Genomic DNA, 54,316 nt, shown 5'->3' on the forward strand with positions numbered 1-54,316 from the left:
CACTTTTACCCCTCTGATTCTCTCCCCCATCCCACTGCAGGGGAGTGAGCGAGCAGCTGCATGGTGCTTAGTTGCTGACTGGGGCTAAACCACAACAGATGGGCTGCAATAAATCACTCATATTACTTCAGACACATTAAGCTGAAATAATAATTAAGTTTTAGGGTCACAGCAGTACCACCTGATGCTCTCAGGACGCTTGAAGCTTAAGTGTTATATAGGAAGGACATGCATATTGCCTCCACTAGGCTTCTCCCAGCCACTTAGGCTCCTCCTAGTCTAGTGGAAGCCAGTCTTAGGCAGCATATATATAAGCAAGTCTGTGCTAGCTGGATTTAGGACAAAGGATTAGTCTCTGGCTCTATTTTATTTAGCATTGTAGATACTAAATAGATGCTAAAGAGTCTGTGCTTCCTAAGTACCAGAATGCCATTGTATTCAGCTTCCTGAAACATGCAGCCCCCACCAAATCTCAGCCCTTCCCAAATCCTCCATAAGAATTTTAACTCAGTACTTATATTTTTCTAAATCCACCAAATATTGGCTGCCTATTCTATCCAACAGTTTATGTATGTAGTTGTCTCACATCCCTAACTGGGTCAGATGTTGTGGTGCATTGGCCCTTGCTAGCAGGCAAGCACCCACACAGCTAGTGGCTACTGCCCCCCCTGCAAGGAAGGAGGGGAGAAAACAAGGAAACAGTGAGAAAAGACATCTGTCAAAATACAGCTTTTTTGTCTGTGAAGCTCTATTGCCTCCAGCTATTAACAATTTTTTTATTATTATTTTGTGGGAGGAAAGTCCTCGATAGAAAATTATCTTTCTTTTGGTTTGGGAATACTTCAGTGGACGTATAAAATATTAAGAATCACATTATTTCCCTCCTTCACCTGTGTTTTTCATTAAATTACAGTAAGAAAACAAAATAACTTCTGCAGAGGAACATTCTATACTGAACCTTTATTTCCAACTTGGCAGCACCATGTACTATACCAAATGATAGCTATTAGAGATCCTTTCTAACTAAAAAGGATACTCAGAATCCTGGTCAGCCACTTAATCCTTTCTTTGGGAATGTTGGATGGGATAAAACTCTTCTGCGAAAATAACAGGATTTAAAAAGAGAAAGAAAATAAGCATTTAAGACAATGCCATGTTCCCCACCTCTCCTTCCCTGAAAACTTGTTCGTTCTTTACGATTTCACTGTTGGTTCATGGATTTTAAGGTTTTGCATTTTTAAGTTTTTTCCACAACCATGGACACTTTTCATTAAAAGCTAAGATTTTCATTTAATCCAAGGAGACTAGAAGCCTAAAACCTGAAGAAAAGCATCAAACTGCAGGAGATTTTTGAGGAAGACAGCCAGGACAGGCTAGCTTTCCTACAGCCCACTCTCTATTTTTCCCAGGAGCCAACAAATGGAGTCAGGCGGCCTTGACTGCTGGAGAACTGCCTTTTCCTTTGCCATCAGCTAAAATACTTAGTCCTACAGCTGAATATGATGCTCAAGGCTCACATGCTTAGATTTTTCCCTGGATATTTTGGCTAAGTAGGTAAGACACACAGCTGAATACACTACAGAGCATATATATGGAATTGATCATTAGGAACATCTCCCTGTATTTTAGGGCAATGACAAGGGATGGCAAATATACCTAGAAGCATATCTATAATTAGCACTACACGCTGTTTTTTTATACCACGATAGCAAATAAAAATTTGAATTTTTAAAGATGCATTTTACTTTACCAAGGTTTTCCACTGAATACTCTAGCTTGATGTACAATTAGTTGTGAACAGAAAACCTTAAACTGGACAAATAACGTTCAGCTCGACTTTTTAAAATACTTGATCTGAAACATGCATATGGCAAGTGAAATATCTGAGCTCACCGTAGACCTAACACACAAAACATTAATATGAATGAATGCTGTAGTATCGCTTTTAGTTTTGTGGACTTCACATAAAATCCTTCATTAGGAGCAACATTGCTCTGTTGTGAGGTCAGTGTGCTCTGCCGGGTTGATAGCACTAATTGTTACAGCTCAGGATGCTTAAGAAAAGAAATTTCTCTGCTCCCTGAAGAGGTACCCCTAGAAGGAGGGTGAAATGTCAACATTTGGCCAAGATTTTTTCTTGTTTAGATCTAGGACAGGAATTTGTCAGGCTCAGCAGAAAGAATGCCATTAGCTTTAATAAATGTGCGTGTTTGTGCATGTGTTGGGTAATCTATTTAGGAGATGTAAAATGCTGCATACGCTTCCCATTTTATTGCAAAAAGCTGAAATTGACGGCACCCGTCAAAAACTATCATCTTCCACTCTCTGAAAGAAAATTGACCCTTGCTTTCTCTGCAGTATCCTTCAGGATCAGAGCAGGTCCACCTCTCCTTTAGCTAATACTACTTCAGTAAAAGGAAGTGGAGATTGAAAATATAATTGACCTGATGTCCAGAACTTGCTATATTGAGGTCCTGAAGTAGTGCCCGAAAATTACTGCTATATTTCAGGAGTATTCTTATGCCTGGAGAGTGCTATGCATATCTATATTGCCATGTAAAAAACTGCCAAATAATAAAGCAGGGCTATTTTAAAGGTCTGATGTTATAAAAACAATCAGGACTACAAATGAATGTTTTATGCCATTAAAAATGCCTGCACCAAATCTATTGGAAAAGGCAAAATTAACTGGTAAACTACACAAATGCTATCAGAAACAAAGGAGTCCTACTGCTCTAGCATAGTGACCAGAAGGAAAAAGTCATTGAGAAGTCTGGACAAAATCCAAATAATATTTGTAAAATTCCTGAATATATCTTTCTCTTAACAGAAAAATATCTTTTTTAAAGCAGAGGAGATTTACTTGCACATAAATTAACACTCTTATTCACACAAGATACCTGAGCCTCTTGCAGTATATATCATCTTCTTCAAGGAATAATTGTCCTCTTGTAATTCCTGAAGGCCATGATTAGTTCCAGCTTAGGATTTTGTATAATATACTTCCCTGTGGTACCTGGTCAACCAAAAGTGTCATACAGACAATTATTACAGTATCTAGAAAGAACATTATATTCTTTATTTTTTAATGTTTCAGAATACATTACTTAAAGAAATTAGTAGAAGTCCACAGCTCATGCCTCTTTTTTCTTTTATATTATATTGCAGTAATTAAAGAAACATACAAATGCTTTTAGGAGCAATGAACTCTTCTAATCTCTAATCCTGGTGCAGTGGCTGCAAAGATTTATTCTTTATTCATTTGTATGCACAGGACAACTCAGCAAGGCTCAAGTACTGACTCTACCAATTTTATATGATACGCCTTATGATCTCCTTGATCACTCTCAATTATACTCTCTTCTCTGCCTGACCTCAGAAACTTTAATCTTTGGCATGAAACTTTAGTCCCTGCCATTCTAATGTTGCTGGTCAAGTGCTACACGTACAGGCACACTGGAAATTGTCAGCCGTAAAAAGTAAATCCAAAAGGCCCCCCTCCTTGTTATCAATTTCACAAGATTTAATCTGATATCTGCTTCTAGATTCTCCTTCATTCCTGACAGAGGCTTTTGCCAGCGTTGATCCTGACTGCAACAAGGAATACTGTAGCACAGACTGTTTAGGAAAGTCATTTACAGGAAGAGTATGCAGACAATTAACTTAAATGGCATAACAAATATGGACAACATTGCTACACATTAATAGTGACAATATGCTGGAACATACCAGAGTTTAGGATTAAATTAAAATAGTAATGGACAGATTGTCTCTACCAGCACCATCCTGTGCATAGCGTAGCACGCAGCTGTGCCATGCTGAGAGGAGCTCTGGGAGAGAACCATAACCAAAGACCCAGCTGCTTTTGTTCCACCTCTCCCTGATTTGAAAGGAAACAACCTACTCTCTTTCGCTTCCAGCAAAAGATTTCTTTTCCTCATGTTGATTATCTGGTTGGCTCTGCTTAATCTATATTCTTCCTGAGTCTCACTGTCCAGAAATTGGTACTAGTAGCTTAGCTGGTGATATGAGGAAGACTTTCAGAGCTTGCCTAATTGTATTTGGATGGACCATAGTATGGCCCAGTGACTTCAAAGGCCAAATTTTGCTACCCTTACAATGACATGTTTCCTGAGTGCATTGATGGTAACTACCCTGCAGAGGTGATCAAGGACCTGATAGAGGGAGATGCTTTTCTGGATCTGATACTTTCAACTGAGGAAGAACCTGGCTGCAGTGACCATGAGAGAGTAGAATTAGGGCAAAACTGCAGAATCACAATCCTGGACTTAAGGAGAGCAGACTTTGACCTGTTTGGGGTCTCAGGGATTTGCTGGGAAGGCTCCCATGGATACAGTACTGAACAGGAGTCCAGGAGAGTTGTTTGGTTTTCAAGGATCCCTACCTAAGAGCTTAAGAACAGTCCATCCAGGCAAGAAGCCTGCGTGGATGAACAAGCTGCTCTTGACTAAACACAAATATAAAAAGGAAGTGTACAAGAGGTGGAAGCAGGGGCAGGTGATCTGGGAGGAATATAGAGCCACTGTCTGAACATACAAGAAGGAGGATCTGGGGAAATACAGGTTGTTCAGCCTCACCTTGATCCCAGGGATGGCGGTGAAGTACGTAATTCCTGGTGGACAAGCCGGCTCTAAGCCAGCAAAAGGTTTGGGATTCCTCACCCTCCTGTATGTCACACAGATTTTGTGTGGTACCACTTAGGTAGATTTTGTAAATTATTGTTGTATACGTGGATATTAGAGAAATTCTTCTAAACTACTTTGTTTTTTGGTTGGTGGTCCAGAATTGCAAAGTACTGTTAAAATTCATTACTGTTAATGTTCTGCTAATTTTTGTCCTGAGTCAAGTGTTTCAGAGCAATGCAGCTGTTCTTGTTTAGAGCCACCCATGGGTATTTCTTACGGTTGCCCAGCCAAACACACATGGCGGCTGAAATGAGTAACTCTCATTCACTTTACTCTCCCATTGGAATCAGAGATGTTACTTTCATGAGTAGGTATTTTTCAATATGAGTAAATGATGTAGAAGCTGGAAAAAGTAGATATTATTTTCCAGTCTTTCACCTCATAGATTTGCCTTTTACTTTCTCCAAGTCTTATTTGTTTGGCTTCTTTTTATTTCCTGCCAGTTCAGTTTTCTTCCCTAAACAAATACCATGTTTCTTCTGTTGTGGCTGATTATCTTTTAACAAAGAGCATTATGTCATCAGGAGAGACCCAGATTTTTTTAAACAAGTAGCAGTAAAATGCAGAAGAGGAAAATTAAGGAAAAAACCCTAAATTCCAATACTTTTAATTTATTAAACTGAGTTTGCTAATCGAAAAAGTGGCAGGTCACATGCTATTCTGCATTACTTCTATGCAAATCAATGAACAAAAAATGATTAGATGGGGACATTATTATTGATTTTAAAATAGTTTTTAAGATTACAAGAAATTCAATTCCACTGAAGGCTTAAAAAATTAATCATCTATGATTGAATGTTATATGTTAAATGAAGAAGTAAAAAGGAACATATTTCTTCCCAAATGGATCATCATACAACTTCCAATGACTTCTGTGCTGTAGAAAGCTAAATTTATACATCTGTCTAAGATTAATGAAATGCTATATATGGTCAACTCACCTTTATGGTTAATAGCAGCTGTACTTTAAAAAGATACTTAGAGATGAATTAAAGCAGTTGCCTTTTGGTGTTATAGGATTGGTGAGTATCGATCAGATACAGAAAACCATGCTATGTGCTCGGAACAGTGCCTCAGAAGAGCAATCGTTGTTTGAAGTAGGAGATAAGAAGAGTAATTCTCTTTGTTGAGTCACACCGCTTAGCAACCTGCAGATAATTCAATTCCACTGCCAGCATTACCAGGTTGGAAAGAAGGAAAACTGGCATATAAGAAGAGCTGTTACACTGCTGTAGTGAAAAGAGATTGAGCATTTTACATGTTGTGGTGGAGGACTAATGGTGATTGACAGCTACAGCATATGAGGTATCACTTGAAGAAGACTTCCAGAAGGGTGAACTGTGATCCTAAGTGTCAGCATTTTCAGGAAATCAAAATGTAAATATACTGAAACATATGCAAACATCAACTAAGGTGCAAACATATAAATATTAAAAAGCATTTTTACTGGGTTTGCTTGGGTTTTTTGTTCCCAGATGAATTTTTCTTTATCTTGTCCTTTACATATGTTTTCCTCCTTCTTAAATCCTATATTCTTTCTTAAGATGGCATGAATCATCTCTGTGCGACCTTTCCTTTTCCCAAGTGATTTTTCTCCTTCTTCTTACCCTATTTTTTATGCATGAACTATCTCTCATGCCTTCATCTCTCCCTCCCACCCCTGTCTTTCTTGGCTGTCTCAGGATTTAGAACAAGCAGCCACCTCCAGTCCTCGGGCTCCTCAAACCAGTCAGGAGGAGAAATGAAGGAAACCCCAGTGCCCAGGCTCCGAACCAGCATTACGCCGGTGGGCTAGGAGGGCATCATCTCTGCGAGGGAGGGAGGGCATCACCCCTGGGAAGGCATCCCTCAGGAATCAGCCCCTTCCCCGCCGCGAGGGCCTCGCCTCGCCTCGCCTCGCCTCGCCGGTGCCAGATTCCACCCCCTGCCAGGGCACCGCCCGACCCCCGTCACACCGAGGCCGTGACGCGCGAAGGAGGTGGCGAGGCGTGGCGTGTGACGCACCGGCGTGGGCCCCGCCCTTCGCGCGGATGATTGGCGAGGGGAGGAGCTTCGAGGTCCGGCCTTCCAACTGATTTGTCCCTCCGCACGACCCGTAGCGTTTTCCGTTCCGCACCCCTCCATGATGGAGGGAGCTGCAGCCCCCTCCGAGGGCCTGCGCTATGCCGAGTACGCCAGGGTCTCTACGGGCACCGGCGGGGGCCAAGCCGAGCTGGACCGAGGGCTGGTGAGCGCGCCGGGGGCGGCGTGGGGATGGGGAGGCGTCCCGCGAGTGGCGGCCCGGGGGGTTGGGGGGAAGCCTTGTGCCGCCGGAGGGGTCCCGTCCCCGTCCGCGCCGTTCCGTGAGGCCGCCACCTGCCGTGCTTCCCCGCCCGGGCCTCTCGCACCCCCGCGGGGTAACGCGCGGGGGCTCCAGGGCGGCGGGGCGGGGCTGCGTGCGGGCAGGCGCTCGCAGTCTGCCGTGGGGGTGGGCGCGGCGGGAGGTCGGGTGGCGGTGCCTGGGGGGAAGGGCTTGTGTCGTCCATCCCTTCCTCCCTCGCCTCAGGCCGTGCGTGGACCTGGAGGCGCGGGTGGAGCCTCAGCGTGGGGTACGCGGGCTGCTCCGGCCCTGACAGGCGGGAGCCGGCAAGGCCCGACGCTTCATTCCCCCGCCGTAGGGGGATGATACCCACGTACTGTCCGAGTGTTGTTGCCGCAGCCTCGCGTGTTAGCGGTTTTGTAGAGCTCCGCCTCAGAAAAGTAATTCTCACCCGACGGTTCGTCGTGTGGGAGAGGCGGGACGGGCCTCGGGGCGGGGGCAAAGCGCCTCTGAAGTTCGCCGTGCCCTGCCGCGGTGCGGTGGGAAGGGTGCTGTGACTGTGTCCCGCTCCATCGGCCCTGGTCGCTTCGACTGGCTCGTGGGACAGGGAGCTCCCTCTGGAAAAAAGTTGGGAAAAATACACGGATCGCTGGTCAGAGCACTGGCTAGTGAAGGTTCTGCGGTTTTAAAATGGCTTCAAATACGTATTTACTGGGTTTAGCTGTAGAGGCAACAGCATGCACACAACATGTCATTTTCTTGAAAAAAAAATGCAGTTTTTAAAATCATAGTTTCCTAAGTTGCTTATTCATTGTTACTACAGTCTAGGGCATTTATTATTTTTTCTCCCAGGAGGGTCTTTCTGTATATTTATCAGCAAGCTGTGTAATCTCAAGAAGCTGACTCTGGAACTTGTCACTGTCACATCCACACGCTCTCCCTGTGGAAGGCTAGCAGGGAAATTCCTAGTGAATTTTGTGGAGTCTTTGGGTCTTCTTACCTGCCTGGGATGAAAATAGTGCATTTTGGGTTAATGTGGCTTGCTTTGTTAGTGTGAGTTGTTTTGTCAGGTTCTAACAAGGTCCTGAGACTGTGGTAGGTTTTTAAAAGGACTAGGTTCTGGGTTGCTGCAATTTTGTATTGAAATTTATTCTTCAGCCAGGCCTTTCTGTGAAGAATACAGTATTTTTCAGGCATATATACATTGTAAACTGTTAGCGTATGGTTGGCAGTAGAAGCTGTTTCAGAGTTTCTCTTGATGGTATTATGTAGTTGGATAGTGGAAAATGGGACAGTACCCATGCTTATTGGATTCCCAGCTGAATCCAGTCCTTCTGATGCAGAAGGCCAAGTTGCATGTAATAAAATTCTACAATTTTGCCACAGGAGGATAGCAAGATCAACTGCAGTGCTGTGCATCCATTTCTCTGATGTCGTACAGGGTTAATGAGGCTTTCTCACCACAGTGGAAGGAAAGAGTAGTAGGGGAGGTGAAGTCTAACAGCAGCATCCATCTCTCAGGGCTGAAAGAGCTCTGCCTTGAGTCTTGGTTGGGAGATGTCCTGGATGTTATCTGTAGTCTCTTCATCTTTTACTCACTTGCAGTTGTTTTTTTCAGTTGTTACTTTTACTCTTGTAGTTGTTTTACAAAAGCGTTTGGAGTGACAGAAGGACAACGTAGAAGCATAAAGAGCCTGTGCTCAGAGATACCTATGACAGGCATTTGTTAATTAATACTTGCTCAAGCAGATTGATTTGAATGCCTTATGGTAACACTTTTATTAGTGAATCTGTGGCACAGGTAGCATTTCCTATGAAAACTGTCGGAGACTTTAGGCATAGTTTTATATACAAACCAAAAAGTTTGCTGTAAAATTGATGACACAAATTGACATCAGAATTGGGTGAGTATAGAGAACAGTATCTAGCTGATATTACTTTTAATTCACTATTGGAAAAGAAATTAAATTTCATAGGAAAGTAAGACTGGAAGGAAAACGTTAGATTATGAAAGCAAATCTGTTGCAGATAGCTTATAATGTAATCCCACTTCAAAATGTATCTGGCTCTATATAGAGTTAATTAGGTGGTTTGCTCTGAAACAGTCTTCCAATAAGCTGTAGTACCTACTCTTCTGAGGACTAGAAGCCTTATTCTAGCTTCCATACCAAACAGTCATTTATGTCAGATCAAGAATTTTTATTTAAGGGGAAAAAGTAGTTTCTGAAACACTTTTGTACTCTTGGTTAATATACTTGTGTATCCTACTTCCTAGTGACATACATAACTTAAAAAAACAACAAACCACACCTTCCTAAAATGAAGTTTTTAGTTAAGCAAATGATTTACATTAGTGTACTTCAGGGTAATTATGCACTTCCTATTTTACTGATCCACGATTAAGCATGGACTAATCACACAATGTTATCCAACCCGCTTTTTATTCCATTACGCTGTAGCTTTCTGAGGCAAAAGACAGTAGAGCTCTTACTGTGTGAGCTAGTTGTGAGAAGAGCAAAATATTTTCCATTTAACTAAGAAGGGTGTTTTCACTGATTGTATTTTATACACTGGTTCTTCTAAAACAGATCCTATGCAAGAAAGTATGTTTTAACATTCATAAAGGTGATTCTCTTAGCCTGTGGTCAGATGTAATAGAGTTGTGCTGAAATTTTTAAATTATGCATTTGAAATTCTTTTTATATTTATAAGCTTAACTTTTTTCTGCTTCATAGAAGGAGAAGCTACAGAGCTAGGAATTACAGAAGTCAATATATTATTTTTAGTATGGCTAAGTTAGAAGAGACTGTGGATTAGAAATTTGCAGGAATAATATTGTTCCTTGTTTCTTCTGCTAAGAAAAAAAATCAAGGCTACTGGAAAATTACCTGTTAAAAGATTAGGCCAGAGATCTCTGTATGCTAACAGTATATGAAGTATACCTCTAAACATACTGTATGTTAATTAATACACTTTATCCTCTTTTGTTTGCCAAACACTTCAGTAAGTCATGTCTTGCAATTGCCTTCCTAACATGTGTATTTTCTTCTCAGAAGCGTGTATAAGAATTTTTTAAAAATCAGGTTTTGCAGATTTAGCAAAACTTTTTATTGTTTTCTGTATCTAGCAGAGTTTGTTACTGAAACTGAACTACATAGTAAAATTAAAATACTGAGATCAGCAGAATAGTATAGGGTTGATGACTAGCCTTTGGGAGCTGATTCACTGAATAAAGGAAGGGACAGATGTTACTTTTTAATCATTTATTTCTTTATTTTCCCCTCTTGGATCTTAAATGAAAGCATTCTGTTAAAACCTACATCTTAGAAATTTCTTACCAGCATTTTTGGAGAGGGGGGAGAGTCAATTCTGTCACAATTAAAAGTCAGTTTTGTTTGGTTTTTTTAATCTCTTGAGAGTCTGAAATAAAATGCATATTCAAGCAACAGGAGTCAACAGTGTTCATGGTGGTAGCTGCATTAGCATGCCATAAATGAACTGATCCCTTCCACAATGATAGTGAGTTGCTTTCATTTAATATTGACATGAAAGGAGTGCATTTAATTAAGACTTTGCACTTTATGCTCTACATTTCAAAGCAGCAGACTAACCTTGACTTATTCTTCTAAATAATCAACTGTGTTAAATGAGCATTGAAAAGGGAACTGAGTCAAGCTGAACTTAATAAAAGACTTACTGGTTAGTACTTGAAGTTGCCACTAGTTTTATGAGAGACTGTCAGTAAAAGGCAAACCATGCAATCTTTCTTAAATTGATGCAAATTTTGTTTTTATCACATGTATATAGTTAGGATCTATTCACACTGTAACAAACATTCAAGGTGCTTTGGTATAACAAGTTATCACTCCTTTGCTACTATGTGGCAACTGACTCTTCTCTAACCTGCTCACAATGCAAATAAGGTGAGTTACCATAAACCAGTATTTTCTCAGCTTTTTCTGGTGGTTGTACCTCACTTCAAAACATGGTCAATCTTTTATGCCTCTCTGGCTTGAGGTTTCCATCACTTCTATCTAGTTTTCTGGCTTGTCTTCATATTCCTGTTGATCCTGCATACTGCTCCTATTCTAGAGCTGCTGCCATGCTGCTTTATCTACTGCTTTCCACTAACTGCTAGTGCTTTCCACTGAGATTGAAATAATGCATCCCAGTGGACGTGGCTGACTCTATCAAAAGTCATCAGGGGTCTCTACGTTGTGTTCCCAGGCTACTGTGCAAAAACACTTAAGCTATTTCTGTACTGAACCGACAGAGTCAAGGTATTATTAGCCTGGTCTCTGTGCTTGCCCTTACCTGTGATGAGGTATCTGCTACTAATGCTGTGTTGCAACTTTGCATACCTTGTTGTAAACTGCTGACTTAAACCAACTTTTTGGTGGCAAAGCAAGTATAACTTAATTTGGACAAGCACAAGGTAATAAATATTTTTTTTTTGCCAGTATCATCTATTTCACACATTGTTGAGCTCTTAATTGACTGTAACCACTTAGTAAAAGATTCTCGCTGTCACTCTGAACAAGTCAAGGAAACTCTCTTGAATATAAATCCATGGTCACAAACCACAGAGCAGAATAATATAGAATTTCTATAAGACTATGATATTTAAAGAAATGTTATGGCTGTTTCTGGTTAGTGTCTAAACAGAGGAACTGGAGGAATTTTTTAGAGGGTTTGACTATTGAGAGCCTGGGAGAACCCATTTGTGAGAAGAAATAAAATGAATTTTAGTTCAGTGAGGAGATGAACTGTATGCTTTGCTATTTTATATCTTCTACCATTTAAGGTAACATACTTATATTTTTTCATGGTCTAAAGATGAGGGGAAATTTTGTGGAACTGAAAGGAACAACAGACATAAAACTACTACGGTATTTTTATATTCAGAAATGAATGCTAATATTGAGACTGAAGACTGCACTGAAATGGAAGAGTTAGGTTATTAAAATGGGATAGATGGGCAGATCTTTAGGGCCAAAACTCACCCAGTCTTAACTATGGAGTTCCACTTTCAGTATGTTTAATGAATCTCTTTTTTCTGCTAGAAATCTCTAGGCAATTGCAGTGTTATGTTATACAAATAGCTGCAATAGCCCCATCCGGGTAGGTGGGAGGTAGGTACTTAGTTAAAATGCATAGGATCCAGAAGCTAGATATAGAGGAATATAGTTTATTCTTGATGAGCTCAGAGCAGGGTAACACTTTTTCTGTACTGAGCTCAATACTACAGGCAGCAATCACAGCCACTTGCCTTCAGAGCTGAAGCTGTTGGAGCCACTGGGTGCGATGGCAGCGCCTACATCTTGTACAGCTGCCTGTTTGCTGGGAAAGTTGTCGACCTGTGTTCTAGCCCCTACTAAGCCAGCTCTAGAAGGCTTTAAAAGCACTATTTCCCAACTCTTCGCTTATTCCCCCTCTGTCTAGAAATGAGATTGGGTACAATCAAAGAACAGAGAAATTTAGCCTCAGGAATCTTAGTTGCAAATGCAGCTTGGCTCCAGATCGAGTTGTTAGGGCACTTGTATTGAAATTTTGGCTTTGAGCCCTGCTGTCAGGCTTGTTGGTAGAAAATGCATAAACTAGTTTTTGGATAAATGCAGAAGTTGGTCATATATAGAAGAGACAGTCTGGTGATTATGTTTTGAATTGAAGCTAAACAGGCCGAATCTGATTTCTCATGTTTCCTGGGGGAAGTTCAAGGCATTATCATATGATGAGACAGGTAGTGCCACAGATGACTATTTAATTTGTTTCAGAGGTTACATGTAGGCTTCTTGGAAGCAGAGAGATGCCCCTAACACTTGCAATGCTCGTTACCCTTCTTGAATTCTGCAAACGTGTGAAATCTGTCCCTTCTTCAAGGTTTACTCCATATCTTTAAGCAGCTTCTTGTTCAACATGGAGATACTTCTTATTGTCCTTCTTGAGATGCCTGACTTTCTTTAAGCACAGTGTAGGAAAATACATACACCTCATCTGGGGGTTTTGAGTTAGTAAAAGGTAGGAGTTACTGGTGTCGAAATGAGATGTTCAAGTCTGTTTTTGTGGGTTTGGTTCCAAGAGCCCAGTTGGACTTAAAGTGAGTTTTAAATGATAATGCACACCATCTGAAATCTGTCAGAAGTCTGCCTATTTGCAAATATTTGTACTTTAAGGTGGAGTCCAGCTAGTGACTGACAATAAGTAATGAAAAGAGGTCACTGACCTTCATGTCTTTATTGGGGCTTCCATGAGTCAAAGGGTGAAAGATGGAAGACACTAACATAGATCTGTGGCTGTAACATTGAAGTTAATATTCCAATATCACTTTTAAGCAATGCCATTATGAGATTCCTAGTGAAGGACTTACTAAAAAAAAAATTTTTGTGCTTCATGTCTTTGTAATAAACCGATACTTTATCTGCTACGTGGAACTAGTCTGCACAAATAATTTCAGGTAATCCTGAATAGTTGTCTGCCTTCTGTTTTTATCATTATGTACTGTGAGCTGCTTTGTCAGTGTTTGTTCACTGATTTGCTATTGGGTAGTTCCAAGTTAAACCTGAAGCGTTGGCATGGGTTAATGAGCCTGAACTATAAAATCTAACATAGGCTGTAGAATACAGAACTTAGTTTTATCTTTCTTATAAATTATATATGAAATGTCTGTGTCAGGCATCAGAAATACTTGCTGTTAAAGTAAAAGGTGCATATATTTCAAGTTAGAATTTGCATTGTATTCTGACTCCTATTTTTCTGTTTTAGGCCAAAAGAATGATAGCAGTTGGACTTGGTGTTGCAACTGTTGCATTTGCAGGTAAGGTAAACTACCAGCTGAGTGAGGAACTGTCACTTGTGAGCTGCTGTTTCCAAAAGGGATAATGAAGTTTTTATGAATATAAATAGCAGAAATTGGAAGGGTTTCTTGAGAGTGCTATGGAGAATTGTGTCCAGTTATAGTTCTTGTCCCTTCAAAATTCTTGGCATATTTTTCAAAATTCTTTTCAAAAAAAGTCACAGCTGGAGAAACTAATTTTATGTGCAGCAGCTAAAAGGTTCCATCTGCTTTCTGTCTGCAAAATGCAATGTGAAAAGCTTACTTTGTTTATTTAATAACATTTTGCAAGGTGGAGGCTCGTTAGTACAGAAGAGTGCAACAGTATCTTGTGATGTGAAGGTGATGCTTGACAAATTCTGAAAGAGAAAAATAGAAGGTTTTAGTGCTATCATACTAAACTGTCCCCATAATTCATTGTTTGTTACCTGAACTCTGCATCTGGACTGTATGTTCTGAAAAATAGGTTCTAGCCTGAACACAGGGCATGGGCTTAATATGATTTATACTCTGGGTTACTCAAGCTAGATAACTGTGGTCTGTTCTGGGTTTGAAATACTCAGATTGATTTCCATTATATTCAGCATATAAAAGCAACCATGGTCAGCTATGTACAAATGCATACACCAAGAATAGCTGCAATAGATGAACAAGTTGCACCAAGCCTCAGTAAGTGTTTGTTGGGTACAGCAATGCTGGTTTTTTTGATTACGGGAAGGAAATACAAGGTCTTTGGTGATGTACACCCATTAAGCAGTTGGTTTATCTGTATCTTTATATAGAAGCAGAAGAGGAATGCTCTTAGAATTTCTTCTGCTGGTTGAGCTGAAGTATTCATGGCAGCTAGCAAAGAAGTGGTAACAGAAAGCATTAAGAAGAAGGTGAGGTAATATATTAATACCTCACAGCATTTCAGCCCTGGTACTGTAACAGTGGTTTTAACTTCTGTGTTGACACAGGCACGCGCTTAGGTGACCTCAATAACCTATGGAGACATCATGTTAAGAATGAAAGCAAGATGCTGTTTGAATGAAGCAGAACCATATTTTACAAAAAGGGTTTCCATTGTGTATAATAGTTACATTGCTAAGGAATAGTTAATGAAAACAGTAACTGGGGAGAGGAGACTTACAGGGAAAATTGTGCAGTAACATGGCACAAATCTTGGTTCTGAAGTTGATAGACCTGCTTTGTACTTCTGAGAACGCAGTCTAATAAAGTTCCCACTAGCCTATCCTAGCTATAGATGTTCACTGCCGGTGGGGAGTTGAATGCTTCTGAATCCCAGAAGATCCTCTCTTTGTAGCAAAATAAAAAATGCAGTACTTACAAAATGTGTGATTAAGCACACAACATCACAGCAAGAAACATGTAGTACATAGATTTCTTTTTTTGAAGACATAACCTTTGAACAGTATTTAATAAATAATGTATATCCAAAGCTAATGTTTCATACTGCCCTTTTTCTTAAAGTTCACAAGGCATATAACTTCATTTACCATATTGAAATGCATTTAAATCTATTTATTTTGTGGGCAAAGACAATGGATCTTTGCAGTCCATGACTAGGTTTTTAGATTAAGTATACTAAACTTCTTCCCTTCCCTCCCCCAATAGTACAAAGGTTGAAAAATGTAAACCACAGCAAGTTTACCATGGGGCTTTGGCTGGGCAGAATCCAAAAATGGACGTTGAGGGAACATCTTGAAAAGCAGTAAAGTGCGGTGGTGCTGTACAGCAAACAAAATGAGACAAAAAGATTAACAAGGAAGGATTTTAATTTTTTTAAACCAAAATTCTTTGTGCTGTAAGCTGATGAACATAAGTTGGAGACTTTTTAAAATCTTAGTGGTGAATGTAATAATTTCATTTAACTTCAATCTTTTTCAGGTCGTTATGCTTTCCACCTTTGGAAACCATTGGAGCAGGCAATTACAGAGACAGCAAAGAGGATTTCAACTTCTGTAAGTTTAGAGGTTACTTTATTTTAAATTTATTATTTTTATATTTCAAGTATTTAGAAAGGTGATGTCTAATGTTACATATGGTAAGTGCCACTTAGATTACTTCTTTTCCAGGATAGGGGTGCTTCTTACTGTGTTTGTTCTGGTGTATTATCTGGTATATTTTAAATCCCTGTGGATGAAGCTATCTCAAAAGATGTTTGAGAGTTTGATAAACAACTCTGACTTCCCTGGTGATGTTCCCTGTTTCAGAACTCTTTGCTATTAGGTGTATGATAAATTGTTGAAGTGTACTGTGAGGAAAATATCTAATTCATAGATATTACAAAGTGATGACATGTAGTTTCATTTCAAGAAGCTAAAAATTAAAGAATTTAGTCATTTCTCTTCCAGATACAGTGTTAAAAATCAAGAAGACAAATTAATAAAAGTCTAGGAAAGGTTGCTATAGAGATGAAGGAGCTTGTTTTCTTGTTCATGTATAAGTTGTCCTTTTCTTCTTCCCCAGCTGATTTGAACTTTTAAACAATTTTTTGTGCTTTGTTTTGCCCTGCATATTTAAGAATATAATGATGTAAAAAAAATGAAGAGGTAGAGGGTTGTGAGAGGAGCATATGCAGGGAATATTTGAGAGCATTTACTTTTTGCTTCAGTGGCTGTACTGTCCTCTGGTAAATAAAATATGTTCCATTCCTGATTGATTAAAGTCATTCCCAGTGAGGTAGATGTCTGCTTGTGGCAGTGTATTCTTTCAGTGTTCATAGTCTGTGAACACTCGTCCACACTGGAAGGAATGCAGTTCCCCTCTTGGTGCTGATAGGTGAGGGCGTTGAGGGAGTAGTTGTTGCAGACTATTATTTCCTGAAAAAAAAAAAATAATAAGGGTAGGGGTGGGGTTTGTTTTGTTTTGTGTTTGTTTTTCTTGTTTTTTTAAAGTGATCATTAGCATTTTATCTGTTAATGTGAGGCTAGTTGCAACACAGAGCCTGTCTACAGTATATAGGCAGATGCTAGGGTCCAAATTAATTTGCTATCTATACTTCTTGTTCACGTGCTGAAGGTGCATGGTTGAGCAATGCAAGCTTCCTGGGAAGAGGAAGACTTGAAACATGGGCTATCATCTTGAGGCTGGTCCACGCTTGTTCTTAACTGCAATGTGTATCAGCCAAATGGTGCTCCTGGATCAGTTTTTGCTGTCTGTCCCTCTATTGCATTGCTGATTTAAGACCAGCACCAATTTTTTTTTTTCCCTTTTCAAAGCAATTTTTTTAAAGATTCCCAAGTTGCCTGCCAAAACAGCAGAGGGGACTTTAGGTACTGTGAATTCAATTGCTTTCACAGGATACGGGTACAGTTTGACTTGCAGGCTTGCTAGAAGGTAGCTAGCAATAAGGACATGTGGCTTCAGAGTAGGGAGTGTTTCAGTCTTCACCCTCCCTCCCCAGCAGTTTTACTCCAGCATTTCTTCTTCCACCCATTTGTAGATACAGGCTAGAGAATCTAAATTCAGACATGTTCACATAAGAAAGCAGGCAGTGACTCTTCTTAACACATTGAAATATGACATGCTACTGCACAGAGAGGTGTCTGTTCCTAGGAAGCTCTACCCTTCAATACTGGTATACTGTCTGAGCCAAGCTCATTACAGGCCTACCTCATTTTTACCACAGTGACTTTCAGAGTCCTGCAGAATTTGTGAACAACCATAAAAAGCAACCCAGGAGCTTCTGCATTCTCAGTGTTCCTAGTCCCTGGAATTGCATCCTCTGTCTGCTTCACATCCTGCCTTAGAGCCCAGAATCGTATGTTGATTTCCAGTAGAGTATCTCTGTTCTGCTCTTCTATTTCTGAACTTGAAAATACAAATTTTCAGTGTAAGACAAAATGAATACAGTAAAAACTCTCTCTTCCTGTTTGCCATTAACTGTATGTATTTGTCAGCTTTACGTTTGTGAGGGTAACGATAATATTCTTGTACAATCACAGTGCAAATTTAAGACCCTTGTATAACTCTTAGCCAAGATTATTTGTTTACTACTCTACAGCTACTACTTTCTTGAATTTTTTTCGCCCCTTAACAATCAATTATTTTCGACTTACAATTTTTCCTTAAAACAATAGAGAAAACATGAAGTACAAAGATCCTGTGTAAGTGCTTATTGTCTAAACTTCTTATTTTAGTAATCCAGATGCTGTTTATACTTTCTTCCTGCTCACTAATAAGTGACTTGGTTAAAGTCGTTGAGCAATTATGAAGCAGTCATTTAAAATACCCACTTGCTGTACCTTGAGTATTTGGCACTTTCTATTTACTTACCTAAATAACATGTACAGTCAACAACTGCATTCATCTTTTAGTCAAAAATGGTAAGTAAAGGCAAGTAAAAGTGTTATGTTTTAGTCTGAATTTCTACCCCTCATTTAACTTTTAACTTAAGGCAGTTAAATATATATTCTTAAATATGAAAGGTAAATGCTGCTGTAATTTAGTCCTGAAGTTTTCTACCACCTTTTTATTTTTCAGTGGAGAAAGACGTAGGAGGAAACATTGTCATTTCCTCTCTGCGATAAGTTATAATGCTCATTTCTGGAGAAATGCCTTTTTAGCTTGAGCCTAGTTTTGTTACTGGTGTTACAGAAGCCAGTGACACTGTTTTGTTTCTGTGTGTAGTGACAAGAGTCTGCTGCCAGTACAAGGTGCATAGCACTAAGTAGTCATTTGGCCTTTCTTCCTCAGACAGACCTTAATGCTGTTAATTATAATGTTAATATTTCCTTAAAATGTGGGGAGAGAGGAAAAAAAGGAAGTATTTCAATAGCATTTATTACCTGTCTTTGTTGAATCAATGATATTGAAGTTTGAAAGATAGAAGATAGAAACAGCAAGTCTAGGCAAAATGAACTGTCAAAATACAGAATATTCAGGACTGTGGGATCTGAGTATTCCAGAAGAAAAGGGTATCTTCTGTAGCACTTAAAGATTTCTGCACTGTGTTTCCCTTACTGGATCTGATTCTGCTCAGACCCATAGAGTTCTGAATTGAGAGGTAAGGGTAGCGACCACCTCTGTTGTCCTTCACTGAAAATAAAGTTTCCAGAGAACAATGCAATTTGCAGTCCATTTTATAATTTTTTTCCTAACTGATGTTAAGGAAGTTAAAGTTGATCTTAGAAAATTGTAGGTTATATTATAACACAACTTCTAAATAGTTTGTTAATATAGTTTGTTGGGATTTTTTCTCCCTTCCAGTGTTTACCTTTTCAATGGAGGACTGTATTGATGGTGGAATGACACATAGAGTTTTCAGAAAAATTCACTACTACGCGTAATATGATGTATGGTCTCAGTTACGAAGTTTTCAATCTCTTGCCTGGCATGGAAACAGTGATTATGCTTTACCTGTGCTATGCCAGGAAAAGTATCCTGAAGATGTCACAGTCCAAATGGATTGGATTTTCATAGCTGACTGCTTTTGTGAAAATTTGCAAGAGGGAATAGACATTTGCAGAGCAACTCCAGCCATTTTCTGTTGCTTCCCCAGCCCCAAAATCTATTAATAGCATTTGTTGAGGAAGCAGAATTTACTTACATAAGTTGCTAACCAGTAACAACATGCAAGGAAATAAAGTAAATTAAATTATAGCTCTCCCCTCCCGCCCTGATAGTACAAAGGAATGGAGCGCTCATTTTGATGATTTTTTTTATGATTTTTCCAGTTGGCATAGCCATGGTTAATAAATAATCAAGTGTCTAGAACTGCCTGCTTATCGAGGAGTTCTCATAACAGAAAAATATCTTGAGTACTGTTTCATTTCATTGCAGCCATTACTTAGAATTTACAATTAGGAAAAAAAATGCTTTAATTTGAATAGCATGCAAAAGTTGTTTCATGCTTTAAATTCTGTTTAGGACCAAGGTCTTAATTTAAGATTGATTATTCTTGCTACCTGCTTCACTTCTGAGAAGATGATGTTTTTTCTTGATGACCAGTTCAACAAACTGGTTTTGCTTATATGCCAAAGGCCACAGACAACAATTTCTTTCTTCATTCCTCTTGGAAGTGAACCGAATCAAGGCTTTCTGATATTAGAACAGTGTCAAGGAAATAGGCTTTAAAAAATGAAGTATTTCTGAATTTAAGCCTATAGCCATCCCTCTCTATTCTCTTATTTCAAATAGTATTTTAGATTAAATCTACCAAGAACAGAGGCACACTGTGTTACAGATAATTCAAATATTGCTCTTGTCTACGTGAACAGTGAACCAGTGTCCTCCTGTATTAGAGCTGTATGCCAGAGTTGAAGGGCAGAGAATTAACCTTTTCAGAAGTCTATCTGCACCTAAGCTGCTTTGGGAGACGTTCTGGAAAGTCTTTCAGAGGACATTAAAGTGATTTTTTTAAATGTGTTTTTTTCTCTCCTGTAGTAATGGTTCCACATCATAGCAAATTTTGTTGCAGTTCTGCCGCCTCAAGCGTGTTATCTGGTAGCCATTAAATCATTAGCACTGTTTCCTCTTGGAGGACTGGAGAAGCCCTGTGTGTTCCCTTAGTGTTATGTACTCAACCTGTAACGTAGGTGTGCTCTATTAGAGACCTGTTTTGTGTTACGCTGTAGCTCTAGCAGCAGTTCTTCAACAGATTTTTGTTGTAGGCCTGACACGTCCACAGTTGCTTCAGCTTTGATATCTGTAGTATTACTGTAGTGGTTATGGCATGTATGGTTTGGGGTGGGAAGAAGAAAGATAAAATTAGTTCTGGATCATAGCAGCACACCAAAAAGTCTTTTCTGTGGCTGTGTGTGACTTCATGGTAGCAATAGGTGAAATACTTCTGAACCACGCTTTTGGGTGAATGTCACTCCTAAGCTTAATTAAAGGCTTTGCTTAGATATCATAGACAGAGCCCTTTAAATGCTGTAGTGCCTTTGAAATTACATGAGAGAGTTTGTGTAAACATAAGGCAAAATTCTCACTGAATATGAATGGGTATAGTTAGTGAGGGAATTATTTTATTAAAGGCCAGGCACATTTTCACTTGGGGGTAAAAGGAACACTTTAAAATAATCTCAGCTCTCAGGCCAAACTTCCCTTTGATAAAAACAAAAAAAAGCTTATTTTTCCCCAGTTGATAGGTTTTGCATTGAGGAAAAGACTTTAGTCCTGTTTAGTGGTTTCTGTGTGCCAGTTCCCAAAGGCAGGCTGTCTTGGATCCGCATCTGCTGCCTCTGGGACTTGTGCAGCTTCAACTATTATTTGTGCAGCAATGAGCAATGGGCTAGTCTCTAATTCTTGTTATAGAAACATTTATATTGAGGAGATCACTTCTAACCATCAGTGACAGTTCAGTAACTAGGGTTTTTTTCATTGTGTTGTTTTGTCTTTTTATTTAAAATATAGCTAACATATATGTTCGACCCATTCCCTATGACAATTAATTGCAATGATTTACTCTAATCTTCATTTCCTTCTTTTTAATGTTCCTTTCCCAGTTGTGTTTTTTCTTCCCTTCTTAAAACAGTGGCTAAAGTCTCACATGCCAATGAGTTTAAAAAAACTAACCCCAGATCCTGTATCTAATTATTATCGGTCATTGGTGTCTAAGGAAGGATGAAAAGGCAAAATTATTTAGGCTTTCACCATCTACTCTACTGCTTTTCAGTGTTCTCCAGCTCAGCGATTGCCTGAAGTAGAGCTTGTGGCTTAATGCTAAACCTTCAAAGATCTTTTTTTTTTTTTTTTTTTTGGAGTAACAGTCCTTCATGTGCAAAACCATACTGACTTTTCATCAGTAGATTATATTTGTCTGCTCTTATCCTTTTATTGTTGTTCTTACCTACTTTCTTTGTAGAAATATCTGGACTTCAAAGTAATTGTCCATAATTCCTTGGATGCCAAAGTATTGTGACTTTTGCCATTTTCCATTGTGATGGTACCAAAGCTGTTCTAAACAAGTTTCCCCCTTTCCCTCCCCTGCCCTTCCCAATACACACACTGTGTACCACTCTATACTAGCATGTACTTTGATTCTGGACTCTTTTGCCTGAAGGCAGGATTTTAATGTTTGTAGCTATTAATATGTCTTATTAGCAGTAGAGGATTGTAAAAACACAGGTAGTTACTTTTAAGTTATTTTTTGTATGTGTTAACACTCAGGAGAAGTCCTTTTATATTATCTGGTTGGTAGTCATTCCATGCCTTCAAAATAAATTATAGATGAATACAGTGCTCTAAATGAGGTCATATAAATACGATTTAGGTCCCAGCACCTTGTACATGAAACTAATTATTGCTTGTTTTCCCTTTCTTCTTTCTAGAGTCTTTCATCATACTATAAAGGAGGATTTGAACAGAAAATGAGTAGGCGAGAAGCCAGTCTTATTTTAGGAGTAAGGTAGGTGTTGTATTAATGTTTTTGTTTGGTAAGTATTGAATGAAGAAATACATGTTGCAAGGATGTGGAATCTCTTGCTAAAACTAACTTTTTAAAAAAGACTTCTGTAACGCTTATAAACCATTCTAATATTCTGCTTAAGCTAAAAAGCAAACAATAAAATGCTAATAAAACTTGTGTTTGGCTTGAAGGCATGGTAACACATTGTAGTGGAGAATTGGTGCTCTAGAAATAATCAGGATAGCACATACTGCGCTAATTAGTGCGATCACATGGCCTGGTCTCTAAATAGCCCCTTGAGAGAAGTAATATTGTAGATTATATTAATAAATGAGGAAAACAACTCAATTTTGCTCTTTCTTTTTTCATAAGTCAGTAAGATTATTTTTTATTTCTCAACACAGATTTGTTTGGGTTTAAAAAAGTTGTAGCATATTCCAAACAAAAATACTTGGAGAGACTTGTCATTTAGAGTGGTTATGGGAAGTAATTTCCAGGCTGAGTATTCAATGGATTTTTCAGGGGATTTTTTTTCCAAAAACATTTGGATGGCCAATGGTAGCACACACCTCAGTGATTTCTGTAAAGCAGGCGGTGAGTTTGAGGGCTTTCCAGATGAGAGGAGCAGATCTGACCTTAGGTAGTAGATTTCTTATTTACAGTTTAAATCAGGTCTGAATCATAGAATCACTAAGGTTGGGAAAGACCCTTAAGAACATCGATTCCAACCGCTAACCTATCATTGCTAAGTCCACCACTAAACCATATCCTCCAGTACCACATCTACCCTTCTTTTAAATACCTCCAGGGATGGAGACTCCACCACCTCCCTAGGCAGCCTGTTCCAATATTTGACAACCCTTTCAGTGAAGAAGTTTTTTCTAATATCCAACCTAAACTTCCCCTGGCACAGCTTGAGGCCATTTCCTTTCATCCTATCGCTTGTTACTAGGGTGAAGAGTCTCCCCTGCCTCGCTACAACCTCCTTTCAGGTAGTTGTAGAGAGCAATAAGGTCTCCCCTCAGCCTCCTCTTCTCCAGGCTAAACAACCCCAGCTCCCTCAGCTGTTCCTCATAAGACTTGTTCTCTAGACCCTTCACCAACTTCATTGCCCTTCTCTGGACACGCTTCAGCAACTCAATGTTTTTCTTGTAGTGAGGGGCCCAAAACTGCACACAGTACTCAAGGTGCGGCCTCACCAGGGCCGAGTACAGGGGCACAATTACCTCCCTGCTCCTGCTGGCCACACTATTCCTGATACAAGCCAGGATGCTGTTGGCCTTCTTGGCCACCTGAGCACGCTGCCGGCTCATGTTCAGGCAGCTGTCAGCCAGCACCCCCAGGTGCTTTTCCTCCAGGCAGCTTTCCAGCCCCTCCTCCCCAAGCCTGTAGTGGTGCCTGGGGTTGTGACCCAGCACTTGGCCTTGTTGGATCTCATGCCGTTGGCTCCAGCCCAACAATCCAGCCTGTCCAGGTCCCTCTGTAGGGCCTTCCTGCCCTCCAGCAGATTGACACTTCCACCCAGCTCGGTGTCATCTACAAACTTACTGAGGGTGCACTCAATCCTCTCATCCAGATCATCAACGAAGATATTGAACAGGACCGGCCCCAACACTGAGCCCTGGGGAACACCACTCGTGACTGGCTGCCAACTGGATTTGACTCCATTCACCACAACTCTCTGGGCTCGGCCATCCAGCCAGTTTTTAACCCAGCGCAGAGTGCACTTGTCCAAGCCGTGAGCAGCCAACTTCTCCAGGAGAATGCTGTAGGAGACAGTGTCAAAGGCCTTACTAAAGTCCAAGTAGATAATGCCCACAGCCTTCCCCTCATCCACTAAGCAGGTGACCTTATCACAGAAGGAGATCAGGTTACTGAGGCAGGACCTCCCTTTCATGAACCCGTGGTGGCTGAGCCCGATCCCCTGGGTGTCCCACACATGCTGCATAATGGCATTCAAGATGATCTGCTCCATGAATTTTAAGGTGTTTTAAAAAAAAAAAAAAGATAAGGAGGATGGTTTAATTATTGGCAGAAGAAATTATTTCAGATGGTGAAAACTCAGACTTAAAATCCCATTCAGTGTGCTATTTGTGTTTACTTCTAACATAATGGAAATTATGCAGATTTAGCATTCAGTTGAAGAAACTGTAAAATAAAACATTACATTTATTTGAAGTATTTCATGCTTCCATACTGAAAAAGAGATTTCTAGGAATGTTCTTCAGAAATATTTCCTTTGGCTTTGAAGTTTGATAAAATATTAACATTTTCACTCTATAAGGGCAAATTCAGTGATATTCCAGAGTAGCACATGGCAGCTCATTAAAGTGTGTTTACAGCGGCAACGCCTAGCCTGAATGCGCTTGTGTACATATCTGAAGTTTCATCACATCTGAAGCCAGTCCCCTTTAATATTATTAGCTTGAGTCTGCACTGGGAATAGTGACACTGCTTGTTGTGTTTGGACTGAGTCTTGCAAATTTCAAGACTTAATCAGATTTGAGGAAGTTGGTTCTTAATATTAAAAGGATTGAGTCTTTAATTGTGTAGAAGCATGGCTAACATCTTTATAGGAAATTTTCACATTGTTTAAACACACTTTTCTAGACCAGTTTTAACTCACTGCTTACTGTATTATATATATATAAGCCACAAAAAAAAAAAAAGGCAGTGAGTTTTAGTGTTATGGAAAATGCCAGGGTATGCACAAATGCACAAACTAGATCTGTCTAGGCCCTGATCTTATTATTGTAACGCTTGTCCTCTGTGTCATCACTTTCAAGTCATATTAAATTTTGAGGCAAAGACCTTCAAGTGCTGAGTATGCATGGGCATTATAAACAATAAATACAAGCCATGATAAAGGTGAGCATTTAATGGTAGCTTTTAAATTTCAAATGTATTGGCCCATTACACATTCCAAATGTTATTCTCAAATAACCATCTTGTAAGATTGCAGGGGTTTTGGTAGAAACATGCACGGGCATTATTTGTTTTTAAACTATGTAAAAAGTATCCAAATCTACAAAGTACTGTTTTGCAAATATTGGTTAATTTTAAGTTTTAGTCTTCTTGCATTACTTGTTATGAAGCAGCACTGATTACTGGAAGTCGGTATAAACATAACAGTAATATTAACAACTGTATACTCTGTGGAAGGAACTGCTGATAGGAGAGATGGGAGAATGTCTGAGATGATATGGGAGGTGAAAATGTCAGCAGTGTTGCCCAAACATTAGGCAAAATAGTTGCTGGCAAAACATAGCCATCCTAGGTATAATGGTTCACAACTACCAACTCCCTAATGTTGAACTTACGAAGTTAGAAAATATGTCTGAAAAGAATAAGTTAAAATTCTAGATTAAAGATGAATAAAAATTTTTGTATTGTAGTTTCCTTTATGAAACAAGATGCATACTTCTTCTCTCCATAGGCAAAATTTAAATTTTTGTTAATGTACAAAATACATGTATGCATTAGTTAAGAATGTTTAAATCATCATTCTTAAAACATAAATGACAACAGAAAGAGTTAGGCTATTCAGTTAAAAAAAAAGTACATTCTGTAAGTGTACAAACACAAACATATTTAAGGTTTAATCATGTGGCGTTGGTTTTCAGGTTTTTTTTCTATTTAATTTATTTTATTTTTAAAGACAGTTTACTGCACAGGTATATCATATAAGATCACTCAAGTTGGGAGGGATCTCAAGAGGTGTCCAGCTGCACCTGCTGCTCAAAGCGCAGCCACCAGTCAGGTCGGAGCAGGTTGCTCAGAACTTTATCCAGTGGCTCTTGAAAGACTCCCAAGGATGGAGAATGAACAACCTCTCTGTGCAACCTGTGTCGCTGCTGGACTGTCCTTGGGGTGAAAAAGTGTTATGTCCAGCCCACACCTCCCTTGTCGGTCTGTGCCCATTTTCTCTCACCCTCCCACCATGCACAACTGTGGAGAGCCTGGACCCATATTCTTTGTGACCTTCCTGCAGCTGTTTGGGGGGCTGCTGTGAGGCGCCCCAGCAGCCCTCTCTTCTTCAGGGTGAACGAGCCCCACTTCCTCAGCCTTTCCCCAAAGGGTGAGTGCTCCAGCCCCACACCGTCCTGACGGCCTTTACTGGACCTGCTGTGGTTGGCCAATGTCTTTCCTGTGCAGAGGTCCCAAAACTGGATGCAGCAGCTAGATGTAGTTGCCTGAGTAGAAGGGAATAGCTGCTGCTGTTGACCTAGTGACCACGCTCCTGCTCATACAGCCCGGGAGGCTCTTGTCCTTCTCTGCTGCCAGGGCTCGCTGCTGGCTGTTGTTCTTGCTGTGCCCTGGGTCCCTTTCAGCAGAGCCGCTCCCCAGCCTGGCAGTCCCCAGCCTGCAGCGCTGCGAGGGGCGCTTCCTTCCCAGGCGCGTCTGTCCTTGGATTTTGTGAAGGGTTCTTCTCACCCCACTCCTGCAGCCTCTCCAGGTCCCCCTAATGTTCGCCCTGCAATATATTGACTGTTACCACCGAGGTGATAGACTTCTCAACTGGTTGGTGATGTTGGAAGGCAGCATGACATTGGTGTTACTCAGGTTGTGAGGCTGTACCAGTTCAATGAAGTTGTGATTTTGACATTAAAAGGTTTTTCTTCTGATAGTGATTAAGAATCTTTAGAGACCAGTCTGACTGTGGGATAATCAATATCTCATAAGCTAAGTAAATTTTATGTAAAACACCATTTTCACAGTTGCTTCTTGGAGCAGAACTGCATGATTTTCCATAATATGCAACTGCCGTTCTTCCACAGTTACGCTTTGGCCATCTGAGCTTCTAAATGTGGTGTATCAACTTTCCTTTTTATTATTAAACAACAGCTTTGCAAATCAAAATATAGATTATTGTTATTTTTAGCTGTCCAATAACAAATCGTTTCATTTTCGTGTTTATGTAGTTCAAGGCCTTTCACCCTCTGTTTAATTCTTACTTTCTGGGTTACTTTCTATTCCATTGAAGTATTCTTTTCTTATGCAGTTCTATGAACTATTTTTGCCACATACCCTAATTTCCCTGTGACAGAATAATAATTAGAGGTTGTTTACCTCGGGAATGTAGTTAGGCTGATAACTTGCATTCAAACTGTATCTACAAAAAGATTAATTAATTGAATCATCACTGATTAAGAAGTCACCTGAAGTGGAAAATACTGCTTCATTTCTGCATGCTAACAAATTATGAAAAACGAAAGCATTCAAACTGTCCTTTTGCATACGATAGCCTTACTGTGTTGGCATACTGCATCCATAAGTGCTTATTTGTTTGGTAAGGTACATATTTAATTTAGGCCAAGTACATATTTTATGTATCTGTCATTGAAGGAAACAACATTATGTAGCACTTGTAAATCAGCATGTCCCTGAATGTAACACACTGAACAGCTTTTCAAAAATAACAAATACATTTTTTTTCAAGCCCCAGCAGAAAGAAGAATTATTTATAGCAGCTATAAAAATATTTACAGTAGAACAAAATATGATAATATTAAATATTTGTTGTTTTGTCACTGGTCATATAAATACTTATTCTGTAGGAGGAAAAAATGCGTTTTCTGCATTTAAAGATAAGAATAACCAGGTAGATACAACCTTGAGTTGCTGGGTTTCCCCTTCACCCCCAATTGTGTATTTCAGATAAGTGGATGTATTCCATTTGGAAAATACCCTGAAAGGTATTTGTATGTGTCAAATACACAGGCTTTTTAAAAATATCCTTCTCAGTGTGTCTTACATGCCTTTGTTACTTCCCCAAAGATGCAGTTTTATGTTTTGTCCACAAGATGGTGAAAATCTCAAGTTTTAATTAATTTTGAAGCCAGTATAAACTGTTAATTTATAGTCTGAGCACAGTGGCATTTATGGTAAGCACTTCAATTTATTTTTGCAGTCCATCTGCTGGCAAGGCCAAAATCAGAACAGCCCATAGAAGAATCATGATTTTGAATCATCCTGATAAAGGTAAATAATAATTACTTTTCTTAACCAGAGATGGAAAGGAAGAGGTTTAAGTGAGATACTTTAAGTTTACTTATTCCGTAAGTAACCACACCGAGTGCAAATGTATGTTGTTTATTCACAGGCTTGAGCTTCTGTGTATCTTCCCTCAGATACACTAGGCTTTATGAACCAGTTTTACCCATCTTTCTTTCACGTTGTTTTCTAGACTTGTGCCGCTTCAATAAAAGTATGAGCTCAGGGACCAGTCTTCCACACTTTAAGAAAACTTATTAAAAAATAAGAAAAAATGAGCCATAACATTTTTACACTAAACTGACATTCCTGTTTGGAACTGAGATGGACCAGTCACTTGTATGAAAGTAGCTTTCTGTGGGGAAATGTTCTGCAGTCACTAAGTACATCATTGATGAATTTCAGACTTCCTGGAATTCACTTGGAAAAAATGTAAAGCTGGGCACTGTTGCTCTACTGGCCGGGGTTTTAATGTAAATTTATCTTACGGAAAGGCTATTATTATAACTTTAACTACACTACAGCTGGTTGAGAAAGAAAGCCCATATGTTCATTGCTGTTTCTACTTTAAAATAACAGATGGTGAAGAGTTGCACTGTATTTCAGAAGTCAAAAGGGGAAATTGGAAGGTTTTTATATCTTTTTGACAGAATTATAGGGCTCCCTGCCAGCACCCTGTTTTAAGAAAAAGAAAAAATAACTGTGACCATTGGCCATGGGAAGTGTTTAGCTGATGCTTTTCTTTGCTGTCTTCACCCCTCAGTTTAATTCTAAAGTTGTCCCGCTTACTCCATTTCACACTTTCATTTTTTTTACACTTTTTTGCTGTATAAGCTGCACAGACATACAAAAGAAATTATCTTCTGCATTTCTAATATATTACGATGGTCAGAAGCCTCTTAACCGCTAGAGTAGCTGTTAGGTTAATTTTAATATATATATATAATGAACTGCTATGTTTTTTGTAGCAATACTTAGAGAGGTGAGCCAGAACAGTGAATTTCCATGCGGCTGTTGAGTAGACCTAAAGAGGCAGTTCCCTTTACGAAGATCGTACATTTTAATGACCCACTCTTACAGCTGTAATGCACCTGCAGCTGGGCGCAATGTAGGTTTGGACGGATGCAGTGAGCCCTCCTGTGTGCTATTAAGATGGAGCGTTTTCTCAGTAGGAAGACCAGTCGAAGGGATTTGTGCCTCTGTGCTGCCCCTGCAGCTCTTTTGGCATGGCCGTAGGAAAAAAAAAATCTTGTGTATTGTCTTCAGCTGCAGAACTAGGGCCTAGAGTGATCTTGAACATGTGGCATCACAGAGAGACTTGTTTGTTTATGTATATAACTTGATTTCTTCTGGCTCTGGGTAGCGCAGATGTGCTTTTAAATATAATGCTCAACATTAGAATGCTATTTTAAAATAATATTTTACCAGATGGATTTGATGGAAGAAAGGGCAATAATTACAGATTTTAAAAGTTACATATGTTGTCTTCAAATGTTGAAGAGAGAATTATTAGAAATAAATAAATAAGAAATATTTAGAAATTTGCATAATAACATCCCCAGTGAGCGCTACTAAAATGGTTGCTTATTAACCTTTACGTAGTTCAGTTTAAGTGTTTTTATATTGATATGTTGTATGTTAATTTATCAGTTACTAATTTTATAAAAGAATATTTGCTCACAGAAGAAGAGGAAGAGAGAAGCTTTTTGGACTTCCCCTAATTATAAACAAACACTTAGGCAATCATGAGATTGAATTTTCTCTCATTGGAGGGCTACAAAATTGATATGACGCTTAAAGATGTAAATGTAGTGAAAACACCACATGTAGAAAATCACATGCATTTAAAAATTACTTGGGATACATTGTTTATTGCAGTCTTTACTGCTTGTTTCATCCTCCTGTATACTCTGAAAGAAGCAATACTCGGTGTAGTAAATCTGATTCCTGGCTAAAAAGGCTATCGGTTTAAAAAAAAAAAAAAAGAAAAAAATTTCATTCTCCAGCAACTCTCTACCCTTCCCCTGCCCTGCCTCACTTTCTCCCAGTACGTTTTTACCTAATAAGGCTACATTTAAACAAAATTATAACAGAAGCAAGAGAATGCCATTGCTCTTTTTTCCAGTTGTTTTATTATACCATGAAATGACTTTAGGACACTCCTGCAGGAATCCAAATTATTATAAAGTCTTTAAGCAAGCCTTGCCACATGTGACTACAACTAGTTCTGCGTGTTTCTTTTATCATTGCCCTTTCTGATGAACAGAATGAATGAAATGATGAATGAAATATTGTGATTGAACAGATGCCTTGGAAAAGGCTGTTCAGTGCACAGTACTGCTGGATTCATATTTTAATGTAAAAAGTATAGGTGTATTATAGTAAGTGGTAAGTTACTGATACAGACCTTGTAATGTGGTTTTTGGTGACTGTAGGCAGATGGTTGGCACTCAAGGGGAGAGTAAAGAAAAAAAAAAACCCCAACACAAAAAGACCGCTGAACTGTAATCAGATTGTTAGATGGAGCGTAAAGCAATGACAGTGTTCAGGACTAGAAGTTAGAAGGTATACCATGTTTAAATAGCTTTAATGTGATGGTTTCTGGCTGGTAATTCCAGGCGGCTAACACAGGGGAGGCTTGGGGGGGTGCGCGCGCGTGCGCATGTGCACGCACTTAATGACTCTTTGTCAAAATTATCTATAAAATTTAACCTCTTAGTTTTTGGGGTGGGTGAAAATAATAGCTATTAGCTTTAGATGAATGTTCAAGACAGCTGACCTTGCATATGTTTGTAGCAATATTGCACTGCAAGTCTAAATCACACCCATGTAAAGTGATTTCAGGCTTCGAGACAAATTGTTCAGTGTTATTCTTCAGTGCCTTCAGTTTTGATTACATTTCTCATGTTTCCTTATCAATTAGTTTACTTCATATCAATGTCATTTCTTTTTAAGCAGTTGTATGAAAAGGATCTATTTAGAAAGGAGGAGCTAATAAAAGTGGGTAATAAGGGAATGCTGCATGTGAAGTAGTTTGGCTCTTAATACTGATGTGTAAATGGTATTTCTTTCCCCTTTTTCTCCTCAGGTGGATCACCTTACTTAGCAACAAAAATAAATGAAGCGAAAGACTTGTTGGAATCCACTGCCAAAAATTGAAATCCGACGCCTTGGGTCATAAGAGATTCAGCAGATACATTGTGCAACAGCTTTCATATCTACTTGCTCTGCACAGTTCCTTAACACTGCATTGATTGTTCCTATTTATTGTCATAATTAAAAGTTTAAGGTTATTTAAAAGCAAACTGAAGTATTTTACACTTATGTAAAGTTATGTACAGTTATGCTCCTGTGAGGAGCAGGGAGTTGGACTTGATGATCCTTATGGGTCCCTTCCAACTCAAAATATTCTATGATTCTATGTATCAGTTTTAGTGTATTTGTATTGATCTATGATCCATTACAAGCTTTGAAGATGTTCTCCTACTGTCTGTGTTTTTCTTCAGAAGTAGTTGCTTCTTTCATTAAACTTTTGGAGCTTTTTAAAATTTAAAAAATAGTCTTAAATATAGGTGTGTTTTCTTCGTTGATGAACACTTGGCCACGGCCAGAAATTCTGTGACAATGTACTGAGTCACAGGAAGTATGGCAGACTCTGTACGGCAAGCTTTCAGCATCACCTTGCACTTGAATCTGTTCGTTTGTGAAATAGTAGGGCTTATTCATGTGTGCAGTTTGAGAGGTGCAACTTGGAACAAAACTGCAGTTTCCATTAGCTGTATCTATGGGGCTTGGAGATCCAAAGGAAAAGTTTTGGTTAGTTCTTTTACATATTAAAAGATCTCTGAAATTGTCAAATAATTATTTGGACGTGCTTTTACTTGAAGTCACAGAGTACGTTTACTATGTAGCAGCTAGGATGGTGCAGGGGTTTTCGTGGCAGTGGAACTGAAGCAGGTAGGTCAATGATGATATAAAATCCATGTCAGATAGATTTTATAGGCTGCGATTGTCTAGGTCGGTCCAGTCGTGTCAGCCTGGTGTAGGACTGATACGGCAGGGAACAAGCAGGACTGTGCCCCTGATGATAGTAGCTTTGCTTATGGCTCTGGCTGGGCTTACTGGGTTAGTTCTCCAGTACTTCTCCGCAGTATGCTCTATTTCCCAAAGTATCGTACGCACCTCCTTATGTAGTGCCCTACCAACCTAGTGCTGGCTTTGGGGAATACTGAAGCCATGGATCTCTGACTCTAAAGAGAACATGTTTTAATTGACAGCTGAGAATAGGTGCTATTTGGGACACTTGGCTGCTGCAAATTCCTACCAGTAAGTTGGCTGCAGATTAATTAACTCTCCTAAAAGGATGATGATGAGTCAGTCAAGTGGATTCATTGCAAGACTAAAAAAACTTTATAGTATCCATTCAAACTCTTATCATTTGAGGTACAGCAAACAACTTGCTGAAGTGCTGCACGCATAAAATTTAGATATCCTGTTTTGTAGGTTGTTTAGCTAGAGGGAAGTGGCTAAGAGCAGTTAAATAATTAAAGCATCCAACATCATATTATCCACCAGAATGTGCATTTGTCTGGTCGTCCAGTGGTGGATGTCCAGACTGCATGGATTTTTCTGTGAAAGGAAGAAAGAATATGAATTAGTTTTTATCAGGTTCCTCCCACTTTGTCACAATTCCTGTACTTTCATTAGAGACAGACAAAAAAAAAAGTTTAAGTTGACCCTGAAAGAAAATACTAACTTTAGGTAATTAAGAGACTTCTTGACAATTACAGTGGCAGGACGTATGACACAACTTCGAACCATAGAGTCATAGAATAATTTGGGTTGGGAGAGACCTTTAAAGGTCAAACTTGGCTGGATAAAGCAAAAAAGGCTGCAGGGAAAAGCCTGCCTGGGAACGGGCATACGCTGTATGAGTACTACACCTGTGACATTTAACTAATGCTCTAATACAAGCAACTTTAATTTGAAGATAACAGACTTTATTCCGATGCAGTAGCCTTAACACTTCTTTGTTGAAGGAGTAGCCACCAATTCATGCACATTTAAGGTTAGTTATTCCTTTTATTGGTATATCAGTCTATATTAGCAAAAAAAAAACCCACCAAAAAACCCACACACCAAACCCAACCATTAAGGCTTTCAATTTGGGAGGAGAGAAGTGAGGTGGTGGGGTTGTTCCTCGTTTTCGTAAGTCTGTTAAGTGATCTCAATCTTTGTTCAAAACCAAAATTGATGTGTGTGGTAGGTAGCAAAAGTGTTCTTTGTAGTGATTTTGAACTGACTAGCTCTTGTTTTCATATGATTGCCTTCCCCCCCCACCCCGGCCCCAAATACAGTGTGGTATAAAGAGCTACAAAGTATCAGTTTAAACAAGTGCATTAAAGATGGCTACTTGTTCTGTTCTTAAACTTCCCCTGTCTTTGTAGGAAGTACGGGGTTTATTTTTGTGAGATTGTGTTGTTGGTAATTTTCTTCCTGATCCAATTATTTATATCTGATTATTTTGGAAGAAACACTTTTTCTGGCTTTCAGTTGTGAGAGAGATTATCCTTTTTAATAACCAAGTCCTGGTTCTGCTTTCTCCCTCTTTTCAGTGCAGACTAATGACCGATTAACAAATTTGACAAATTAACAATTTTTTTTAAAAATGGAACAAATTAACTTTGGCCAGTTGTGTATCTGGAAAATGCTGTAAAATGAGTGAAGCTATTGAATAGCGGTTGTGAAAGCGTCATTGTTGTATGTTCGGTGCCATAACATCACACCTACAATAACATAAGTATGTATCCGTGGAAGCAAATAATTTTTCTCGTCTGTTCACTGACAAAGCTTGCTTTACCTACTAAATGGTGTTTGGAAGGATAAAGATAGGACAGTGAAAGGGAAGATGTAGTCAAGCAAATCATGTAAATACTGCTCAATTTGTTGTTGCTGATAACGTTGCAGGCTAAGGAATGTCTTTGGAGACTGCCTTGCAGAACAGCACCTGGTTTGGTGCACAGCTGGGCTAGGAAGAACAGGATGCTGCTTTTCTTAATAGCATAGCCTGTTAATTTAACCTTACAAATATTTAGCCTCTTGAGACTGTTTTCTTTACTTGTCAGATGCAGAAGATTTTTGTGTAAGAAAACTGCATGGAGGTTGATTTATTCTGGTGCAATTTCAGTCCATCCATAACACCATCAACAAGCAAACTCAGGTGTTTTTTGTGTGTGTGTGTGTGCGCGCTTTAATATTCAGAAAGTCTTCATCTGTAAGTTCCTAGCTCGGGAATTCCCAGGTTTTCTACTTGCATGATAACCAGGCCCAGGTATCCTCTCTAAATTCAGAAGTCGGGCAAGACAGTGCGTTCATTTGGCATTGCTGTGGTGATTCCCAGTTCGTTTATTGAAGCACAGCTTTCTCGTCTGCCTGGTTTTCGCTCTTAGTCTGTGGAATTTTTCTCTGAAATTCCATTCTTAACACTTGCCACAGCAAGCTTAGGCGTAGGTCCACAAAAAGACCCAGTGAAATCTGGTAATCTGCCTGCACAAGTGCAACTTGCAAAATGTTTGCTGGCCTAGAAGGGGACTTGGGATGTATAAATACAAGGGTACAATTCACAAAACCTGATGTCCGAGGTAATTTTAAAGGTAAAAATTTACTCCCCTATGTACTTAGTCTTCTGCTAGGCACTGCTTCCTTCTTGTCAGGTCTTTGCTCAGTTTCACACTTTTCTCATCCTTAAATCCACAGATGAGGCATCTGGTGTCTTAAGTTCCCTGAAAAGCCTGATCTGGTAGCTGTGGTTGTAGGGGGCCTCACACAGGCCAAGGCATCTTTAGCCTTGGAGTGAAAATCCTTATTATCTGTCCTGGGACTCAAATGAGGCTGGTGATGAAGCTGGGCTGCGGAGGTGATGGCACTTGCACCGATTCTTGCTGAAGTTGTGCCTCGCTGCAGAATGGAAGGTTCATAAAGCCTGCAAGGTCTAAGGCCCAGAGTGCTGAGCTCCGGTCCCCACTTCTGGGTCAGTTTAAAACATTAAATGGTGTCAAAACAGCTGAAAGAAGTTCACCATCAAAGCTATTGTAATTTCTTTAGAAGCATCACTTCCTACGTGTTGGGCTTTAGGGTCTTTCCTTTAATTCACACTCTTCTACGAGTCTGTCTGTGTCCTTGACAAGCAGCACAGTAGAGTGGCATTAAATTGCCAGCTGCAGCTTCCAGAACTTCAGTTGAATGGAGATAAAATAAACATTTTCTTTGGGTCATGGAAAGCTTTTGGCATGTAGGTTGCTAAGACATATTTGTGAATTGGCATCACCAGTGATGCCAGCACGATCTTGGGACTTTTGAGCTGTGTCATTTCAACAATTGCTCTCAAGCAACAGAATGTGTGGGTGTGTACATGGATGCATAAGCACAAGTGTTTATACACATACACACTGCTTCTCAGCATCCTATGAGGAATTTTCCATCTATACTGGGGCACACTTTTAAAATAACATTTTTCTTGAATTTTTTTCCTTAATTTTCCTAGTCAAATTATTAAAATTTGAGAGTGAGAAAAATTTTTCCTCTTCATGGGCATATGCGATTTCTGACATAACTCTCATTCTTTTAAAGACAGAAAAAATAATGCCAAAGTAAATAAGAGGTCTTAAGTTATTTATTGTTGCATAATAGGAAGCCAGTTAAAGAAAAAAAAAAAACAACACCCACCACCCAAACATCTCCAATTTATGCTCTTTACTGAGTTTCTTTATACCCAGTTTTGCTCTGGTATGAATACATAAAACATAGTTATGATTCTTTTAAAGAAATAGTGGCACTGTACTTCTGCCATTATCATACTGTATTTGAAGAAGCTATTTTTTTACAGATCCATGTGCCCAACATTTTTTAAGTGCGGAGAATATAAAATTTTCTGGTAAACAACAAAAAATCCTAGAGCTTTTTGGGATGTTGCCCAAATAAAATTTTTTATTTTCAACTGATTAAAATTTCAGCTACATTTAAAATAGGCTTTTGTATTTTACTTTCTCCTGTTGTGTAAGTTTGTTCACTTTCTCGGGGCATTGAGTAGGAGGGAAGGAATTTTAGATTATTGTTTGATGTCTTACTGACTGTTGGTGATCCATGAACCACAGGGTGAGAAATTCCTCTCGTTAATAACTTGAATTATCCGCCTAGATGGCAATATACCTACTTCCTTTAATATTAGGAAATAACGAAACTATACTTGGAATGAGAAATGTCATTTCCACAATGGTAGCATCATCCGATTAATATTCTTAAGATTCTTCAAGAGTTTGTTGTGGTACACAGAATAATTACTTTACAGTTTCATGTGGCATTAAAACACCCCTACTGTGCTATTACAGTTTCCTTATTTATATACTAACTTATACAAGGAGAGGTTAATTAGGTTATTTTTTAATACATCAGATATTGCATCTAATAAACTCTAGTTTTAAATTTAAATAGTGGCAAAGTTCTCCAAAATGGTTCCTCTCTGAAATGGTTGTATGATTTAAACACTGCATAAAGCCTGGTTCTGGATGTCGTGATTTCTCCTGACTGTCAGAATTGATGTGGGCAACTTGGGTGTTCCTGACATCTGGCAGGTGAGTGAACAGATTGTGTTGCAAAGAATGGTAGGGATCCTGAATGCTGCAGCAAATACAATAAAAAGAAAGAAACCTAAACAAAAATTCTGGTGGACAACTCCATGGGTAAAATGTTTTCTGGACGGCTGGGATCAGGAGGTAGTTGATAAGGGGTTGTACTTCACCCAGAGGCTGGTCCATCCTGGGACCTCTCCTATTTAATATTTCTGTTGGTGACATGTAGAAGACAACTCATCAAGTGCACTCTCATCAAATTTGCAGATGCCAGCAAATCGCAGGAACCAGTAAACATGGTGAAGGTCAAAACTGACATTCAGGGGGACCTGGAGAGGCTGCAGGAGTGGGGTGAGAAGAACCCTTCACAAAATCCAAGGACAGACGCGCCTGGGAAGGAAGCGCCCCTCGCAGCGCTGCAGGCTGGGGACTGCCAGGCTGGGGAGCGGCTCTGCTGAAAGGGACCCAGGGCACAGCAAGAACAACAGCCAGCAGCGAGCCCTGGCAGCAGAGAAGGACAAGAGCCTCCCGGGCTGTATGAGCAGGAGCATGGTCACTAGGTCAACAGCAGCAGCTATTCCCTTCTACTCAGGCAACTACATCTAGCTGCTGCATCCAGTTTTGGGACCTCTGCACAGGAAAGACATTGGCCAACCACAGCAGGTCCAGTAAAGGCCGTCAGGACAGTGTGGGGCTGGAGCACTCACCCTTTGGGGAAAGGCTGAGGAAGTGGGGCTCGTTCACCCTGAAGAAGAGAGGGCTGCTGGGGCGCCTCACAGCAGCCCCCCAAACAGCTGCAGGAAGGTCACAAAGAATATGGGTCCAGGCTCTCCACAGTTGTGCATGGTGGGAGGGTGAGAGAAAATGGGCACAGACCGACAAGGGAGGTGTGGGCTGGACATAACACTTTTTCACCCCAAGGACAGTCCAGCAGCGACACAGGTTGCACAGAGAGGTTGTTCATTCTCCATCCTTGGGAGTCTTTCAAGAGCCACTGGATAAAGTTCTGAGCAACCTGCTCCGACCTGACTGGTGGCTGCGCTTTGAGCAGCAGGTGCAGCTGGACACCTCTTGAGGTCCCTCAAGTGGTGTTGTCCTGTCCTATGAGATCCAGTGGGAAAGTCAGATGGCATAGGTACAACAGCAGAATAGTCATATTGGGGAAGTATCTTGTAATACTTTCTATAGGTGGGTTTTGTCTGCTTGGTGTTTATGAATCCAAAGTACAACATTTGTGGCCTCAGCTGAAATTAGAAGCATAGTTAAAACAGTCTTGAAAGTTTGGAGACCTGCACAAAACAAAGTATAGGTATTTTAATACCACTCCATGGTGGTGTCCTGGAGCCAATGATCCAGAGGACTCAGAGTCCGATCTTGGTATCACCGGTCAGGTCAGTCCTTTGTTCTTAATATCAGGTGGCGGGAAGCCACCTAGTCTCCACTGGACTGACAGCAGAGGCATTCTGCCTTGTAAAACTGCCAGTGGCCTAAACAGACAGAAATATCTCCTCAGATCATGAGCACCTAGTTAGTGGGTTCAGCAGCTGGCGAGCCCATTATTGTCTAGCGCTTCCCTCGCTGGTGTCAGTGGGAATTACTGTGGTAGGAACTGCTGCAGGGGACAAATTGATCAGCTAAGAGAGGCTTAAAGATGTGAGTGCTGGGGATACTGACCGCAGTTCAGGTTTCCTGAATTAAGAAGAGGGCTACAAGTTTCCCAGTTAGATTTTCTTTACTGGCAGCTGGGGAAGAAGTACTGAGATCCCACTTTGAGAAAAAAGCCCTTTGCAAGCTTCTGTTTGTTACGTTTCTCCTAATCTTAGCATATTATTTAACCACCAGCTCTTAAAAGCACATAGATACCATTTCAACAGGGGCCTTAAATACCCGTGAGAGCGAGCTGGAGGCCAGGTGCTGTGCCAGAAACCGACATGTGCGACTTGCTTACGTGCTCAGTTGACATCTCCGTGTGCTGATATCACACAATTAAATATTTCGGTCTTTGGTAAGCCAACTTTGGTCTCTTCCACCACCCCCTTCATTAAGAATACAATCCTGCAGATGTTTTTGGGGCTCCTGCTTTCCCTTCAAGCCATCTTCTCAGTAATGGTGAAAATGCCTTCGCTATCTGTCTTACTCTCAGCGCAGCCACTCCAGCTCCAGTCTTCAATAATTCATAACCTTGCAGGAGGTGCACCAAAATGGTTTTAGCTACCTCCAACTTTTTTGGACAGAAGGATAATAAAAAAGATTTCACGGTAACTAAAATAAGTCAGTTCATTGGTGAAAGCACTTAAACATAACTTATTAGCTATTCAGGAGGAAGGTTTCACTAAAGGTACAATGCATTTATGTATTAAAGTGCAGCTCAGCTCCTGAAAAATTACTACATAAATAAGCACTTGTCACATCTTATTTTTGTTGATTTTTTTTCTTCTCCTTCTAAATTTATTTTCTGCTGTTAACTGTATTGCTGTCATTATTTTAACCATGAAGTAGCTGGATTGTAGGCGTAGTGGAGTTAATTGCCAGTGAGTTACACTTATGTGTTGCTACCGATTAGGCAGCGTAACAGGCATTTGTTCAAGGCAGAAGGCATAAGTCAGTGTCACCCATGGCACAATCTGACCTCAGAAGTGTTTTGAGGGCAATACTTAAGGTGAAAAGATCAGGCTGCAGTCTGGTTTTGTAGGTCTGGGAAAAAAATATTAACCGGGATACTGAGGTAAATCCACAAAATGTCTTAAACCCTTAATTTACACTGGACTTAACAGGGTAGGTGCCAGCATGTCCAGTGGTGGGTCCAGAGTCATCTTGGCTCCAACAGCATCCGCAACTCATCTAATTTCCTAGTTTCTTGATATCTCTCGGGCACAGGGGCAGTTAGTGCTAATAGACTTAAGCCTACCTATGTGCAGAGGCAAAACATAGTTTTGAGGAACCAGAGTGTAACCAAAGTAATGAAATTAACTAATCAAGGGTGTTGTTATATTATGGGACCATGGAGTGTATTAGTCAGTGTATCTGTTGATCTGTGTTGTGATCAAAACAAATCCATGTTTTAGTATCTAAGTAATCATTTATGTGATAAATAATGTGCTTTGTCAGGAGAAGAATGCATTTCTGTCAAAAAGAATGATAAAACATTGTTCCATGTAGTGGACAAAGAAAACTGGCCAGGGCTGCCAAGATTAAGAACCAAGCAGGTGAAAGGTAGTTCCGGCAGGGGGAGATCACGACCACCGACTCACGGACCACCGACCCAAGTAATACCACCTACTCAAAAGAGAACAATGGAAGAGGACAACTGAGCCTGCGCAGTGATTTACATACGGAACAAGCAAGTTTGTACCAATCAGTAGAAAGGGCAATAATGAATATGCATGAATATGTAAATTTTGGATCTATAAATTGTACGGGAAAGGTGTGTGAGGTATGCACGTTAGGAGGAGCGATCCCCCGTGCATCCGGCGCCGTGAATAAAGAATGCCTGCTCTTTAATACTAAACTGGTGTTAAAGAGTTGTTTCTGATTTTACCGCGTTTTCGGTAACAAGAGGATAAATCAAGCAAAAAGATAGCTGCAGTACTTTTCAAAACTGAGGTGAAGAAGCAGCCTTGGAGGGGTTTCTAGAGTACAAATTTGACTGCAGATATCAGAATTCAAGTTACTCAAATGTTTGGCTCCTTTTATCTATTTTGGATCTGGCTGTTAGCACCTTAGTACTTGTATACAAAGAATACTTGATAGCACAATCACAAAAGCAATAAACAGCCTTACAAAGGCATAGATCTAAGGTGACTCCTTCAAGTGGAATCTTATTTTAAGCACTATTTCAATGTCACGTATCATAATTGCATCTAATATTAGAGACTGACTTAATGCAACACAATGTCAATGACAATATAAAGGCAATCATGAACAGAGAAGATAACTTTAAAATGTTTGGGGGGGTGGGAGGGAAGATTACACTTTATTGAAGACTTCTGTAGACTTTACAGATCTTTTTCAGCAACGCTCAGAGGGATTCGGTTTTTTCTCCTAAGCTTCTGGACACTTTAACCGTGTTTCCATTTTGATGCTGGAATCTCTAAATGTGATTTATTTTAGGGATTTTTTTTTCCTCTTCCTCACACTTGTGAATCTAACTACTGCTAAGCACTGAAGTTGCATATGTAAAGCTGGTTAGCAAGTTGATTAGATTAGATGAGAATTAAATAGAAAAGGGTTTTTTTTTCTTCCCCTCAGCAACACACCCCTTCTCCCCCCAAAGGCATATGGCTTAAAAAACATGAAGCTAGACTCTTTTGGCTCTATCAGAGTCTGAAGGCAAAATGAAAATGTCAGTCCTCTTCCTAAATGACTAGGAGTGTTACATTTTCTGTGGACTCAGGTTGCAGCAGCTACTGAAGGCTCCCTTGGCTTGCATGTGGTTCCCCCTTGCATTAGCACTTGTGATGGGGCTGTAATTTCAATGAACTGCATAATCACATGATCCGTGGGTTGCACGGATGTGAATGTATAGGGGCACACATAGGTGCCGGAGAGGAGCTGCCTTTGGCAGTGGCACGTCTTCGATCTGCTTATGCCAATCACAAACTAGCATCCTCCATGTGCTTCAGGTTTGGCTAGTGTATAATCTCTCCCCTCCCTTAAGTCCCCCACCAGAGCAATGGTTGGTTGCCTATTTATGCTCAACTGAAATTTTGAAGTGATGAAACTAGAGATAGCACCTTACAAAAGCCATGGAACCAAAGCAAATTAAGAACCTCTGCAGAGATTAATGCGGCAGCAGAAGTGAGAACATCATGAGGGTTTAGGCCCTGAAACACAGAAGCTTGCCTGGGCTTCTTCTACTCATTTAAACAGCTTTATCCCCCTGAAAAAAAAAATAAACAAACAAAAAAAAAAACCCACCCAACAACCCAGAGGTCCAGACAGTATCAGTTGTACTCCAGTCTCACTGGTTTGTAATGAAAGCCAGGTTGCTGGACTGAAGCTGTGGAAAGCTTTAAAGGTGACCCTACTGGAGTCTAACAATGCCTGAATTGTCAGGATGTCGTACAATAGATATGAATTCCCTTTTTGTTTCAGTGGGCTGCAATTCTAATAATGCTTTGAATGTCAGCAGTGATAACTATTCCTAATTAGTCCTTCCACTTCTGGGAGGAAGGAAGGAAGAATCCATAATACGAAATGAATTCTAATGAGGGACAAAACTCTCCTCCGAAGAAAAAGTGCTCCAAAGGCTGCAGAGACTTGCCCCACTGGGACCTGGCTGACACTTTAGCTTAACACTCAAGAGTTTAAGTGACCCTACAGAATATAAATTAGCTTATGCTACTTCAGCATTAGCTGCTGAGCAGCCAGTGCTTGGGAAAGCTGACCTGTTTATTCAGGTTAACTTGCAGCCTAGCTGAAAAAAACACATGAGTTTTGTTGGATTGAGAGTGGAGGTGGGGAGGGCACATAATTTAGTTCTATATTGTTAAAGTCTTATTTCAAAAGCCTGTCCATGAATGACAAGGAAACAGAAAAAGCAGAGCACTGAGGTGTCCTTGCTGCCTGGTCAACTCATGGTTTCGCAATGTCCCTGGGTGAGGATGCTGAACCCATAAGCAAATGACTTTGCAGCCCTGAAAATGAGTGCACTGATACAATGCTACCAATAGCCTTAATAAATGTGCTAGCATACTCTTTGAAAGCCCAAATGAAAAGTTGAAAACACAATGACTCGAAAGCTATTAATGATGCCAGTGGCCAGCCTGTGTGATTCTGGACCAAAGAAGAAAAAAGCCAGAGTCAATGAGAGCTTACAAAGGGGCGGGGGGCAGGCGGGGAGGAAGGCAACACCATTAGTTTACAAAATTTGCTAAAATTCAGCAAAACGTGTGAACATAAATGCTTTCAAATTTTTGAATGACTCAGTGTTTCACAAAAATATGAAGGCAAAAATGATTTCACAAAAGACAAAGGCACTGCTTCAATTAAATAACTCATCCATGCCTGGAAAAGCCACCCTCTGATTCACATTTTCCTCTGCTGTGTCAATACAGCAGAGGCTGGTAATGATTCTGATTGCAAGTATCTAGTTTTACTTCAGCCAACAAAGGTAAATGAAAGAATGCAGGTTTTTTTTCCGTCAACCTTTGTGCCTGCCTCTGTATCCCTGCTTGCATTTGTGGAAAAGCATTGAACAGGCCTAAATGCTCTTCATCTCTGATACCTGGTAGCCTATAGCTGTACTGATGCGGCCTGGTAGAAAGAAGGCTGCCTTCCTTTTGTTGCTTTATGAAATACTCTGCTTTTATTTTTAGTTTTTCTGCAACCAGCAAATTGCTAATGCCTCTGACTGGCAGTCAGGATTGCCTGATACTTATTGCTGCAGTTCTGCTACCAATGCCCAGGGCGAAGAGAATTTTTAACAGCATGAAAGACAGGCTGAATATGACTAGGCGGTAGATTTGGGGTTGGATTATTTTTTTCCTGAGGACTTTGTTTCAGTTTCTTTCATGTCATGTATTATTTCTAGGCTTGTGAGGGAGACAAAAATAAGTGTTTTTTGTCCTTTTGATTTTTTTTAAAAAGAAAATTTCTCTTCTCCCTTCAGAATGGATTGACTTGGTAGACCACACTTGCAAGGGGATGTCTCTTCAGTTTTCTTTTCTTCATCAGCCTGCTGGGTACCTTTGCAGAGACTCAGAAAACTTCTGTTCACAGTTTGCAGTGTGGCAACAGCTGCATATGTCTGGAAATCCTAATAACCCACTCCAAGGTACAGAATGCAAAACCCACAAAAATTATCTGAGAACTAGAGCTGTGGCATCTCACATATTTTGCATCATTTGAATGTGAATAATGAAAAACAGCAACCATCACTCATGACTGTATAAAAAGTGTGCATGAGCAGGTAAGCACTTTAAACAAGAAATATAGTGCCAAAGTAATCTCTGCTATAATGTCCTCAAATTCACTGGAGTTACAGTAGGGATTAATTTGCTTCATAATATTTGAAGACTGGAGTTAAAAATGAGTTAAAGCTTTCTGTCAAAAATTCCAATCAGTGTTGAAGAGAAGAGGTGAATGAATACTACTAAACAGAAATTAAAAAAAGAAAAAAAAAACAAAACCCAAACAACTTCCTCTTACTTGCTCAAAGGTTTAAATAGATGTTTTTCATCCATTTTTCCTCTCTATGCAGTGGCTTTGCTTAGTGAAAGTGTTAGTACCACAAACATTTGGAAAAATGAACTTTACAGCCAGGCACAAGTGTTAAGAGGGAACAATTTTTTTTTATTCATAAGTGAACATTTGCATGAACTGTGCAAATGTATATATCCACTGAGATAGTGGCAATAGAAGAGCTATTGTGATTAAACTCAGCTCAAATATTTTGCAGTAACTCCTTGTGCAGCTATAGAGTAAAAAAAAATATTAGTGAAATAAGTAGAAGAGAGGAAATTGCAGTCTGCTTGTAGATAGATTTTGGAGAGCACAAATAGAAACACTTGGATTATTCACTGTGAATTACTCACTCAGATTTGGCCCACTATAATAGATTAAGATGAAGGTCTCATATACTGTTATAAAATGTGTCCTGTCATTTGAAACCTATTCCAATCAAAATTGAAGTACTTTGAATTTTTCTAAACATGTCAATTATGAAATCTGTGGCCAGTTGCCTGATGCTGAGAGACAAATGGGAAACCTTGATGATTAAGCTATTTGTGAGTACAGTACAATAAATTATTCAGCAAAACAGTTACAACATCTACAAAGGCAACAAGACTTTGTTGCTAGCATGATGCTGTGATAAAGAAAGTGTAATCTTCTCTATTGTCCATCTCCTACAGAATCCTTTTTCATTACCATAATTGAAAAAATTACTGGGAATTGCTTCAGTATTGTCTTTCTGGGATTGGATTTTACCAATCTGCTGAATAATTTACACCAAAGTAAGTGGTTTAACTACTTTTGTCCTTTAAGGTGAAAAAACCCCATACATAATCTTCAATGCAAATGTTTATAGCTGCTAAAGAATTTTCCAATGCAGCTGGCCATTTTTATTTCTTGAAAAACTAGCAATGATACAAACAGTTGATTATGGTTTACAATGGCAATAAACCTCTCAGTATTGGTTGTTACCAAAATAAACTGCCATTCTGTTAAATGTTAAATAACAAGTCATAAACTGCTGAAAACAACCAATTTCTTGTGGATTATTGCCTGAATAAATTTTAGTAGGAAGTGCAGATCATGAAGTTGTGAGCAGCAGATCAGGCCTAATGAAATTTTAGATATTTTAAAAAGCTGAAGGATCTCCAGAATATGATGCAAATGGTAACGTACATTAAACAACAAAAAATTAAATCGCTTGATACTTTATTTTTTTTGCAAGACTATTGTTATCGTCAAACACAAGCTATTGTTCTTTTTCATTTTTTTCTTCAGGCATTGAAAACCACTATCAATACCACACATTGAGCCCACTGAGAAGGCAGAGAGGAGCCTGTTTAGATACAAAGCATCTATATAAGAATCCGCACAGAAACAGACGGGTTAGTATCTGCGTTGGAATAATTACTATTGCTAATCTCGAAAGCAAAAATACCATCAAGCATTCATAGCACAAGCGCCATCTTCCCAACAGTGAGTGACAGAAGACGTCTTCACCATAGCAACGAGTGTTATCTCCTAAGAATAACATTAACCTCCCTTGTTACCAGTTTTAAATCCTTGAGTATAAACAGCAGTTGCAAGGCATGTGTGCCTTGATTGTGCATTTTCATTACTTAATACGTACCGAGTGTGTATTAGCTGAAGTTAGACTAAAAAAGATATCACCAGAAGAGGAAGCAATTAACGGGCTGGAAATACAACCATTAATAATCCAAGCCTGGAAACATGACCAGGGAGAGGTCTCCTGTTCGTGTTCATGAAAATCAGTGCTCTCCACAGAGAAGCCTGGCAGAGAGCGCTCTTCAACAGCAGCATCCTTCCCCTCAATCTTCAGGTTGATTTTGAACATTCGAGAGTGGTGGGAAAAGAGAACAAAAGGAGAAAGGGAGAGAGGGTTATTTCTAATTCTCTCCTTTCCCTTCTGTACCTCCCTCTCCACACACTCTTTTCTCAGGCAGGGCTGAAATCCAGGAAACTTGAATCAAATATTTTAGCTATTTTGAATTGCTGCATTATGAATATTTTTTTTTTTTTTTCAGAATGTCACCAAAGCTTTTTCGAGCAAAGCAGATGAAATTCCCCTCATAATAGCCTGTAGGATATGGTGATATCCTGGGAGTGCCATAAAGATGCCATTAAGAAACATTTCATTTTGGCCTCCGGAGGCTCTACACTTATCTATTTTGACTTAAACTCTTTCTTCTATCTCTGCAAGAGAGGAACATGACACAGGAGTTGCACAAAATGAACTCAGATCAGGGAAGACAAATTGTAAATCGAGACTTGATAGAGCTAAATCATGTTCTCTCTCTTGATCTCTTATCTGATAACTTTTATCCAAAAGGGTATTGAGGAAGTTAATTGCAACTGCTAAGATGAATCTTTAGGAAATATCATTCTCCAGAGCCGCCTTTTCCCTTCTCCCCAAACCCTATGCGGCAGTTTTTTCAAGGCTTCAGGTATGAAATGGTTATCTTGTGAATTTTAACCTCCTTATCCTTTCCTAAAGAACTGTTCAGACAAAGAAAAAAACTGTAGCTTTTCATTTGCAAGATTTAGGAATCCAGAGAAGCAGAGCACAAGGGGAAAAAGGAGGTGGCTTTCTGAATTCAAACACTCATTGTACTTGGCAAGCCAAAGACAGAAGTAAAAACCGATGTTTTATGTTCAGAGGCTGAAGTACTATAGACAGTCTTGGAGTAGAAACTGGCTGAAATCAGTGTTGTAAACTTCTAATTACCTTGTGTGGCATGGCTTCTAGATACACTATCTTGCAAAGATAGTGGAGTTGTGACTACAGGTTAAGACAGCTTTAGGCACATAAAGAATAGGTATTGATAAAGACCGTGGGAGACCTAGTTACTGTCTGGAAATAGGTATCATAAAACTCTTGGTGGCAAAATATTGCAACTTACCCTTTCCCAGTATGTATTTTAAAATTCTCAGGTCACCAAGCTAACAACAGAGCCTGTTGTTACTTAATTGAAAGAGCACAGGCACCAGCTGACATGCGAATGTTTGAAGGAAGACAAAAATGTAATCAATAGCTGTTGGGAAAGACCAGATTATATCACACTCAGGAGGATAGCTCTTTCCTCCCAGATAAGATGGATGGGTAGGAAGGACATTGTAGTCCATGCAATACATTGAAAATCCCACAAGGCTGCTGCTAGTTTCAAGGTGAGTGAAGGTGGACAATATGGACCTGTTGAAGGGCATTGAGACAAGCCGAGCTCAGATCCTAGAAACGCCCACTCTGCTATCACTCTGCGCTGCAACAGGCACAAGGCGGCTGCACGCAGTGGCTTTCCAGCACTGAAGGTCTCTGGTTGCACTGCAGCCAGAACCACCTACACCCTGGCAGAACTTCATAGGCTCGCCCCAGCTCATCAGTGAAATGAGTGGCCTCTAACCTTTCCCTCTTTCCCCCATGAATGACCTTTTACCTGCTGTCGTGCTGCTCCCTCTGCTCTGTTCCCTGTGAGGGGAGGGAAAATCCTCTAGAAAATACAGCTACAGGCTGTAAATTCCTGGCCAAACTCTGAGTACAGATTAGTTGTATTGTGATACCAAGGGTCCTCACTGCTAGGCGTGCTCTGAGGATGCCTAGTGGACTGGGTGTTGCATAGAACATTTTGGCAGGTGTGGGTGTCTTTCAAAACAAAATGGGAAGTGTCCCCCTGATCTCAAGGGGACTCAAGCCCAGCTTTTGCATGTCTTTGAAACATGCCACAGAATACGTCCCATATCAAGGAAAGAGATGGGAAGTTCCTGGGTTTTGTTCTCTGCTCCAAAGACTGTTTGCTTAAAACAGATAACAGCAATGACCCTTGAAACAAGAACAGGAAACAGCTTCCACGACTCAAGGAAAGACCTGCCTCTCTTGTTTGCATTGTTATCTGCACAACACACTGGCGTCTCTCTGCTTTGCGTGGACCTACTGGGAAGCCCTGTTTGACCCAACATATGTCATGGACGTTCTCCATGTAGGCTGCAGTCCTGCTACACACAGTGTCCATCTGCAAAGTGCTTGATTGTTGTGATGCACAAAGAATTTTGTGAAATTAGCTCTGGTTAGCCAGCAATAGCAAACCCTAGCAATATGCACTGGAGTGGTTGGTGTGCACGTGATGAGGCAGGCTGCTAAATGCAGTCCATAGGAAGCAAAAGGCCCCTTCTGCTTTGACACCAGTGCAAGCACAAACAGCTTCTAACATTTTGCACACTTAAAATCAAGTAAATTACCATCTTGCTGACAGCTTCAGCAGCAGCATCAAAGCTGATTGGATACAGCATCTGAATTTGTGTGTTATCTGCTTCAAGATCCAAGTGATTTTGTATTTTAATGTGTCAGAGAAATGGATGAGTCTGGATACTGTGCAAGCAGCTCTGTAAGGATCTTGATTGGTTAGGAATACCTTACAGTTATGTATGGGGAGGGAAAGGCATTTCTAAAATGTTTCTGGTATGTGGCACAGAGAGAGGGTAAGAAAGGATTCAAAAGTACCACTGGATTCAGTGATCTAGTTTTTTCCTTCTTCATCTTTACGCTGTGCACAGTTAGAGGCAGTGGTTGCACAAGCAAGTATCAGAGCTGGTGTAAGGCACAAAAGCTGTGTGTCTGTTCCAACACATCACATCCGTGGAGAGATGTGTTAACTGTGTACATGGGGAACCTCACCCATTGCATCTACTGGTCCCAAGTGGAGCCTTGTAAAAGTCATAATTTCTTCCTAGGTGCCACTGTAGTTTGTATGTTCACCTCCAATATCCATTTAATTTTTGAACTCTAGTTGTACCTGATATACCTACTGATGAGGCATTAAAGAGAGTATTAGTTTCACAGCACCACTGGCATCCACAGTAATTTTGGGCAAGAGCATGTAATTGTTTATAAGCCAAGTAAGATGGCTAGCCCACAAAATGGGCAACAGGTAGAGAGGGTGTGTGGGAAGCAGAGGAGGGGGTGTAAAATGTAAGCAGTGTGAAGCAAGAGAGAAAAAAAATCTTTTTCTGAAGACATATTTTCTAAAGGAGAAAGAAGATTATCTAACATTCATTACAAAGAGTTTTCCTTTTGGTGTTTCTATTTGCTGAGCATGGCAGAGTAGAGATTCATTGTGAAATTTAGCAAAAGTAAAGAGCTTTGATGAGAGGTAAATGTAATATTTTGTTTGCTCGGTGTCTCAGGAGTTATTCTAAGGCATGAGACTAAGGTTAAAGGTCATTAAACAAATGCAGGCTCCTTTTGTTTTGGAAATACCTAATGGCACATGTATTTTATATTTTGCAGAGAGCTTCTTCATACAAAGCAATCAGGGCTTTGGGTGTGTGTTTCTTTACATGCAAGTGTAATCAAGGCAAAAAACCCAAATAACAAAAAGTGTTTTTTGCGGAGTTATATTGTGCTGCAACACTGGCAGTAGCAAGTGGGAGCTTTTTGGGAGGAAAACACTGGACAGCTGTTAACATGATACTGTTTTCTGACCACTGTTTTCTTCATACGCTTTGAAACAGCTAGATGTTGCTAAAAGGTGGGGTCCCTGAGCCAGCTACATTTTCCTCTATATCTGCAAGTAGACAATAAAAAGCCTAAGCTGGGATGTGTGTGTTTCCCACCGCACATTAGCATTTTTATTGGCCAGTTTGCATTCTTCCCTGAGGGCTCACCACCCTCTATATATGGAAAGATGCTCCCATGCTGTCTCAGTGCCATGCCATTCAGCTTGTCCAGTTGTAACTTCATCTTTTTACACAACATCCAAGGTAGCTGAGGACCCTTGGAAACTTACACATCCACTGAGGGGCTCCTGAATTCATACACACAAAGAGCTCATAAGGCAGGTGTCCCACTAAACTGAGCCAGTGGTCCTGCCTACCCAGTCTCCAATAATGGCACACATGTATCCCACAACTACACACAAGGCAAGGAGACACCAGGCAGTGGGCTTCCAGTGAGCTCCCAGTAAGCAAAGGGATTTGCTTTGGAAGCCAAACTTTATATCCCTTTTCTTTTTTCATCCATTTGCTCTGTCTACAGCTGTTTTCATTATCTTTATGAATGCCCCGCTCCAGTGCTCTGCTGGATTTCGGAGTGTGGCTATGGAAGAGGTCTGACATGTCCTGTGGCACACAGGACAGGAGCAGAAATGTATCATCAGGACCATTCCCAAATTATCCTCATTTTGTGAAGCTGTCAGAAACCGCAGTAATGGCCTTGCCGTGGAAAGGGAGTTTTGAATGGCAGTTTGTTTTATGACTCTTAATTTATTTCTCCTTCAGTTGTTGGTCTCATGACTGACTCCTCCTTCCCTCTCCCACTCATGCTGTGTGATGTCATTCTGCAACAGCTTTCCTTACATTTCACTGTAGGCAGCCTCATAATTTTTACCACTGTGAAATGCTTTGGCATATAGGCAGTGAAGAAAAATCTGTGTAACAAGCCTGATGCCTTAGAAATATTTTGTGTGTTCCTCTGTAGAGGACAGAATGTGTTTTTAAAGGGAAAGTACCCAGTGGAAAAAATGTATTGCTGTATGTCACATGAACGTTGTTTGATAGTTACAGATACCTGCAAAAGACATAATAAAATGTAATAAGCTACTCCCCGACGAGCCACCTACATGAGAAGCCACAGATCAGCTGCCATGAGGTTGAGGCTTGGTAGGAAAGGGGCAGGGAGGAGAGAGGGAGAAAGAGAGGAGCACTCAGACCCTTCCAAGCAAATGTCATCCTGCCTTTCTCATCCACACGTTCAGACAGCGTGTGACACAGATATCCCTGCAAACCCTGAACCTACGCTTGAAAGAAGCAGCAAGCTGTGATGGAGATGGTCCTGCCTGGCCCTTTCCCTTTGCTTGAAAATGGTCTCACACAGACAAGAGCTGATGCTGAGCCAAGGTAGGATGATACTTTTGCTCCGTTCCCTCCACCCACTGCATGGACTCCTTGATGGGTGTGCCACGGTGGCCACCCCGGGGTGGGGAAGGAGGCCCACCTCCTACCTCCCCTCTTGCTGTGACAAGGTACCCACCCTTCTCTGCACCATATAAGCCCAAATAGCACTTTCCTCATGAAAAAAAAAAGGTTGTGTGGGCTATGGAAGTAATCGCGGGCTGCCTTTCAAGTGTCCTGAAGCTCTTAGCTGGTGTGTGTGCATGTCTCACTCTCCCATTGAATGATGGGAAGGGAGGTCAAAAGAGCTCAGTTGGAAACAACTGCCAAGGATAGCAAATTCTTACAAATCAATGTGCCTTTTGGGAAGGAGGAAGGCAGTGCAATTTTGATGAGAAAGGCTGCTTTCATTTTGGGCTTAATCATGCAAGGTGCTGAGTGCCTTCAGTCCTTATTCATGTTGATGGGAACTGACTGTCCTCAGGCTACCTGGCAGGCATGGTTGCTAGGTCAGTTTTCTTTCCCCTCTCCCCACAGCCTGTCACTTCACTTCCTAAAGTATGTCTTATCTGATGTCATCTGTAGCACAGGGAATTTATGAGGTTTTCTTTCAAAGTCTTCCCATTTATCCCCAGAAAATCAGAGATGCAGGTATTTCTCTCTGCTAGAAAATAAACCTCTAGGAAGATGGAGGAAGAGAGCTGGTTGGTTGCTTGTACCACCCCTTTCCTAGAGTGGGGAAGGGTTTGGACCTGCTTTGGGTCTTTGCAAGCCATGCTGAAAAGAAGGGGCAACTGATTGGTGTCTGACTGCCCTTATAGGCTGTGGTTCTTTCCTGTTTCAAAGCATTGCTAACCCTCGGGGAGTACCTCTGAGCAGCAGCCATGCTGTTCCTGGAGAAGTGGATGCAAGGCACGCTTAATGCCAATGACATCTTAATCACATGGTCTTTGAAAAGCGAAAAGGGCAGGACAAGTACTTCTGTTAGCATGAGAATGATAGTATTTGATAAATAGGGACTGCATGCACCTACTTAAGATGCTCATATGCTGAGCTGTGCAATTCACAAAATGTAAATGGGGTGCTTATCAGATGGATTATTTTCCAAAAGCACAGGAAAAATTACAGTAATTACTTTTCCTCCTGCTACATTATCTGTATTCCCAAGAAACTTTATAACTTCATAGAGAAAATAAATAAATATTTACTTAAAAGATCAGAACAGCTGAGTAAAGGTTCCCTTCACTTCCCACAAAATCAGCATTTCTCATGAACAGAAAGCTGTTCTTGGCAGCACAAGCTTTTTACGGACGTGTGGGGAGGGACAGGTATTGCCAGTGAAAACTTTTCTCCAAGATCACTATATATTAATCCAGATTTTCAAAAAACTATAGTTTCCCTAAATTCCCACTTTGACATGTCCTTAGGTGAGAAACACGTTATCCCTACTCTTCTTCCTTCAGTAACTGAGTGCTTAGGCCAGCTTCTTAGATATAACCACCAAAGGTATTGCCTAGCAATAATCAGTATGAAGGACCCACCATTTTAATAAATGAAATAATTAAATAAATATTCACCTATTTTTCTCAAACCACAGCACTTTTTCTCCCTTAAGCCTGCTCATGCATATGCATTTGTTTATATTTTGTGATTCACAAAGAATAAATCTAAAGAATCACAGAATCGCAGGATGGAAGGGGCCTCATGGATCATCTAGTCCAAGATTTCTAGGAAGAGCACGGTCTAGGCAAGATGGCCCAGCACCCTGTCCAGACGACTCTTGAAGGTGTCCAACGTGGCCGAGTCAACCACTTCCCTGGGGAGATTATTCCAATGGTTGATTGTCCTCAGTGTGAAAAATTTCCCTCTCATGTCCAGTCAGAATCTCCCCAAGAGCAACTTGTGTCCATTCCCCCTTGTCCTCTCCATGTGACTCCATGTAAAAAGGGAGTCTCCATCTTCTTTGTAGCTGCCCCTTAAGTACTGGTACACAGTGATGAGATCCCCTCCGAGCCTCCTTTTCTCAAGGCTGAACAAACCCAGTTCTCCCAGCCTATCCTTGTATGGCAGGCTGCCCGGTCCTCTGATCATCTTGGTGGCCCTTCTCTGGACCCCTTCCAGCCTGTCCACATCCTTTTTGTACAGCGGGGACCAGAACTGTACACAGGACTCCAGGTGTGGCCTGACAATCACTGAGTAAAGTGGGATAATGACTTCTTTATCTCTGCTGGTGATGCCCTTTTTGATGCAACCCAGCATCCTGTTGGCCTTCTTGGCCGCAGCAGCACACTGTTTGCTCATGTTGAGCTTTCTGTCCACCAGGACCCCCAGGTCCCTTTCCACAGAGGCGCTCTCCAGCCAGGCGGGTCCCAGTCTGTACTGCACTCCCGGATTATGTTTTCCCAGGTGCATGATCTTATACTTCTCCTTGTTGAACTTCATAAGATTCTTGTTGGCCCACTCTTCCAGCCTATCCAGATCTCCCTGCAGAGCAGCTCTCCCTTCTGGAGTGTCTACTTCCCCACTCAACTTGGTGTCATCTGAAAACTTCATCAGGCTACACTTGATGCCATTATCCAGATCACTTATAAAGATATTGAATAACATGGAGCCCAATATCAATCCCTGGGGGACTCCACTTGTGACAGGTTGCCACTTGGAAAAGGAGCTATTTACCACCACCCTTTGGGTGCAGCCTGTCAGCCAGTTCCCCACCCGCTGCACAAACCACTTGTCTAGGCCATAACGTATTAACCTCTCCAGGAAGAGACTGGGGGGGACCGTATCAAAGGCCTTGGAGAAGTCCAGGTAGTCAGTGTCCACCACCCACCCCATGTCAACCAGGCAAGTCACTTTGTCATAGAAGGCCACCAGGTTTGTCAAGCACAATCTGCCTTTAGTGAAGCCATGTTGGCTTTTCCCAGTCACGTGCTTCAGTTGACTTGTGATGACCCTCAGGAGGATTTGTTCCATAACTTTCGCAGGGATTGAAGTAAGGCTGATGGGCCTGTAGTTACCCAGATCCTTCCTCAAGCCTTTCTTGTAGATAGGGGTAACATTTGCCATCTTCCAGGACTGGCTTTAACATAAAAAAAAAATCCCCAAAATCTGCCAGGGCTGGTTAAGCTCATCAAACTGTGTAGATCACAGTGTAATTCTAACACCAACTGGTTCTACAGCATCTCAAAGCTCTGCAGGCAAGTAATAAACAAGCCTTATAACACGCCCTCATCCATCCCAAATGTAAGCATTTTAACCTGTTTTAGTTGCTTTTTTATTCTCATATGAGAAGCAAAAAACTTATTGGTCACTTGTGTCCGTTACTCTATCATGATAGTGCCCACAGTCTTCAATGTGTTTATCCTCAAAATTTCTACCAAATGTGGTAGAAAGTGATGTTTTGTAATAACTGGGAAACTGAAGTGCAGG

The 54,316-nt window shown here is 40.3% G+C and overlaps 1 protein-coding gene across 1 annotated transcript; it reads left to right on the forward strand.

The window, feature by feature from the left end:
• Positions 1-6,780: 6,780 nt before the first annotated feature.
• Positions 6,781-33,772, forward strand: DNAJC15 (DnaJ heat shock protein family (Hsp40) member C15). The gene is made up of 6 exons (XM_064440820.1): positions 6,781-6,933; positions 13,768-13,819; positions 15,728-15,801; positions 22,117-22,193; positions 28,105-28,175; positions 31,276-33,772. Exons 1-6 carry the CDS (start codon positions 6,829-6,831, stop codon positions 31,344-31,346), a joined length of 450 nt encoding a protein of 149 aa, XP_064296890.1. The 5' UTR covers positions 6,781-6,828; the 3' UTR covers positions 31,347-33,772.
• Positions 33,773-54,316: the final 20,544 nt, after the last annotated feature.

The sequence above is a fragment of the Phalacrocorax carbo genome, chromosome 1 (genome assembly GCF_963921805.1).
Source record: "Phalacrocorax carbo chromosome 1, bPhaCar2.1, whole genome shotgun sequence".
Classification (NCBI taxonomy): Eukaryota; Metazoa; Chordata; class Aves; order Suliformes; family Phalacrocoracidae; genus Phalacrocorax; species Phalacrocorax carbo.

Bases quoted from the DNA above. Each gene is read 5' to 3' on its own strand.
- DNAJC15 (XM_064440820.1), top strand. From the start codon at position 6,829: ATGATGGAGGGAGCTGCAGCCCCCTCCGAGGGCCTGCGCTATGCCGAG. The intron at 6,934-13,767 runs GTGAGCGCGCCG...TTTCTGTTTTAG, and splicing joins CCGAGCTGGACCGAGGGCTG to GCCAAAAGAATGATAGCAGT. The intron at 15,802-22,116 runs GTAAGTTTAGAG...TCTTCTTTCTAG, and splicing joins CAAAGAGGATTTCAACTTCT to AGTCTTTCATCATACTATAA.